Consider the following 62,788-nt stretch of genomic DNA (forward strand, 5'->3'; position numbering starts at 1 on the left):
TCATCTTTGTACAGATGGGAAAATAGAAGTGGCATGTGATGAAGCCAAGTCGCCAAGTCAGGTCTGTGTTACTTTCAACACCACCAATTTATTTTTCTTTCTTTCTTTTAAAGATTTTATTTATTTGTTCATAAGAGACACAGAGAGAGAGAGAGAGAGTCAGAGCACAGGCAGAGGGAGAAGCAGGCTCCATGTAGGGAGCCTGATGTGGGACTCAATCTCGGGACTCCAGGAGCATGCCCTGGGCCAAAGACAGGTGCTAAACTGCTGAGCCACCTAGGGATCTCCACCAATTTCTTTTTCATGCAAGGACAAAGTGTCAAGAGATGCTTAGAAAAGGTGAACAAAAGCCTAACGGAGGAAGAATATTTTCTAGATGGAGTGGTTAATGAAAGGTCTTTAAAAAAGATGTAGAATTTGGGATGCCTGGGTGGCTCAGTGGTATATATATATATATATATATATATATATATATTCTATTTATTTATGCTCTACTCATATAATTTGTGTATGTTCCAGCCTAATGCCCTCTACATCAACATTATTTCACTTGAAGATTGAAAACCCATACTTAGAAAATTAGAAAAATATAAGATTCAAAAATAACATTACTAGGTAATCAGGGACATTTTCAGGAACACCTTGCACTAGAGAGGGCCTTTATTCACAAGTAGAAACTGGAAAAGTAGAGGGGACAGGCGAGTTAATATTTTTGTATGATTAATCTTTCTATTGACCATACAGTCTACCTTATAAATGAAAGTGCTTTTCACATCATTGCTATTTACTTTACTCTATTTTTTATTTCTTTTGCATGGTCAAAAAAAATGATTTGTTAAGAATGTCAGTAAGATATGCACAGGAAAACACAGCTTTTGCCAATATGATCAGACTTTTAAAAATATTTTTTGGTTATTTATTTTTATTTTTTTATATGATTATTGAAGTAGAACTGCTTAAGAAGTGTTGTTAAACTAATTACTTCAAAAGCAAAGTGAGCTGGGAATTTTAATTTCATTGGGCTATTTTACAAGTAACTTGCTTCACCTAAATTCACTTTAACCTCAATCTCTGGTACCTCAGTAACTCACTGAAATAACTAGGATAGCAGTAAGTTCACTAGAAGCTAGGATATGTCCTATGATTTGGTACCAGCTTATAATCTTAAGTGTATGTATGTGTGTATATGTTTACAGATGTATATATGGTGTCTATGTACATTTTAGAGTCAACACATGAATTTGCTGAATTGGTAGGAGGTTATATGTTAGGTCTGAGGAAGAACACAGCATATTATACATTGAAATAGAAGTGGATGATAAAGTAGATAGACATGAATGACCTAGATCTTCTTTAAATAACTCCAAAAAATCCTCTACTATTTTTCAGGATGAAATTTACCCAGCAAAGCTTATATTTTCTCATTGAGGGAAATATTTGAGGAAAATGATAAACTCAATTCACTCCTTGACTAGGAAAATGACCTGCTGTCCTCAGTAAAATTTTTGTTCAGGGCTTTTTCAAGCTTCATTGGTAATCCAAAAATACTGTCAAATATTTATTCTAGAAAAGACAAATTTTTCCCTTTATAAGAAGGTCAGAGATTGCATGTTTCAAGAAAATATTAATATCTTTAACGAGTATAGAGTACTCTTTTGACAGGGGGTAGCTATCATGGGGAGCAGAGTGAGCTGCTTAATAAAAGTCTGCCTGTGAAAAATCACTTACTAGGTCTTTTGAATGATGTCCCAAAGCCCATCTTTATTAGAACTCAGATGATACTGGGAGAAATGGCCAGTGGGGTAACTATTACTTATATACTTCCATTCTTTGTGCTTTTTAGCTTTCATAGTAAATACCAGATTTTCTTCATGTGTGCATTCATTCATTCAATCATTCATTCATAAAATATGCATCAAGGGGTGCCTGGGTGACTCAGTCCTTAAGCATCTACCTTTGGCTTAGGATAAAGTCCAGGGTTCTGCTTCCTGCTCAGTGGGGAGTCTGTTTTTCCCTCTCCCTCTGCCCCTTCCCCAGCTCATACTCTCTTTATCTCTCAAATAAATAAATATAATATTTTTAAAAATAAAATATGCATCAAAACCCTATTTGGGACAGGCATTATGGTAGGCCTAGAAGATGTGCCACAGATATAATGGGCTACAGCCTTCAGATGGGTCAAGAGTTTGCAGAGTCTGAAAGGAAAGGCTAGTATGTGAGCAAAGTAAGTGCATACTTCACTGCCATTAATTTCAGCATATCTTCGTTCATTGGGCCTCTGGAATGCACCAAGCAACATGACAGACCTGAGAGTACTATAAGGAATTGAGATTTATTTTCCTTTTCCTTGTGGAACTTAGTCTTTTGGGGCATAAAGATAAAACAGTATTTCAGAATAAAACTGTTAGAAGAAGGAAAGGAGATCATCCTGAGCAGAAAGAACAACAACAACAAAAAACATAGCAAAGCAAGTTTAATTGTTCACATTGGGTGATTAAATTGCTTGACTCTCATAGTTGTGGACAGTGAACTCTATTAAGGATGCTATTTATTGCATAAAGTACCCTTCAGTTGATAATCATCCCATGGTTTAAAATTAACCTGCTTGGGCAGCCCTGGTGGCGCAGTGGTTTAGCGCCGCCTGCAGCCCAGGGCATGATCCTGGAGAGCTGGGATCGAGTCCCACGTCAGGCTCTCTGCATGGAACCTGCTTCTCCCTCTGCCTGTGTCTCTGCCTCTCTCTCTCTGCATCTCTATGAATAAATAAATAAAATCTTAAAAAAATAAAATAAATAAAAATAAAAATAACCTGCTTTTGTGCCAGTACCACACTGTTTTGATGATCACAGTTTTGTAGAACAACTTGAAATCTGGCATTGCAAGACACCCGGCTCTGCTCTTCTTTTTCAATATTCTCCTGGCTACTCGGGGTCTTTTCTGATTCCATACAGGTCTTAAGATTATTTGTTCAAACTCTCTGAAAAAGTCCATGGTATTTTGATAGGAATTGCATTGAATGTGTAAATTGCCCTGGGTAGTATACACATTTTCACAATATTAATTCTTCTAATCCATGAGCATGAAATATTTTTCGATCTCTTTGTGTCTCCCTCAATTTGTTTCAGAAGAGTTCTGTAGTTTTTAGGAGATAGATCCTTTACCTCTTTAGTTAGGCTTATTCCTAGGTATCTTATGGTTTTGGGTTCAATTGCAAATGGAATTGATTCCTTAAATTCTCTGTCTTCAGTCTCATTTTTAGGGTATAGATATGCCACTGATTTCTGGGCAGACCATTCTCTTACACCATACACAAAGATAAACTCAAAATGGATGAAAGATATAAATGTGAGACAAGAATCCATCAAAATCCTAGAGGAGAACACAGGCAACACCAACTTGGCCACAGCAACTTCTTCAAGATACATCTGTGAAGACAAGGGAAACAAAAGAAACAATGAACTATTGGGATTTAATCAGGAAAAAAAGCTTCTGCACAGAAAAAGAAACAGTCAACAAAACTAAAAGACAGCCTACAGAATGGGAGAAGATATTTGCAACTGACATATCAGATAAAGGGCTAGTATCCAAGATCTATAAAGAACTTATTAAACTCAACACCCAAGAAACAAACCATCCAATCATGAAATGGGCAAAAGACATGAACAGAAATTTCACCATAGAAGACATAGACATGGCCAACAAGCACATGGGAAAATGCTCCACATCACCTGCCATCAGGGAAATACAAATCAAAACTATAATAAGATACCACCTCAGACCAGTGAGAATGGTGAAAATTAACAAGACAGGAAACAAGAAATGTTGGAGAGGATGTGGAGAAAGGGGAACCCTCTTGCACTGTTGGTGGGAATGTGAACTGGTACAGCCACTCTGGAAAACTGTGTGGAGGTTCCTCAAAGAGTTAAAAATAGAGCTACCCTCTGATCCAGCCATTGCACTACTGGGGATTTACCCCAAAGATACAGATGCAGTCAAAGATAGAGACACCTGCACCTCAATGTTTATAGGAGCAATGTCCACTATAGCCTAACTGTGGAAGGAGCCTCAGTGTCCATTGAAAGATGAATGGATAAAGAAGATGTGGCCTATATATACAATGGAATATTACTCAGTCATCAGAAACGATGAATACCCACCATTTGCTTCAACGTGGATAGAACTGGAGGGTATTATGCTGAGTGAAGTAAGTCAATCAGAGAAGGACAGACATTATATGGTTTCATTCATTTGGAGAATATAAAAAGTAGTGGAAAGGATTAAAGGGCAAAGGAGAAAAAAATGAGTGAGAAAAATCAGGGTGACAAAATACGAGAGACTCCTAACTCTGGGAAAGGAACAAGGGGCAGTGGAAGAGGAGGTGGGCAGGGGGATGGGGTGACTGAGTGACAGGCACTGAGGGGGGCTCTTGATGGGATGAGCATTGGGTGTTATACTATATGTTGGCAAATCGAACTTCATTAAAAAAATATACATAAAAAATAAAACAAAAATAACCTGCTTCCCACAGCATGCCAGTAGAGGGTTCCAAAGATAGACTCTCCCTCTTAGGAGATATGGCTCTGGATTACAGACTGGAGAAAATATTATGGGATCAGGTTCTGCTGCTTCTTTCTGAGCCTGAGACAGAAGAAGTGGACAGAGAGTAGCAAAAAGCCATCTGCTAGATAGCCAGGTTCACTGCAATGCATGAGTGTACTGGGAAAAATAATGCCAAGGATCCTTCAGCCACAGACAGACAGGGTCCTAATGAACAAGCTTGTCTTCCACATGAGCATCAGATGATCTTAAAAGTACTGCTGCAAAATGGTGTCATGGAATTACCCCACATTTTATGTCCTAAAAATTAGAACACTCGGGATCCCTGGGTGGCGCAGCGGTTTGGCGCCTGCCTTTGGCCCAGGGCGCGATCCTGGAGACCCGGGATCGGATCCCACGTCGGGCTCCCGGTGCATGGAGCCTGCTTCTCCCTCTGCCTGTGTCTCTGCCTCTCTCTCTCTCTCTCTCTCTCTGTGACTATCATGAATAAATAAATAAAATCTTAAAAAAAAAAAAAATTAGAACACTCAACTCTTCCCAAACACTTACAGGGTCATAGATTGCAAATGGTGGAATACTGCTGGTTGAACAATGCTTGTTTTCAAGTGGAATGGTAGATGCTATGGCCTCAGTATGGACAGCTGGGATGTAAGCTACCTGCCAAAAGAATCATTGTGACTTATAGCAGAACTGGTACATTTTTTTTCCCTCTAAAGTGAATCTCACTCACTCTCTGTCCAGTTGTTTATCTATTTAAGTGAAATGTATAGTAAACCCAAAAAGTTTATTTCTTCTTTGTGACGTTTAATCCCAGAACCAGTAAATTCACCCTGACTTATAATACAGATCTGTTTGCTGAAATACTTGAGGAAGAAGGAAGGAATGGAGGTGGGGAGGAAGGGGGTATTAAGGGAGAAGTAAGCTTTCCTTTATATTTGCTTTCTTATTAAACACCTAAATTAATGATATTTTGTAATTAATTAACTAATTAATTGGACATATTTATTGATAAAAATTATATGCAAATTACTAAGTATAAAGTTTGTTATAAAAGATATTTCATTTATTAAGCATGTATGTTTTAAAATCTCTACTAAAAAACATATGCTTACAGTAGCCAATTAATCATAGTTGAACCTGAAAAAAGTGAGCGAGAGTGATCTACTAAGCTTTATTATGAACAGGTAGGAGCTGACATGGCCTATGCAAGGCCCAACAGCTAGGTAAGAGAAGAATCAAGGCCAGTTCCAGTCTTTTGCATTTCTAGTCCTACATTCCTTACTAGTGAAAGAATTTGCCCAATGCAAGGCTAGAATAAATTTAGAAGAAAAACATTTATCCCAATACCCCTTCTTCTCAAATTCTTTCCAATTTTGTCACCAAGGAACCCGTGTCAAACTGCAAAAGAGACAATATCAAAAATTGGAAGAGGAGCATGGACATCATTATATGTAAAAATCCTTGGCAACTCAGGTACAGTAGAGAAGAGATGTAGGGCAAGAAGTCCTGAGTGGCCAACCCAGCTAGTGCAGGTACAGGAGAATTTCACTTTCAGTGAAATGTCTGTTATGTTATGCTAGAGAGGATTAAAATTTAGAAGCATTCCCAAAGATGTCCATTTCCTCCCAATCACATTGTTCTAAGAAGCAGCAGAGTCTGGATGTATCAGTGCAAGAGTGGGAAAGACGGTGTGGGTATTTGTTGCATGTATTTGAATAAATACCTGTAAATGCATAAACATATGGCTATGTAACATTATAGTAGGAGATGAGGGGTAATAAATTCTTCACGTCTGGTCATTTCTTGGATGCTGTTAGCCAGACTTCTAGATTCCATGGAACATGTATAATGGGGAACCTTATGATTCACATCTTTCCAAAATGTCAAGGCTCAGGTGTTTTAATGGAGTGCAGGAATGAAATTAGATCTGCAATTAGTATGCAGTGCACTGTCTACAGTAAATACACTATAATTAAGATTCCACTCATATTTATGGTCAACCATGTAAGGTTTCTTCATGAATGTCCTCTCATTTAGTTATCAGAACAAACTGTGAGTTAGACATTATTATTCTAATTGTAGCAGATGGGAAAACAGAAGCTCAAATATTGTGCATTAAAAATTGACCCAATGGATATATGTAGCAGAACCAGAAATCATGCCCAGGTGTTTTGACTTCAAAGCTTATGCTTATTTAAAGAATACTAACAGCACCAAACACCCTAACTGAAAACAATATGAACAACGATCTTTATATTATAAGGCTATAATTCTGTTTCCACTAAAGGTCAAAACCATACATTCTACTAGAGAATTCTTCTGTGGGCAGAAGGGAGGAGTGAGGGGAATGTCACTGTAAAGGGAGTGAATGGGGGAGGGGAGAAGAGATTGAAAATCATTGAGGGCAAAATAGGTGGGGCATTTTGCAGAGAACTTTGCATCCTTCCAAAAATGGTATTTAATTTATTAGCAGGTGCAAATATTTGTAGTCAAATATTTAACATTGGCTCTGAGTGAAAATACAAAATTAAGCAGAAGCAAGCAACTAGTGATTTCAGAGAAAAGAGCACACAAATAAGATAGACAGAAACCCCAAATTCTCTTTACCACTGCCAAGAAGAGAAAGTCAGCAAACACACATATCTTGATCACCTGCTATTTGCCATGCACTAAGCCAAGGAATTTATGGTGCATTTTCCATTTTTTCCTCACTGATGCTCTGAGGGAGAAATTATAGGTGCACATTTCAGATGAAGAAACCAGGGCTCAAGTTAATTTTAAAATATAGCGAAGCCTACATTTTAGCCTACTCCCAAACTCAAATTCCTTTCACCCCCTTCTAGTTAGTCTATGTCAGATACAGTGTTTGTCATGCAAGTGTAATAATAAGTGTAGCCTTCCATTTGTATAACATTATATGATTAAAAACTCTGTGTCTTCTTGCAACCTTTCCCTTGAGTCTGGTATGATCAAGGCAACTGCAAATTAAGAGGGATATTAAACTCAAAGTATCAATTACTAGGATTTTAGCCATACTTCTAATATTCACATGGTAGTTCTTTTATTCAAGATTAATTTATTATGCACTTGCTATGTTCTGGACACTCTTCTAAAATAGGAATTACAATTATCACAGTCCCGCCCCATCCTCCAGAAATTAATTACATATTGGAAAAGAGAAACAAGTGGAATGATATATTATAATGCAGATGATGAATGTTTCTAAAGGAGTGAATCCATGATGCACTATGAGCAGAAAGAGGGGAAGCTGCATCCCAAAAGAAGGTGGTGAGCCAAAGTTATCTAAAGATAAATAGATTCAAGCTGAGAGTGACTTGAGTGAATGCAGTTATGTGGGCTAAAATTAGGGCACAGAACGTAATAGGGGTTGGGGTCCCTTTTAAGAGGAAGAGTAAGTATGTGACTGCTAAAAAAAGTAGAGGAAGTATAATAGAAGAAGGATAATAAAGAACCTTAAGAAGTTTAAACTTTATTATAAGGGTGGCGGGAAGCCCTTGAAGAATATTCAGTACTGAATGGTAAGACTAGATTTGTAATTTAAAAACAACAACAACAACAACAAATCCACATTGGTTCCAATATGTAGAAGAGGTAAGGAGTAAGCAAAAATCTAGGTCAAGTCTATCATTTAGATTTGCTGCATAACAAATCATCCCAAGATTACTGGCTTAAAATAATAATACAGTTTCTTTAATGTAGCTCGAGGTCATTGGAGGACAGTTGATCTAGGCTGGGCTCAGCAGGAGTTACTCTGCTCCATGTGTCTCTCATTCTTTTTAGACCTGTAGACAAGCTGAACATATTAATGTCATTGAGAGAGCAGAAACACTGCAGCACAAACAAAAATTCATGAGATTCCCCAAGGCTGCACTGCCTAATATGGCAGCCGCTCACTACCTGCGGCCAGTTAAATTTGTTTTAATCAACTAGAATGATATAAAATTTTAAAAATACAATTCTTTACCTGTAATGGACATATTTCAAGTGCTCAGTTGTTTATATGTCACTAATACTGTGTTTGAAAGCACAGACTATAAATATTTCCATCATCACAGAAAGTTATATTGGACAGTAGTTTCTTAAGGATAGTTCCTCCCATATTGCACAGTGAAAACGAGTTCCATGGACAAACACAATGTCAAGGGGGTGATAAATAGAGTCAGCTCACCATGAGACCATGACAAAGATGTGGACTTGGGGAAAGGCAAAGAATTGAGACCATGTAAACCAGAAATCAGTTACTATGTTTTTGTGAGGGTTAGTAGCAGCCATAATTAAGACAGTGACAATGAAGATGGAAATAATTTTATTAACAGGAAAGATATTTAAGAGTGATTTTTAGAAGGACTTGATGACTAACGGTTTGGGATCACCAAAAGGAGGGCCTAAGACTGATGCCCAGGTTTTTTGCTTGAATAACTAGGTGGACGGCAGTGCCAAAAACTGAGCCAGAAAGATTACAGGTGAAGGCTTACTGATCAAGCACACCAATTCCTATCATAGTTCTGAGTACTAGGAGTAGTTTACTCACTACTCCAAATTATAGTATTTATTAATGTGATATCATCATTGTCATCATTTCTTATGTATTTATCGCTTCCTGCTCCATCTTTCAAGTCTGCCTCTCAGAATGATCTATCTTTGATTTTTCTGAAATATATCTGACATATAACATTGTGTCAATTTAAGATGTACAACATGTTGATTTGCTACATTTTTATATTGCCATATGATTGTCATTATAGCAATAGCACCTTTATCACATCATATAATTATTATTCATTTTTTGTAGGGATAATTATGATATTGTGTCTCAGCAAGTTTGATGATTATAATATTGTTATAATTGTATAATATTGTTTTTATATTCACTATATCATGCCTTAGATCTCCAGGACTTACTACCCATTGCTAGTTTATACCCCTAAACATCTATTCCTCCCTACCCAAGCCCTGATAACCATTTTGCTCTCTAAGAGTTTGACTTTTACAGATTTCACATATGAATGATATCATACAGCATTTGTCTAATATTGTCACCACCCACTCAAGCTCCTAAAGATGTAGCAGATTTTCAATAAATGTTAGTTGTTTATTGAAAGTACACGGCAAATCAATAAATATATGATTTATTTTTTCTAAAAGCAGAGCAGAAAGCTCTCAAAAGTATGAGTTTAAATTCCATCTGAATGTTTTCACTTTAAAATGTTGTGCTACAGTCATCAAGAATGCACTCTCTTTGATATAGTTTTGGTGTGGTTTCCAAAAAGTCAGCTCATAGGATTCAAGTTCTCTCTCTCTCTCTTTCTCTCACTCTCTCTCTCTCTTTCTTTCCTCAGAGCATACTCCCTTACTAATCCAAAGCTTACAGGATACTTTAACAGTCTACACACAATCTTTTTAGAAAAATCCATACCCTTTTTGTAGGGTTTGAGAAAAATGAAACATTGAATCTCTTAGGCGTGGCGCTAACCTCTTTGTTTATATGTTTATGGATTGTTCTGTTTCAAGGGTGAAAGGTTGTAGAATGAAGGATAACTAAGAGAACAGTCAGTTGCCCTGGAAGATGTACCAAGGGGCTTTTAATATAGTCCAAGTTGATCCCTGTGTCTGCTTTCAGCCTTTATCATTATTTTTCTTTATAATCGAGAACTTCTAATGTGGTGTGGCTTTATGTGGGTTTATGAAGATCACAGTCATGGACAGACACAAAGTGATGACTTTCCAGGATTTTTTAATCTGGTCACTGTGGAATCAGTGAATCAGTAGATTTTCTAATTCAAAAAAAATTAAGTGACAAATTTTCACTGAAAATATAATAAAAATAATAAGTGGTATAATTTATTATAATCCATGTGCTTATCATGAGTCTATCACATTGTACTCTCCTACAAACCCTATGATTTAGCAATTACTATTAATTCTATTTTCTACATGAAAACATGGGGCTTGGATCAGTCCTAGAATGACCCTAAGATCATGTAGATATGAAATCATGAAACCTAAGTTGTTTTATTTTAAGATGTTATTTATTTATGCATGAGAGACACACAGAGGCAGAGACATAGGCAGAGGGAGAAGCAGGCTCTTCACAGGGAGCCTCATGTGGATCTCGATCCCAGACCCCGGGATCATGCCATGAGCCAAAGGCAGATGCTCAACTGTTGAGCCACCCAGGCATCCTAATGAAACCTAAGTTTGTACTCAATCCTGACTCCCAAGTCCATGTGTTTAATTAACTTGTTAGACTGTAGGAGATAGATCTAATATGATAGCATGTCCCAGTTTAAAGGGGTAGTATTTGTTTACATAATTCACAATAATAATTAAAGATATAGTTTCTTGAATGTCTTCTTGGTATATATATATATTTATATATATTTAAATATATATTTATATATAAATATATTTGAATATATAATGTATATTATATAAAATATAATATATAAATATGTTAAAATATATAAAATATATTAAATAATATATATATATTTTTTTCTTATCTTACGTTCACAAGATTCTGGTCACAGTTTGCCCATTCTCCAAGATCACAGAGTCACATGGTTGTGGAGATTTCTCTGAAATGCAATTTCCCAAGTTATAGTTTATATACCTCTCAGCTATTCTCAATCATGGCTTTGAATTCAAGGAGCTAGAAGAAGGCATGTTTCTTCACTTCAAAGAGCCAGGACATGGAAGCAAGTGGTGGTTTCAGTTATGTTTTCAGTGCCTGGGGGAAATTCCTACTGGACTACCGGCACCATTCCCTGCCTCTGTCCTAGTCTCTTATAGACTAGTGCCAAGGATTGTTTTTGTTTGTTTGGGTCTTGAGAGATTTATTTATTTATTTACTTATCTATTTATTTATTTATTTATTTATTTTCAGGAGAAGCTGTCTTTCATGGTTTCAATGAGACAGAATGCCCACAGTATCACAGTGTGGCTTAGTACCCATATGACACTGGGTAAGATACTTTTTAAACACCAGTTTCTACATTATTTTTTACAATAAAACCTACCTCACAATGTTGCTTTGAGCAGAAAATGAGATAAATCCCGTGACTTAATTGAGTTCATATTGAGACATAATGACAACAGATTGTTTTCTAAGTTTGAATTTTTTACATCACAAAAGAGAACACTAGACAGTAAAACACTAGATAGTAAAAACAAAAATTTAAAACTAAGTTGTAGTTTTTCCTTCTTTTTCTCTTTTTTCTTGTCCTGCTCCTCCTTCTCCTTCCTCTTGCCTTTTTTTTTTTTTTTTTCCCTAGTCATTTCGGTTCAATTAGATATAGCCAAACAAGTGGGCATCTGTGTGTGGTAATGGCAAGGGAGAGAATTAGGGCCAGGGCTATCTGTCACGGCTTGGACAGCCACAGAGTAGTGATGGTATCCCAGCAAGGGGTGTCAGAGGACAAGCACAATGTGTGGGGAGAAGCCAACATGTAGCATTAAGTTTCAGGTCCAAGTGGAGGAAATAGCATGTCCTTGCAAGGGGAGGGTGCCATCATGAACAGATCACAGCATGACCAGAATGGGGTATGAGAATCCCAGAAAGGTGAAAAGAGTGTCAGCACATTGGGAGAGTGGGGTGAATTATGGTGTTGGCATCCCTGATGGGAGGATGAAGAAGGCATCATATAAGGAACTTTCCTCTCTAAAGTGTTGAAGAAAATTCTGGGGGTGACTGGGTAGCTCAGTCAGTTAAGTGTTGGCCTTTGGCTCGGGTCAGGATTGCAGGGTCCTAGGATCAAGCTCCACATCAAACTCCCTGCTCAGCAGAGAATCTGCTGCTTATGCTCTCATTATCTCTCTCTCAAATAAATAAATAAAATATTTTTTAAAAAAGAATATTCTTGGCAAAGATAATGTTTGCAAGGGATAATTATAGGTGACAGGAGTTTGGTGAAATTAATTAAAAGTAAGTACAATAAAAAATGGGATTCAGGCTTCTTCCCATTGGACAAAAATGTTATATACAGAGAAAGTATATGGGTATGAATTCCAAGGTGTTGGAATAGAATTGGAGGTACTGGTGTGACCTTTATTATTTTTTTGTATATTTTTTATTGGAGTTCAATTGGCCAACATATAGTATAACACCCAGTGCTCCCATCAAATGTCCCCCTCAGTGCCCATTACCCAGTCACCCCGTCCTGTCGCCCACCTCCCATTCCACTACCCCTTGTTCCTTTCCCAGAGTTAGGATTCTCTCATGTTCAGTCACCCTCTCTGATATTTCCCACTCATTTACTCTTCTTTCCCCTTTAATACCTTTCACTATTTTTTTTATATTCTCCAAATGAATGAAACCATGTAATGTTTGTCCTTCTCCAATTGACTTACTTCACTCAGCATAATACCTTCCAGTTCTATCCACGTTGAAGCAAATGGTGGGTATTCATCATTTCTGATGGCTGAGTAATATTCCATTGTATATATAGACCACATCCTCTTTATCCATTCATCTTTCAATGGACACCAAGGCTCCTTTCACAGTTTGGCTATTGTGGACATTGCTGCTATAAACATCAGGGTGCAGGTATCTAGGCATTTCACTGCATCTGTATCTTTGGGGTAAATCCCCAGTAGTGCAATTGCTGGGTCATAGGGTAGCTCTATTTTTAACTCTGAGGAAACTCCACACAGTTTTCAAGAGTGGCTAAACAGTTCACATTCTTACCAACAGTGCAAGAGGATTCCTCCTTCTTCACATCTTCTCCAACATTTTTTGTTTCCTGTCTTGTTAATTTTCACCATTCTCACTGGTGTGAAGTGGTATCTTATTGTGGTTTTGATTTGTATTTCTCTGATGGCCGGTGATGTGGAGCATTTTTCCACGTGCTTGTTGGCCAAGCTTGTGTAAGTCTTCTATGGTGACCTTTCTGTTCATGCCTTTTGCCCATTTCATGATAGGATGGTTTGTTTCTTGGGTGTTGAGTTTAATAAGTTCTTTATAGATCTTGGATACTAGCCCTTTATCTGATACGTCATTTGCAAATATCTTCTCCATTCTGTAGGTTGTCTATTAGTTTTGTTGACTGTTTCTTTTGCTGTGCAAAAGCTTTCTATCCTGATTAAGACCAAATAGTTCATTTTTGCTTTTGTTTCCTTTGTCTTCATAGATATATCTTGCAAGAAGTTGCTGTGGCCAAGTTCAAAAAGGGTGTTGCCTGTGTTCTCCTCTAGGATTTTGATGTATTCTTCTCTCACATTTAGAACTTTCATCCATTTTGAGTTTATCTTTGTATATGGTGTAAGAGAGTGGTCTAGTTTCATTCTGCACATGGCTGTCCGATTTTCCCAGCACCATTTATTGAAAAGACTGTCCTTTTTTCCAGTGGATACTCTTTCCTGCTTTGTCGAATATTAGTTGACCATAGAGTTGAGGGCGCATTTCTGGGTTCTCTATTCTGTTCCATTAATCTATGTGTCTGTTTTTGTGCCAGTACCACATTGTCTTGATGATCACAGCTTTGTAGTACAACTTGAAACCTGGCCTTGTGATGCCCCCAGCTCTAGTTTTCTTTTTCAATATTCCCCTGGCTATTCAGGGTCTTTTCTGATTCCACACAAATATTTTTTTTGACTCCACACAAATCTTAAGATGATTTGTTCCAACTCGCTGAAGAAAGTCCATCATATTTTGATAGGGATTGCATTGAATGTGTAAATTGCCTTGGGTAGCATTGACATTTTCACAATATTAATTCTTCCAATCCATGAGCATAAAATATTTTGCCATCTCTTTGCGTCTTCCTCAATTGCTTTCAGAATTCTTCTGTAATATTTAGGGTATAGATCCTTTACCTCTTTGGTTAGGTTTATTCCTAGGTATCTGATGCTTTTCGGTGCAATTGTAAATGGGATTGATTCCTTCATTTCTCTTTATTCAGTCTCATTGTTACTGTATAGAAATGCCACTGATTTCTAGGCATTCATTTTGTATCCTGCCACATTGCCGAATTGCTGTATGAGTTCTAGCAATCTTGAGGTGGAGTCTTTTGGATTTTCTATGTACAGTATCATGTCATCTGTGAAGAGGGAGAGTTTGACTTCTTTGCCAATTTGAATGCCTTTTATTTCTTTTTGTTGAATGCCTCTTTCTCTTTTGTTATATGGAGTCTAAATTTTGATAAAATTTTTGAAAAGAAAGTTTTTGATAACTTTTCATAGATATTACCAAAATACAGAATGACCCAATAGGCACATCTGCCAAAAGTGTATGAAAATTCCTGGTGCCTTTCAACATTGCCAATAGTATGTGTTACTAAAACTATTGTCTATAAGTCTGTGTGCATCATTATTATAGTTTGCCTTACTTTTGTTTTATGTTTATTTTATAAGGGGATTGGAAAAATTTATGTATGTATACTTTTTTATTGTCAGGCCCTTTATTTTATACATCTTTCTATTGGGTTATCAATATTTTATTAATTGACATATAAGTACTTTACTTGGTAAGGAAATCACCCAATGCATGTTCTAGGTGTGGCAAAAACAAATTTTCAAATTATTGTTTGTCCTTTGACATTATTTTCATAATTTAATTTTTTCCTACAAAAGTAATTTATTTAAACAGTTTTAACATATTAAGACAACTGCTTTGTGATTTCTGGATTTTATAACTAGTACCTAAGCTTTCTATAGTCTTATAAATTTTTTTCAGTTACTAGGATTTTAAATGGGAACTCTACTAACTGATTTATTTAATATTCTGTCTTTTCTCTGTTTATTAACAATTTTATTTTTGTCTTATAATAAATATGCAGATTGTATGAGTATATATTTGGGCACTTTTTTTTTCTTATATTGAGTTGTTCCAATTGTACTCAAGTACCACTTTCCTTATTGTATGATGTTTCACTATGTGCTAGAGCTCTACTCTGATTAAACTTTTTTTCATTTTTTTCATTAATACTTTCAATTATATTGGCGATATTTCTTCAGAAGTTTGATAGTTTGGTTGATTAGTTTATTGTACTGCCTGGATGTAGTCTTTTTTTTTTTTTTGACTCTCGTTTTTTAAAGAACTTTCCAATTTATTCAGTGGTAATAGGTCTGCTTAGATTTTCTTTTTCCCTATACAAATCTTGTAATTTATATATTTTTTAGGAAAATTATCCCTTTACTCATGTTTTCTCCTCAATTTGCATAGATTTGATTAAACTAGACATATACTTTCTTCTGTAGCTGTATTTATATCTCTATTTTTGTTTCTAATATTGTATATTTATAACTTATTCCCTTAATTAGTTTACTCTATGGGTCTCCCAAGGAAGCATTCTACAAGATACCGGCCCAACTGACATTTACTAGATGTTAATTTCTCTAGCTAATGATTTTATCTGGCCTTTCTAGTCTGCTTTGGTGTCTGCTTTATCAGCCAGAAATACTAAAGAATGATCTTTAGACCAGCTCTAAACCAATGACCAAGAGTAAATGATGTATAAATGTCCCAGCTCTTTTCTCTTTTACTTCTCTTAGACACAGAGGACAACAGAGTTGTGTTGTTGGATTGGAATCTACCTGGATTCCAAAGTTGGAGAAGTTGGGGAAGTTCTAGTTGCCCACTTTAGTGGTTTATTTTCCTCCTTTGGTTCACTATCCCACTCTTCTATTAGGTTTGTTTTTTTTTTTTTTTTGTCGTTGTTGTTTTTTTTTACCTGTACCAAGAAAAAACATTTGATTCTTTGTCTCAGGGTTTGTTAGACTCTTTATTAACAGTCAATAGTCAACACTGTCAGCAGGGAGATTTTAGGGGAACACAACAACATCCAATACAGTTATTAACCTTATTATTTTGTCTTCAAGTCTTCTGCTTTTTTTTTATAATTTTACCATATATGTTTCTTAAACAATACATTTATTGTTTCCTGTTTTTGAACTTTATATAAATGAAGTTATATAATGAAATATATGTATATAATGAAATTATGTGATCTGGGGTGCCTGGAGTGGCTCAGTGGGTTAAGCATTGAACCCTTGGTTTTGGCTCACATCATGATCTTATAGGTCAATGGGATTGAGCCCTGTGTCAGGCTCCACACTCATTGGGGAGTCTGCTTGAAGGATTCCCTACCTCTGTCCCTCCCCCTATTTCTATACACTCTTCTCTCTCTCTCAAATAAATAAGTAAAAATAATGAAATTTTATATTCTCTATTCTATTGTATCTAGCTTCATTGCTGAACATTGTGCTCTTGAGAATTATCAAGGTCATTTGTGTATGATTTTTATTTTCACAGAAAATTACCTTGAATGAATACGCTACAATGTGTTTTTCCATTGATGGGCCAGTAGGTTGTTTCTACTTTATTGACTAATTTATTTTGTACCATTTATTAACTGTCTTGCTAGAAATATTTCTTAGGTGTTTCACTAAGTGTCTAATAAATGTTTTATATTTACATCTAGGTGTTTATCTAGTGTATTAAACCAGTCAGTGAATGCTAGGTTATGTTGAAGTGGTAAATAACACCCAAGTCTCGGGAGCTTACATCATAAAGCCTTTTGATTCCTTTTAGTTATAACACTATCTGTCCATCCCAGGTTCCTGTGACTCTGTTCCCAATCAACTTTACTCCAGGACCTAGATAGATAGAGTAGCACTTGGTTGTAGCACATTGTCACTCTCTTAGCAGAGGAAAAAAAATCCACAGAGTGGAATTTAAAGCTTCTATTTGGAAATGACACATGGTCATTCAGCTCATCTCCTGTTGGTCAAAGTTAATAACTTGATGAAACCTGCCAACAAAATGTCAGAAAGTAACACCCTTCCTGAGGGGAATTTTAATTTGCATTTTTTTTTCTGATTAATAAAGGACTAAAGAATGTTCCAAGTGTTTATTAAAACTTTTAGTTTCCCTTTTCATGATATCCTTATATAGTACTTTGCTCATTTTCCTTTGATTCTGTATTATTATTATTATTTAATTTTGTTTAAATTAAAGTTAGTTAACATATAATGTAATATTGGATTCAGGAGTAGAATTTAGGGATCCATCACTTACATATAACACCCAATGCTCATCCCAATAAATGCCCTCTTTAATGCCCATCACCCATTTAGCCTGTCCTGCTACCCACATTCCTTCTAGCAACCTTCAGTTTGTTCTCTTAACTATAGAGTCTCTTATGGTCTGCCTCCTTCTGTTTTTATCTTATTTTATTTTTCCTTTTCCCCTATGTTCACCTGTTTTTATTTCTTAAATTCCACTAATATTATTGATTCATAGAAATTGACAATTGTTTTTCTCAACTGAAAGTTTTATGTGGTGGAATTTTTTTCTCCAAGAGTGTTGTTTATATTTTCTTTTGTTAATAGTATTGCTAGAAACTATAAACAGCAATTCTTTATTTCATATGCTTTAATTCATCAATAGTTTCCAGTATTTGTGCTTCGTGTATTTTGCTTTAAAAAGCATTACCTTCCTCAAAAATTGACAGTCATTATGATGGGCTTGTTATATACCCCTAATGGATCATCCCACCATAAAGTAGCTCATATCTGCATCAAGTATACATTGCAGTGCATTCCTGGATTCTATTCTGGGCCAGCTGCAAGATGGGTGAGCTGAGGTTGGGACTCCTTCCTTAAGCTGGTGAAGAATAGCACCCAGCCCGTTTCCTGTGCTAAAGATGGGGAGAATGAAGGTGGGAAGGCAATGTAACTTTCAATGGTATATGCAAAGGATGAGAACAGATCTTCACAGCACACCTCATGGTCACAGATTGGTTGAGTCTCTTGACATTGACAGAGAGCAAAACAAAACTGTAAAGAAAAGCAGTCTAGATTTCAGCATGCAAGATTCCCATTGATTAAAACCAAGTAAATATGAGTTTACCATGAAAGATCATCAAAAAAAAAAAAAGATCATCAAAGATCACAATATAAGTCAGCTTTTAATCCATGAATAAGAGATAGTAAAGTAATAAGCAACATATGTAGCTTCCTTCGGACTTCAGCCATTAGAGTTGACAGATTTAAAATAATGAACAATCATACATGAAATATTAAGTAAATAAAATATCTAGCTAAACTGTTAGAGAACAGAGCTGGGCTGTAAATTGCATTGTCATGCATTTAAAAATTGTTAAATGGGTTCTCATTTTTCAGGCACAGAGTAAGAGAAATAATAAACTGGTGGAAAAAAAAGACTTTGCCAACTCACAAGGTCAATCCTAGGTACTCATTAACTTAATACAAGAATGGATGCACTTCTCTGAGAATTTGTGCTAAAAAAAGATCAGAAATGTCTCATGGGAAACCATACGGTATCCTGATACCAGGTTGTATGTAGCTGTGATGTGGGGCAATAGCCTAAGGTAGGCATTTCCAAATTTTGGCCTATTGAAGTATTTAAGTATGACCCTTTTTTGCTTGACACATGAACAGAAACAAATGAACATGTCAGGGTAAGATAATTGTCCACATTTAATAGAAAAGTGTATTGAAATCAATCATTTTCTTTAACGTAACAGTGTAGTCTAATAGTCAAATTTTCTGTTTGCTCTTTTTTTTTTTTGACTGCTTTTAAGCTTTTACACTGAGGTATGATGATAATAAAGGAGATATTTGCTAACCTTTAGAACATTATCTCTGCTAGAAATTATGGTGATATAATGACAATCTGGTGGGTTGGGATGGGAAGAGGGGTAAGAGATGAGGGACTAATCTGAATGTTCCCTTAAGTACTCTGATATATTAAAGGAAGCTTCCACAGTCCTATCTTCATGAGGAATTGCAAAGTCCCTTGGAAGATACAGTAGAACATAATTAAGGGATAATAGTACCAAAAAGCATCCCTTGTCTCTTGGTGAAATGGATACCCAAGGTGTCCAGAGATTCATCCTCTGTTCCTCTTGGAGTGAGTCAAGATACTTGACCTCTGTGATGGTGCATTCAATTCTGGTAAAAGGGGGCAGGGCTTTTGTTTGTCTATTTGTTTGCTTGTTGCTTAATTTTAAATCATACGATCCACAAGCCCCTCCTATCTATATTTTTAAGGACTATTTTATTTGACAGTTTATTTCCTTCATAACTCAAAGGCCATTAGATTGTTACTGGGACACTATTTAGAAGCTACTAAGGTTAGGTAAATGGAAAAAGGAGGGCAGGTAGGTCTGTGATGATAGGAGCCTAGTGAAATTGAGTGATGTCTCCTCCTACTGGAGACCCTTGGAAAGACAGCTGTGAGGGTCAAGGAGAGAGTAAGAGAAAGGCAGAGGATTGGAGGGCTGGAGAGAGAAACTGGAGGAGAGATAAAGTAGTAAAGACTAGGTTAAAATGTGACTTGATTCAATGTTCTAACTGAAACCAGAACACAGAAGTGCACTTACTAGGTTCAGTCACTGAGAAGGTATGACATACTTATCGAGAATAAAAACAGGTGGAGTCAAAACCAGCTCTGCCACCCACAGGCTGTGAAACCTTGGGAAACCAGGCAACTTCTGCCAAAAAGGAACAGAGGTTAGTAGTATATTGATAAAGAGATGCCCTTGAAAACCAGATTACTAATGCTCAAAGCCTGGCTTCATATATTCTCCAGATTCTCATTTGTAAAATAGGAATAACAACAGTACCTACCTCACTGGGTTGTAGGACAATTAAATCAATCCATTAAAGGTTTTAAGTGGTGACTAGAATGTAGTAAACATTCAATAAATATTAACCATATTATTTGTTTTAGATTCTCAAAGCATAAATTTCTTGTGAATAGCAATGATTGCTTTGCCCAACTTAAAAGGTAGGCCATAAAATCAAATGATATGATGGCTATGAAAGAGCTTTGCAGACTCTGAGAATTATAATTTATGGGGATGCAAATATTTTTGTTTATTCAAATCGATTCTGTACTAATAAATAGTAAAGTACGGGCTGGGATCCAGGTAATACTGGTTTATTTCTACCACATTAAATAAATTAAATTCTATTTTAGTTAAGATAAACATCCCATGCTTAAAATTCTCCATCCCAATTATGTGAAATTGATACAACAATGTTTCCACTGTTAATAGCTTCCAGAGTTAAAGCAAATTGGAAAATCCTGTAGGCTATTTGGGAAGCTCTATTTCTGAATAGGACAAAAGTTTTGACAATAATTCTCTTTGTGAAAACATCAAGTTGTTCCTTAAAGTATCTTGGTCACAGTTTATTGTGAAGGGAAGACACTTGTTCGAGGTAATTGCTAACATAAAGCAAGTACGTATCCTGTGCCAGTTGCTGTGCTCATCATTTAATTTTTTTTTAGCTCATCTCTTTCTCACAAATCCATATAGAATATACTCAGTACACAAATGAGGAAACAGTGTGTGAATCTTTAAATAATTGGCCCCAAATCATAGATTTCTGGGGCAGGGGCTGAAGCCCACGTTTCTCTGGATCAAACAGAATTTCATGATGCCTCCAGCGTGTTTCCTGTGGCCTCCTTGTCTCCATTTTTCCAGTGTTTTGCTCTTTCTCCTTAGAAACATAGAACCAAGCATTTAATTATTTCTGCCCTAGTTATCTTCTCTGTATACTAGAAATCATAATAGTACCTACCTGAATTGTTTGTTTCAAGAATTAAATTATGTAAAGTAATTCAAAGAAAGCAAGGCATTTAGTAAATTCTCACTATGGTTTTCTTGCTTCTTTTTATTTTGAAACAAACTTATCATGCTTTATTTTAAGTATTTATCTGAGAGAGACAGAGAAAGAGAGGGCACAAGCAGGGGGAGTGGCAGGCAGAGGGAGAAGTAGATTCCCCTCTGAGCAGGGATCCCGATATGGGGCTAGATCCCAGGACTGTGGGACCATGATCTGATCTGAAGACAGACACTTGACTGAGCCACCCAGGTGCCTGAAATAAACTTACCGTTCTACAAAAGTTGCACGAACTTAGCAAAAACTTTTATTTTCTGAACTATTTCACTTTGTTGTATATTTCTTACATGCTAACAGAATTCTCCTGGGTAATCTGACATGAAGATAAAGATCAGGAAATTAACACTGACACATTACCACCATCTCATCTTCAGACCCCATTCAAGATTTGCCAATTAGCCCACCCTTTCTAGCGAAAGGAAAAAACCCAGGTTCACCTGTTGCCTTTATTGGTCATTTCTCTTTAGTTTCCTTCAGCCGTGAATTAATTTCTCAGCTTTTCTTGACTTTTATGGCCTGGGTACTTTTAAAGACTAGAGGTCAGTTTTGTGAGGTTTTCCTGTTATTGTTTGTTTTTTAGAGTAACCTTCATTTGAGTTTACCTGCATCTTTTATGGGAATATTATGAATGGTATGCCATGTTCTCATTACAATCCGTTAGGTGGCACATAAGTTCTATTTGACCCATTACTAATGATGTTAACTTTGACCATTTGATTAAGGTGGTCTCTGCCCAGCTTCTCTGCTAGAAAGTTACTTTTTAAAAATTTTTTTGAATTGGTAAGTATTTTGTGAGAAGGTACCTAGAGATGATGTAAATATTGCATCTTCAATATACTCATTTATTTATTATATTATGGACAAATGAACCAGTCCTAATTTATTTATTCAATTATCATCTGTACTAAAGGATGATGTTCAAATTTTCCCAGATTCAGTAAGTGGGAGTCACTTTAAGCTGTATTCTATGTCCTTTTGACATGGACCCTTATCATTTATTTGAGTAAATTCTTTTTTTTTTAAGATTTTTTATTTATTTAGTACAGACACAGAGAGAGAGGGGGACAGAGACACAGGCAGAGGGAGAAGCAGGCTCCATGCAGGGAGCCTAACACAGGACTCAATCCCGGGTCTCCAGGATCACACCCCAGGCTAAAGGTGGTGCTAAACTGCTGAGCCACTGGGGCTGCCCTATTTGAGTAAATTCTTATGTTTTGGCACAACTATATATTCTGACTCTTCTTATACTTTCCTGATTCAGCCCCATAATTGGCCATTTTGCTAAGAAGGCTTAGTTTCCTTCAGGGAAGAATTATGTCTGGAAAAGAAGCTCTGGCCACAAGATGTGCTCACTGCTGTGGGGATTTTGCTGTTCTCAAGCACTCTCAGTGGACAAATCTAGGGGATATATATATATATATATATACACACACACACACACACACACATAGATATAGATGTAGGTCTATGTGTATATGTATATATCATAGAGATCTAGGGAATCTAGGGCATATAAATACATATGTATATTTAATTTTGTACTTATTTTTATATTCATCCATTTATATATCTATTTATCTTTAAAGGTCACACCTGATTCCCTCAAGCTGGCGGAGCAGTAGGGTCCCCAACTCACCCGGCCCCACCAACTTACCTACATAACTTTCAAACCATCCTGAACACCTACAAATTCGACCTGAGATTTAAAGAGAGAACAGCTGGAACGCTACAGAGAGAAGGGTTTTCACTTCTAACAAGGTAGGAAGGCAGAAAAAAATAAAAGAATCCAGTGGGGAGGGGCCTGTGAGGAGCTGGGCTAAAGGGGGCGGGGAGAGCCTCGGGACAGGAAAGCCCAGCCCCGAAGAAGTGGGAACTTTAAAAACCCGCACTGGATTCTTCCAAAGGCGCTCAGCAGGGAAACCGGGCAGGACCGCAGGAGGGGCAGTGGAGCCCCCGGTCTCCCCGGGTCACTAACAGAGGGGCGCCCCGGGAGAGAGGGCACCGCACCCTGCGGGCCGAGCTCAGTAAAGGGCTGGAGCACCCGGTGGGGCCTCGGGGAGAAGCTCAGGCTGTGGCTCCCCTCGGAGGGGGCTGCACCCTGCTGCCCCTGAGAGCGCGATTCCAGCGGCGCAGGCCCCGGATCCCAGTGCGCGGGGACACAGCCCAGGCCTACGCTCCCCACCGGGATGGACAGAGGCAGGGAGGGCCCAGAACAAGAGGATGCTCCTGCCCGGGACGCCCCCGAGCTGTGCAGATCAGTGCCCCTGCCCCCGGGGCATCCAGGCCCCTGCGGACTGGGAGCTGCGGGAGCTACTGCGGTAGTTGACTAGGGCTGGAGAGCTGGCCTCCACCAATGTGGTTGTTCCTCCTGGTGTCACCCTGTTCCTGGGAGAGGTGGGGCTGCCAGGGAACAGAGGCCTCACGGGGGGTCAACAGCTCCCACGGAGCCCAGCACCTGAGGGGGGGGGGCAGCTCCCCCAGGTGCACACACCTGAGAATCAGCACAGCAGGCCCCTTCCCCAGAAGACCAGCTAGAAGGATAGGGGAAGAGCAAGTTCTTGAACAAGCAGTGCTGAAAAGCTCCAGGGGAAATCAAGGGATTTACAGTGTATAGAACCAGAGGACACCCCTCCTATTTCTTTTCTTCCTTTTTCCAGTACAATTTATTTTTATATCAGACTGTAAATTTGCATTTTTTTTCACTTTTCCCACCTTACTTACAATATTTTACCACCTCTTCATTTTTAAGATTCTTCCATTTTGACTAATATTTCTACAATTACAGGTCCTAGATATATTTTCCACCTCTAGAATCCCTTCAACATACTCAACTTAATTTGGGGAGATACATAAGATATGTTTTTGTTGTTGTTGTTGTTTGTGTTTTTTCTTTTTGTTTTGTTTTCTCTGCCTCATTTTGTTCTACAATGGTGGAAGTTAATACCTTCTAAAACATGACCAGCATGCACCCAGAACCAAATGGTATACCATGCTGATTCATTCTGTGAGATTCCTCATTCCCATTCTGCTCCCCTCTTTTATCTCATTTATGTTTTGGTGGTCAATGTTAGGGCCTTCTACATTTCTGGTTTATATAAATTTGGGACTGAGCTTCTTGTAACATACAGAACTTAATATAATCAGAAACAAGAGGATCACACTCTAGAACCCCTCAGGTAGACTACATTCTCCCTCCACTACAACTTCATCACCACCACCATCTCTCAGTCCCCCTTCCTTTTTTTTTTCTTCTCATTCTTTTTTTTTTTTTTCTTAATACTTTTTCTTTGCTATTCTTGGACTTTTATTTTTTACTACTTTGTTTCGAAATTTGTTTTTCACTTTAGTGGTCCTTTTGTTTTATTTCCTTCTGATCTTTGTTTTCAATTTCTGGTCTCTGACCTCAGTAGAATCATCTAGGGTGAAATTTACTTAGGTTGTGGTTGATATTCTTGACTCAGCCTGCTCATAAAACCATTCTGCACTGAACAAACTGACTAGAAAGAAGAACTCACCACAAAAGAAAGAATCAGAAATAATACTCTCTGCCACAGAGTTACAGAATTTGGATTACAATTTGATGTCAGAAAGCCAATTCAGAAGCACAATTATAAAACTACTTGTGGCTCTGGAAAAAAGCTTAAAGGAATCAAGAGAGATTTCATGACTGAAGAATTTAGATCTAATCAGGCAGAAAAAAAAAATCAATTAAATGAGATGCAATCCAAACTGGAGGTCCTAACAACAAGGGTTAATACGGTAGAAGAATGAGTGACATAGAAGACAAGTTGATGGCAAGGAAGGAAGCTGAGGAGAAAATAGAAGAACACTTAAAAGACCATGAGGAAAGGTTAAGGGAAATAAATGACAGTCTCAGAAGTAAAAACCTATGTATAATTGGGGTTCCAGAGAATGCTGAGAGGGACAGAGGGCCAGAAAGCATATTTGAACAAATAATAGCTGAGAGATTCCCTAATCTGGGGAGAGAAATAGGCATTCAGATCCAGGAGATAGAGAGTTCCCCCCCCAAAAAAAAAATCGATAAAACTGTTCAACACCTCGACATTTAATAGTGAAACTTGTAAATTCCAAAGATAAAGAGAAAATCTTTAAAGCAGCAAGAGACAAGAGATCCCTAACTTATATGGGAAGAAATATTAGATTAACAGCAGACTTCTCCACAGAGACCTGGCAGGCCAGAAAGGGCTGGCAGGATATATTCAGAGTACTAAATGAGAAGAACATGCAGCCAAGAATACTTTATCCAGCAAGGCTCTCATTAAGAATAGAAGGAGAGATAAAGAGCTTCCAAGATAGGCAGAAACTGAAAGAATATGTGACCACCAAACCAGCTCTGCAAGAAATATTAAGGAGAATTCTGTAAAAGAAAGAAGAAGCCCAAAGACATAATCCACAAAAACAGAGACTGACTAGATATTACAATGACACTAAAGTCATATCTTTCAATAGTAACTCTGAACATAAATGGGCTAAATGATCCCATCAAAAGACACAGGGTTTCAGACTAGATAAAAAAGCAAGACTCATCTATTTGCTGTCTACAAGAGACTCATTTTAGACCTAAGGACACCTACAGCCTGAAAATGAAAGGTTAGAGAAACATTTACCATCCAAATGGTTCTCAAAAGAAAGCTGGGGTAGCATTCCTCATACCAGATAAATTAAAGTTTATACCAAAGACTGTAGTAAGAGATAAAGAGGGACACTATATCATACTTAAAGGGTCTATCTAAGAAGATGACCTAACAATCATGAATATTTATGGCCCTAATGTGGGAGCTGCCAAGTATATCAACCAATTAATAACCAATGTAAAGACATACTTAGATAATAACACACTAATAGTAGGAGACTTCAACATAGCACTTTCTGTAAATGACAGATTTTTCTAAGCACAACATCTCCAAAGAAACAAGAGCTTTAACTGATACACTACACCAGATGGATTTCACAGATATCTACAGAACTTTGCATCCAAACACAACTGAATACACATTCTTCTCAAATGCACATGGACCTTTCTCCAGAATAGACCACATAGTGGGTCACAAATCAGGTCTGAACCAATACAAAAAGATTAGGATTGTCCCCTGCATATTTTCAGATCACAATGCTTTGAAACTAGAACTCAGTCATAAGAAGAAATTTGGAAGAAACTCAAACATGTGGAGGTTAAAGAGCATCCTGCTAAAAGATGAAAGGGTCAACCAGGAAATTAGAGAAGAATTAAAAAGATTCATGGAAACTAATGAAAATTAGTATACAACTGTTCAAAATCTTTGGGATACAGCAAAAGCAATCCTAAGAGGGCAATACATTGCAATACAACCATCCCTCAAAAAATTGGGAAAAACCTCAAATACACAAGCTAACCTCACACCTAAAGGAACTGGAGAAAGAACAGCAAATAACACTACACCAAGCAGAAGAGAGTTAATAAAGATTCGAGCAGAACTCAATGAAATAGACACCAGAAGAACTGTAGAAATAGATCAACAAAACCAGGAGTTGGTTCTTTGAAAGAATTAGTAAGATAGATAAACCATTAGCCAACCTTATTAAAAAGAAAAAAGACTCAAATTAATACAATCACAAATGAAATAGGAGAGATCACAACCAATACCAAGGAAATACAAATGTTTTAAAAACATATTATGATCAGCTATTGGCCAATAAATTAGGCAATCTAGAAGAAATGGATGCATTTCTGGAAAACCACAAACTACTAAAACTGGAACAGGAAGAAATAGAAAACCTGAACAGGCCAATAACCAGCGAGGGAATTGAAGCAGTCATCAAAAACCTCCCAAGATACAAAAGTCCAGGGCCAGGTGGCTCCCAGGGAAATTCTATCAAACGTTTAAAGAAGAAACAATACCTATTCTACTAAAGCTGCTCTGAAAGATAGAAAGGGATAGAATACTTCTAAACTCATTTTATGAGGCCAGCATCACCTTAATTCCAAAATCAGACAAGGACCCCACCCAAAAGAAGAAATATAGACCAGTATCCCTGATGAACACAGATGCAAAAATTCTCAACAAGATACTAGCCAATAGGGTCCACTAGTACATTAAGAAAATTATTCACCATAAAAAAGTGGGAAATATCCCCAGGATGCAAGGCTGGTTCAACACTCGTAAAACAACCAACATAATAGATCATATCAACCAGAGAAAAAAGAACAATATGATCTTCTCAATAGATGCAGAGAAAGCATTTGACAAAGTACAGCATCCATTCCTGATCAAAACTCTTCAGAGTGTAGGGATAGAAGGAACATTCCTCAGCATCTTAAAAGCCATCTGTGAAAAGCCCACAGCAAATATCATTCTCAATGGGGAAATACTAAGAGCCTTTCCCCTTAGATCACAAATGCAACAGGGATGTCCACTCTCACCACTGATATGCAATGTAGTACTAGAAGTCCTAGCCTCAGTAATCAGGTTTTCCCTTCAGAAAGTCCAATTTTTAGAATATTCCCCTAGTTTTACTCCCACATGCCCCACAAAAGATAGCATTGTTTCAGTAACAGAGTGCTAGAAAGATCCTAAATAGTCATTGGTAACAGGCCAATCAAATAACAGAAAGGGCATCCATGTATAGGATATTATTCAGCTGTACAAAGAGTAAGTGAAGTCCACATGTGCTAATAAGGTGTCATGTCCAAAATATATTGTTATTAAAAAGAAGCAATGAGTAGAATATTGGGTAGGTTTCTGATTTGTTTAAAGTTTGTGAGTATGCAGATAAATATTTATTGCACAATCTATGTCAGCTGCCCCTATCATGATGCTGTCAGGCCAGCAATCATTGATGCCTCAATCAAAGCACATGATGGGAAAGTTCATAATTGGAAGAGAGCCTGGAAAATCCAGTGCAAAGATAGGAAATAATCATTGAATATGAACACTAACAATGGTTGTCCCAGGCTTACTGGGACACCGGGAAGTCAACAATGGGAGGAAAAGCTACCTAATTGTTCTTGTTTACTCTTTCATGCAATATAAATTTTGTGCCATGGATACTTTCTATATCACTCATGACTTGAGGATGAAAGCCACGGAAATGAAATCTGGCATCCTTAATCTAACTTAGGAATTCATTGACTCAAAGCTGGAAGAAGAAGAGTCTTGAAGCCTGAATAGGACTAAAAATCAGCTCCAGGAAGACAAGAAGTAGGAAACCCAATGACTAATGTGTAGCCAAAGAGTTCTAGTCAGAATCACACTTTAGCTGTGCAGATTTCTGAAGTAGGCACCCAAACTGGACAAGGTCAATGAAAAATTCTCTACCCACCCTCTATGCATCTCTCATCCCTGTACCACTAGCCAGAGGAACAAAGCTCCAGGTAGGAACAGCAACTGAATAAAGCTAAGACACCTGCCCCTGCCAGATTGCTAAGGGCTTAACATGAAAAGGATGATGCCCTCTCTGTTTTCATACCTGAAGGCTGAGCACTGTGTACTACTAACATCACACACAGTTGGAGATCCCACTAAAACAAAGTTGGCCTGACATGCTAAGAGAAATAAAACTCAGTCACTACAATTTTTCTCATGTGAAAAATAAAACTCCGTTAAAAATAGCTTTGGCAATTAATGAAACACCATTCAGTTTTCTGCGAAACAGCCTGGTGTGTTAGCTTCATGGACATCTGTATTTCTGAGTTATTTCTACAGAAGGGTCTATCCTACAGACAACAGGGATCACATCGATGTAGTCAGAGAATTCATTTTACTCAGTGCTCTTCGCGATGTTAATTTCTCTGTCCCACAGAGATAATGTTTTAGAATAATGTCTGGTGTGATTTTTACTCTTTTTAGTTTCATGCTGTTCTGAATGTTTAAAAAATCTTTTTAAGCGATAGAATCTGCCATTCTCCCTTAATCTTCTTTGGCATCTTATACGTTACCTATTTTAGAGAATTATCTTCACTGTCTCAGTGTGTGTTTGTCAAATTTGTATGTGTTACATTAATTCACCAAACAATTAATTTCTCTCCTGATTTCCTGTGGAGTGTGTTTCCTCCTTTCAGCCCCCTAGCTGATCTCCTGGGTCACTTGCTTTTTCAAGCACAGAAATGTCCCCTTTGCCCATGAAATAGGGTCCACTTCTACTTCAAGCCTGATGTTTTGCTCCCCCCGCCCCGAAGGGCATATATTGGATTCAAACATTTCCCATTCTCTGCTTCCAGGCAGGAGTCTTAAAACTGCATTTTGTTTGTCTATTTGTTTTATTTTCACAGCCAGAATGACGGGGAGAGAGGATAGGACCCACCACAGGCTGACACTGCCTTCAAGCCCCTCCCTCTCAGATGTCCTAGTATCAGGCACCTGAAAAAGTTGCTCGAACTGCCCACGCCTCAGAGAACACATCTATTTATCAGATTGCTGTAAGGAGGGACACTTGAGTGGCTCAGTAGTTGAGCATCTGCCTTTGGCTCAGGTGGTGGTCCCGGGGTCCTGGGATGGAATCCACATCAGGCTCCCTGCAAGGAGCCTGCTTCCCCCTCTGCCTGTGTCTCTGCTTCTCTCTGTGTGTCTCTCATGGATAAGTAAATAAATAAAATCTTTAAAAAAAAATTCCTCTGAGGAAGAAATGGGGTTGCCACGTTAACAAACAAATTTGACAGCATTTGCTTCATGGTCAGTATCCAATAAATACTCACCATAACTATTATTATTTCAAGTATTACTATTAGTCCGGGGTGTTGGATGAGATAGCCATAGGGCATTTGTATGGCACAGGGAGGAAGTAAAACCAGCACAGGCAAAGTGGTGAGGAATGACGGGTGGTGGGGTCTCACCATCAACAGGAAGGAAGGGTACACGGGAGCCCGTATTACCCAGTATACTCAAATTTAGTGCTGGTCTGAGTTTAGGGATGAAACTTGCCAGGAATATTGATAAATATGATAAAAATAAAAATAAAAATAAAGGGTTTGACCTCAGCAACAACCATAAAAGTCTAGAAACTCAAGTTGTGTGTGTGGAAGTAGTGCAACAATGTACGTAAAGCTCCCTACCCCCACGGCCACCCCAAGCTCACCTCTTCCAGCCTTCATCGCCCTCCAATAGATGAAAAGGACATTACTTGGGGTATAGTTACCTTGGGCAGTTACACTGTGATTTGAAGGTGAAACTTAATATGTAGTCTTTCTTTTGTGTGTCTCCTCCCACTGCATTTTAAACTGTCATAGTAGAGAATTGTGTCAGTTAGGCAAACTCACCAGGTCTTTCTTTCTTTCTTTTTCTTTCTTTCTTTCTTTCTTTCTTTCTTTCTTTCTTTCTTTCTTTCTTTCTTTCTTTCTTTCCTTTCTTTCTTTCTTTCTTTCTTTTTTCTTTCTTTCTTTCTTTCTTTCTTTCTTTCTTTCTTTCTTTCTTTCTTTCTTTCTTTCTTTCTTTTTCTTTCTTCTTTCTTTCTCTTTCTTTTCTTTTCTTTCTTTCTTTCTTTCTTTCTTTCTTTCTTTTTCTTTCTTCTTTCTTTCTTTCTTTCTTTCTCTTTCTTTCTTTCTTTCTTCTTTCTTTCTTTCTTTTCTTCTTTCTTTCTTTCTTTCTTTCTTTCTTTCTTTCTTTCTTTTTCTTTCTTCTTTCTTTCTTTCTCTTTCTTTTCTTTCTTTCTTTCTTTCTTTCTTTCTTTCTTTCTTTCTTTCTTTCTTTTTCTTTCTTTCTTTCTCTTTCTTTTCTTTTCTTTCTTTCTTTCTTTCTTTCTTTCTTTCTTTCTTTCTTTCTTCTTTCTTTCTTCTTTCTTTCCTTTTATTTATTCATAAGAGACACACACAGAGAGGCAGAGACATATGCAGAGGGAGAAGCAGGGTCCCTGTGAGGCTTGATTTCAGGACCCCAAATCATGACCTGAGCTGAAGACATATGCTCAACCACTGAGGCACCGAAGCGTCCCTTTCTTCTTTCTCATTTTTTTGCCATCCTATTCTTGTTCTTAATCAAGCTTAGGATGATATAAAATTCTCCATCTTAAAAGCATTTTCTTTTTTTTTAAGATTTTATTTATTTATTCATGAGAGACAGAGAGAGAGAGAGAGGCAGAGACACAGGCAGAGGGAGAAGTAGGCTCCATGCAGGGAGCCTGACCTGGGACTCGATCCCGGGTCTCCAGGATCACATCCTGGGCTGAAGGCTGCGCTAAACCGCTGAGCCACCAGGGCTGCCCTTAAAAGCGTTTTCTTATACATATTATTTACAGTTATTTTAAAGTCTATGTGCAATATCTTCATGCCTTGATTGACAATGACTTTTTGTATTATCTTTTGTTTTGTTTTCTTACTGGATTTGGCTATTTAGTCCTGTCTCTTGTCACTCCTGGGAATTTTATTGAATGCTTGATATTAGAGATCCAGCACTGTTAGAGACTCAGGATAGTGTTCTTAACCCACAGAGGATTCAACATTCTCTGATAGAGTGTGAGACTACAAAACAGATCATCCGAGCCAGTCAGACATTGAAATGGTTTTTCAATGAATTTCCATGTTGCAGATGCCTTGTCTATTTTGTGTGCCTTAACTGAAATCCTGAGATTTATGATAGCACCCTCCCCTGCACAGTGACATTACAGAGAGTGCTGATGGATGTTTAGATTGTCAATTTCTGCCAGTTTGACTTCTTGGACTTTTACCCAACACCATTAAAGAAGTAGCAAAAGTCTTGAAGGTATAAACAATGCAACATGGGGATTCACCTCTCCACTTTTCTCTGGGATCTTGACTCTTCATGTCTTTGTTCTCTTAGAATATAAGAAGGCTAGATTTTGCTTGTCCAGCCTCATGGCTGTGGTGCTTATAGCTCAGAGCCTCCACTTTTTAGTAGAATTATTGTCCTACAGGTCAAGAACCGTAAATACCTCTAGAGGAAAAAAAAAAAAAAAATGTGTGGAACGAGGGGCCTACCTCAGTGTGTTTCACTTATCTCCAGGATCTTGGACATTCAAGTGCTGTCTGCTTGGCTGCTTCATTTGCATCTCCCCTCAACCCTTTTTTAGGTGTATTTTTCCAACTTCTGTTAGAATCATTCTCCAAGTGGTATTTGATCTAGTAATATACACTCATTTATTAGTGACATAGAAATCTCCTTTTTCAACCTCCTCTGTTTCACACCTTTTTCTTTGGCTTGGAGCAGTGGTAAGGGGAAATCAGGTTAAGATTATCACCTCTATTTATCCATCAGCCTTCCTAACTTCATCTCTTATCCTTTCTCTTCCCTATATCTCCATTGGGCAGCCTCAAGAATCCTCTGAGGTATGTGCATGAGATTCATCAGTACATAGGGATATAAATAATATCTGTTAACCTTAGACATTTGCCCCAAATCTATCTGTTTCCAGAACTCTGCTCTAAAGTATCCAGTACCCATAATGATAGGGGATTTTCATTCTTTGAGCCTAAATCTATAATTGTTTCTTAACATTAAATTTATCAGAAAGGAGTTAAGAGTCATTGTCAAGTAGGATATGATCATTACTCAGGTTTCCCTACAACACTGTAAAAGTTCCCAAAACTTTAGTTACAAACTTTTTAAAAATATATTTCCATATGTGTATTTCCTGTTTTCCATATACCAATAAATAGTATATTTAATATTTTTAATTATATATGATATTTAATTTTTTTTCATGGGATTCTCAGGATAATCCTATACTGTTCCCATTTCAGATACAAGGGAAGTAAGTCTCAGGAACAGGATCTACTCAACTACGTGTGTGCTTCAAATCTATGCCTGATTATAAAGGTGTGAAATATCAGCTATAATGATATTTTTAAAAATTTGCAGGGAACCCAAATACACTGTGAGATGTTAAGAGGTTTTATGCTTAAAGAATGTTTATATAATCAAATAATTTTGCAGCTGTGCAACCACATACTACTTGTATTATGCATAAAGCTCATCAGTATACTCTAAGCTCTGAGAAAACTACCTTTAAGAACTACTTGACCACAAAATCCTTCTCTCAAATGATATGAGACAAAAATTTTTCCAGACCTTGATGTATGTCCTTTGAGGAACAAAATTAACTCCAATTGAGAGCCACTGGGATAGATACCCATGTTTTAGGTGGCAGTCTTGATGGGAGGATTTATATGGTTTTCTAGTATGAAGCTGGTATTATTTGCAAGGACAGAAAAAAGCAGGTCCCTGCATCTTTAAAAGTGGTGTCTCTGCCTCTGTGGGAGACTATCTACAGTGGAATTATAATATTGTGAGAGTTTGGTACCTGCCAAGGACTTTCTCACAGGGAGACTGGCATGTAGGGAGAGAAGTTTGCAGCAAACCAGGACATCTTTTCCTGGGGCAGGGAACATCAGTAGTGGAATTGTATGGATAACAAGCTGGGGCAGCAGTGGGGTCATTATGAGGATGAGACAAAGGAAGAACACAGAACATAACAGAAAGCAACTTAACCAAAAATAGGTCATTGGGGTACAAAGGTTCACAGAGGGAAGAGGCCAATTACAAAGGTTAGGTATAGCTATCCAGACAAGGTTAAGTTCATAGGAAGGGGTGCTGTTCCTTTTTATTTGGAGAACTGTGTATCCATTAAAACTATCTTTAAGGGAATACATACACATTCAGGAAAATATAATTGACATTGATAAGTGAAAAATGTCACTTATCAAAAGTTATTCGCCATGATATTATATTTTACATAAAGATATGCATAAGAAACAATAGTTACACAGAAATATACAATAATGTAAAGAGTGATGATTTCTGAATATGAGTTCCTATCAAATTTAATTTTTTAAGGTTCTCTGTATTTCCCCAATACTCCTACATCTAGTCATTTTCTTTTAATTAAGAATATACTTTAAGGGGCACCTGGGTGGCTCAGTCAGTTAAGTGTCTGCCTTCGGCTCAGGTCATGATCTCAGGGTCCTGGGATGGGAGCCCTTTGTCAGGCTCCCTACCTAGTGGGGAGTCTACTTCTCCCTCTGCCTCCCCTCCCCTCCCGACTAGCTCTCTCTCACTGTCTTTCAAATGAGTAAATACAAAAAATCTTAAAAAAATATATATATATACTTTGAGAGATACAAAAATAATAGTAAGGATTTAGTTGTAGGCTGAAACAATGTTTGAAACAATAAAAGAAATGTGACCAAGAATGATGTATGTCTGTGTGACTATCAGGGATTTTTTAAAGAAGAGGGACAAGTCCAGAGATCCTTGACCCCTGCTTATAATCTGTTAGGTTCTCTGCCCTTCAAGTTGTGTGTAGTTGCTGAATAAAACCTAAAATGAAAAGTTATGATCAAATTAATAAAAAAAATTGGCTAAATTTCAAATGTGGCTAAGTTTGTCTTTTTTTATGTATAGAATAGAATAGTTTCCTTATTTTTCCTTTTTCTTTCCTTTTTTTTTCTTTTTTTTTTTTTTTTTTTTTTTCCTAACTAACCATGCTCAGGGAGAAAAAATAAACAGACGAGCTAAGTGTCTAGAAATAATAAGCCCAGGTGTAAGTAGGTACTGAATGACTTCTGGGTGATTGAATAATCTCTACAATGCTGGAGAAATGGGCTTTCTTATTTAATCGTCATAACCTTGGAGTGGGCTTTTATATTGATTGTACAGAGTAGGAAATCAGTTGAAACAGTTTAAATAACTTGTTTTACTTACATTTCTAGTAAGTGCCAGAGTCAGGATTTGAACCAAAAATCTCCATCTTTGTCCACTATATCATGTGGCCTCCTAAGTGGAAAATTGTGTCTTGAATGTGTTTATTCATTTCAAGCTCTTCTACGGAGGAAAAAAAAAATCTTTATTTTCTATGCTGTCCTTAAAGCTCAAAGACATGCTTCATATTTCATTTCTTTTCCTCTAACCCCTTAAAGAGCCAACTAAAGCAAGCCCAAGATCAAGGGGATTTCAGCCTTAGCATTTCAGCCCACCTCATTCATTGGATCTGCAAAAGCCCATCCCTGAAGAGTGAAAGTCATCAAATTTCATTTCTTATAACATTAGTTTAGAAACATGTTTTCCCCTCTTACCAGTTAAATTGTCTTTTACTTTGTAAACGGTTTCTATTTTTCAACAATTACATTACAATGTGTTCAATTTTAACCGCCCTGCTGCTCAATCCTTTATAAACCTGAATAAAGAAATAGTTATATAACCAAGAAGCATCAAAAAGTGAATAAAAAGAAGATATTGCTTCAGATTACTCTCCATTTGCTGAGGATGAAAAGCAATTTAACATTTTATTTTTTATATTTATTATTGCATTATTCTTTTGTTTACCTTGTAACAAGTGGGAGTCTGATAGCATCTGTCACCCTCCTACAATTTAATTACATATTCCATATCTTTATTCTCACTTGGCAGTGTCTTTGCTTGCCTAGATCTACCTTATCCACCACTTCCAAGTTCACATCGCATGATTTTTGTAATTAAGTGAGCGGCAAGTTAGCTACCTCCATCCTAAATTGAACATTTCATAGTTTTAAAGCACTTCTATTAAACTTCCCTGAGTCTGAATCCCCATTACTTCCCCATCTTCCCCTGATGATTCAATTATCTCCTCAGGGAGAATCTGTTCAATACCAAGAATTACCTTTTCTCCACAGAGGGGGGACTTGAAACAATGACTCTAAAACCTTTTTCTTTCACTCCATGTCTTCAATGAATAATTTATATTTGTGACAATCTGGTTTCTGTCTTTCCTGACTCTTAGTTTTGAAAACCATAGAAAGGATACATTCACCCCATCTCATTACTTACCACACTGAATAGAGAAAACTGCCTGTAGTCCCATCTGGCCCTTGGATTGACCTTTATTCACAGTAAAAGAGAAGAAACTCATGTTCTCTCTACCGTTCTAATGCTTTTCTTTTCCTGTTCAAATATTTGTTATTCATTAAAATCTTCAGAAGCATTAAAAAAAAAAATCAAAGGGCATTTTTTGGGGGAGTAACATTTACTTTTCCTCATATGAAAGTGTATAATGACAGTCGTATAAAAAAATTAGAAAATGCAGAGCAGAACAAATACAGTCTGCCTTTAACTCCATCATTAGTAGATAATCCATGGAATATGCAATCATATAAACAAAGGAAAACTATGGAGACTATAAGATCAGTGGTTGCCAAAGATTCAGGAGGAGGGATGAAGAAGCAGAACACAGGAGTTTTAGAATGGGGAAGAATGTTCTATATAGTAATATAATCATGTATACAGGCCATATATATAGGTGTCCAAACCCATGGAATGTACTGCAGCAACAGTGAACTCTATCATAAACTATGGACTTTGGGTGATTATGTATCAGGCAGGTTCATTGATGGTAACAAATGTAGCACTCTGGTGGTAGTGTGTATGGGCAGTGAGTTGTTTTGTGGGGTTCTCAATCTATCAATAACCAATGTTTTGACTGGGCCAGACCTGGTGGTTCTTACTATGATTACAAGATGCTCTTCAGCAACAAACATCAGGAAACTTTGAAAGCATAAAAGTTTGTTACTAAAGGGGTTGGAAATTACATAGCAGGCCTAGAACCACAAGGCAAGTTTGGAGGAAGAGTGACACTGAGAACATGTGGGCCGAGGATTCTGTTTCTACTTGGGTTGAGGGTTGAGGGGCTAGGGTTTCATGGGCTTACCCTGAAATTTAAATTGATGAACTTAAATATAAAGAGTTGGAATTTAAAGCAGGGGAAGAGAAAAAGAAAATGGTTCAAATAGTAACTGAAATTAACCAAGATCTCTAAAACAAAGAAGCCTCAGGTTGGGGAGGTGGCCAGGCTCTTTATCTGGTCCCATGGCCAGCAATGGGTTTATTGGAGATAGGGATCTTTGAAGCAGATGTCTAGGCAACCAAAACTTATGTCAGGCATTTGCATTACCAAAACAAAAACAAAAGAAACACACATTCACAAAACAACTGTCATATACCTTACACTACAGAAGTGTATGAGAAATCTCTGTACCTTTCCCTCAATTTTTCTGTGAACTTAAAACTGCTTTAAAAAGAAAAAAAAAAATTACTGGCTCTAAAAGGCCAATGATAGAACATACATGCAGTACTGTTCAAAACTCCAAAGTAAGGAAAAAGTGAAATACAATTATATTCAAAAGAAATACAGAAAAGAATCATATAAACACTCAATAAATTTGAAGTCATCTCTATAGTATGTACAAATGATATACTGTCTTTTTACTCATTTTATTACAGACTTTTAAAATCTGAAAAACTATATACATCGTCAAAGCTTTTTATTTACTCTAAACACATGTGGGTTGTTCAGAAATCCCTCTGATTTGGGGGTGTCAGGTAGCTTTAAAAGAGAAGAATTATAGTGACAGATGTTCAATATTTAATGAGCACGTACCAGATGCTGACATCAGGTTAGCGTAGGGGCCCATGAAACCCTAGCCCCTCAACCCTCAACCCAAGTAGAAACAGAATCCTCGGCCCACATGTTCTCAGTGTCACTCTTCCTCCAAACTTGCCTTGTGGTTCTAGGCCTGCTATGTAATTTCCAACCCCTTTAGTAACAAAGCCTTACATGATGTGCTTCCTCCTCTAACTGAGGCAAGGCAATGAGACAATACATATGGCAAAAAGAAATAGGTCTTATAATAGCACACTTACAAAATATGTTTTATATACAAAAAGAGCTTTTGTTGAAACTTCTTTTTCTCATGCAACTATTCTTGGCTTATGTCTATGTGAATACAGAGTTGAAAATTATTACATATCCTTATATCATTTAAAGTAAAGTGTTTATTAGAATACATCTATTGTTTCTCTAGAATAAACTCTAAATTTGGAGTTCCATTCATGCACCCCAAACCTTTTCTGATGATAAACCATTCTGTAAAATTGGGTACTTATTCTTGGGATCCTTGATGATTATTGCATCCTTTTCAAAAACTTTCGCTGGTTCCCTATTTCTGACAAAGTGCACATGCCTTAGGCAGGCAATTTCTCCAAAATTAAGGCCCATTCTTACTTTCTCAAATATGTTTTACTCCTGCTTCCCAAGCCGTGTCAGTCCTGCTAAAGAGTTTTTGTTGGGTTATGTTCACGTTGGATTCTCTCCTTGTCTTTTGCACCCTGCTCCCTTGGTCTGGAATCGTATCTCCTATGTCCACATGTCCATATTGCTCCCACCCTTAGCTTGACCAACCCAGGTGCGGTCCTCTTGGTGGAAGTGATTGCTTCTGCTGAAATCTCATAGCACTGAAATGGTTGTCTTGTTGCTTCCTCTACACCTACCTTGAACATGCACCTAACCTCCCACAATAGATGGAGAGATTCTTGAGAAGAGAGCTTGACATAGAGCTACCTCTTCCTCAAGACCCCGTGTAAAATTGGGACATAGCTATTGAATGAGTGAATGAATGAATGAATTTCCCTTTGAAAACATTGCACTACTATATTGATTTTATTGGGCTTTCAAATAGAAAATAATTTGGGCTATGAAACGCACTGAAATATAAATTAAAACTCAGAATATAAAGAATAAAAACTGTGACATAAACCTATGTGAATAGCAAAATACGCCACAAAGATAATCCTTTCTATTCTTTAATAGGAGGCACAGAAATGAGAGGGTGTACTAGATGAGGACAAAGATTCAATATTAGAACATGCTGGAGAGAAAAAGAACTACTTGTTCCTCTCTGTCCAGAAAAATTATCTTTAACTGGAAAAGCAGAAACAATATCACTCAAGTGCCTTTAGAGCTAAGGTTTTGAGACTGTCTAACACAGCGAGGACAGTGCTAGAGTTAATAGAGGTTCATAGTCACAAGCAGCTCTCATACATACCATCTGGAGACCTTGTACAATTCACTTAACCTATGTATGTCAATTTCCTCACAGAAACCAACGATGGTTTCAAGTGTTCATGGAGAGGATCAATAAAGATAACATTGGTAAATGTCCCTATAAGTCATGAAACCCTAATGCAAGAGTAATTCTTAGTGAAGTAAGAGTTGCATTAAAATAATTTATGGGTTGGAAATAATTTTTTAACAGAATTAAAAATATATCTGGATAAAAACTTCTAGAGAGCTAATAATGTTCAGCCTGATGGCTATAGTTAATAATACTATATTGTATACTAGAAGATTTGCTGAGAGCAGGTTTCAGGTGCCCTAATCACACACATACACACACAAGTGGTAAGTATATGAGCAGATGGATATGTTAATGAGCTTGACTGTAGTAAGCATTTCATTATATATATGTATATCAAAACATCATGTTGGATAAATACCCAGTAGTGCAATTGTTGGATCATAGGGTAGCTCTATTAAATTTCTGGGGGACAAACTCTGGTTTACTGGAGGGGAGGTGGGTTGGAAATGGGCTACGTGGGAGACGGGCATTAAGGAGAGTATTTGTGATGAGCACTGGGTGTTGTATGTAAGTGATGAATCACTAAATTCTACTCCTGAACATAATATTACACCGTATGTTAACTAGCTGGAATTTGAATAAAAACTTGAAAAAAATCACATTGTACACCTTAAATGTATACAATTTTTATTTTTAAAAAATCTGAAAGGGGCAGCCTGGGTGGCTCAGCAGTTTAGCGCCACCTTAGGCCCAGGGCGCGATCCTGGAGACCCGGAATCGAGTCCCACGTCGGGCTCCCTGCATGGAGCCTGCTTCTCCCTCTGCCTGTGTCTCTGCCTCTCTCTCTCTGTGTGTCTCAGGAATAAATAAATTAAAAAAAAAAAAAACTGAAAGAAAAAACAAGTGCCCTGCGGTAGCTATCAGGTGGGGTAGAGGAACATAAAACCAATAAGAACGATAGATTATAGTAGTCATAAGCATGACAACACAAATAATGCTGCAAATATAGGCATGTAATATAAATTTTAAGAGCTTTAACTGTATTGACATATATATTTTTTATTTTATTTATTTATTTTTAAGATTTTATTTATTCATGAGAGACACACAGAGAGAGAGAGAGAGAGAGAGAGAGAATGGCAGAGACACAGGCAGAGGGAGAAGCAGGCTCCATGTGAGGAGCCCAATGTGGGACTTGATTCTGGGTCTCAGGATCACGCCCTGGGCTGAAGGCAGCACTAAACCACTGAACCACCGGGGCTGCCTCTATTTTTGTTTTTTTTTATGTTATATGAACAATTTTTTATCTGTATTTCAAAATCTTTAAACAGGATTTTGTTCTTTTATTTTTAATCCAACAGAATCCCTGATTTGCAGAGATCATCTAGACCTTTACAAAACATAATACTACGAGAAATCACAACATGAAACTTGACATCGCACAGACTCTAAAATATTAACTTTATGTTCCATGTATGCAGTTTAGTGAGAAAGTAAATGACTGCTAGACCTGTTTCAAACAAAGATCTTCTCTCCCAGACAGAAAATTGTCAGATGTGATTTGGGGGATTGTCTCTTCCCATATTAATTTAAAATGAGAACAAAGTTGATATTGGAGCAAAAATATATATATAAACAAATAAACAAAACAAATCTGGGAGCTAAAATTATATATTTCTTTAAAACAAGAAGAGGAACATCAAAATACTCTGAAACTCATCCTTGCATCAAACGCCTTCATTCAATTGCAGCCCTGATTGGCAGGCAGGCACCCTGTCCTCCTGTTTGAATTCAACCATCAGTCTGTGTTTGCCCATGATTGTGTGTGTTGGTTTTGATTACTGTTATTTCTTCCGAACAATTCTGATTTCACAGTGACGGTCCTGCCTCAGCTGAAGCTTGCAGCTGTCTGGGCGAGGATTGTCTACACTGACCTTTGCTTTTGACCACCTCCAATAACCCTCTTTATGCCACCTTCCTCTCATGTAAACCCTCACACGAATACCAGAGCCTTTCACCTCTTTAAAATAGATAATAATAGTCTTCCATCATTGAACAACTGGTTTGTAAGTTGTGGCATTCTGTGTGTATCAGACATGGCAGGAAATGGAAGGGAAATTGCACAGAGCAAAGGCTTGGAAGCAGGGAGACACAACCTCCAATCAGAGTATCACGTCATTGACTTTGAAAGAGTCACCCCTACGGTGTTCAATTTCAATTTCTTTATCTGCAATACAGAAATAGATGGGAGCCATAATGACTTCAACAGGTTATAAAGTCAGTGAGATGTTAAGTTTCCTACTTGTGATTTCTCTGTTTCTGAAAGGTCTATATGATCTCTGCCAATCAGGAATTCTGCTGCATTAAAAGGAATAAAATCCTGTTTAGAATAAATAAATAAATATTATGTATTTATGTATAAAATTATACATAAATGTAATTTGTTACATTACAAAAAATGTTTTTTTAGTTTATAAGTCTAAGTTTGGGGGTGAAATTTTTTAAATCATGATATGGGAAATACTTTAGAATTTCTATGGCTAGTGACAGTGAACAAAGTTGAGGTACCGAGATATCATCAAACTGAGGAGAGCAGAGAAATGTCATGGAGCTGTAAGGAAGCAGAGGATGGAAGATGCCTGACTCCACCTAGCTCCAGAGCAAAACAGTTCATCTTCAGTCCTAATTGCTTACAGAGGTATCTCTGTAATCACTGGATTGTGCATGATTTTCTAACACCTGAATCATAGCAGATAGTCCAACATCTGGAAAATGGCCCATGTGTTATACTCCAGACAGCTGCGTTAAAGAGAGTTGAGAAAGAAAATTCTTTTCTCTATTCATCAAAGATTTTTTTGCGTGGTCCTGAGAATTAAATTGACGTGAGACAGATGAACAGGAGAAAAATCAAATTTATTTACACATCTACTGGGCATCCACATGAATACAAGTTTCCAAAGATAGGCAATATGGAGCATATATGTGATCCTGAAGTAAAGAGAAGGGAGGGTCTGGGACATCAAAGGGAAGGAGAGCAATTCACAGGAGGATTAAAAAGAGTAAATTTTGGTCAGGCCATCCAGATACATGGGTCACAGAGAGGAATTTAACAAATAGACTTTGCAAGGTTCCTCTCTGTCATAGTGTCATTATCTGTAGTGATGGTGCCCTTTATGGAGCAGGTCCTCTACCTAAATTCTTTTAGGCCGTTAGTTGGGGCAAACACCACCAATAGCAACTTCTTGATTCTTCTGTCTTCTAAAAATAATCAGCCTAAAATAACCCTTATGAGAAAAAGACACATTTTGAGGTGGCAAGTCTTGCTTCCCAACAAGAGCATGTCTTGGATTTGGGTCTAGAAGTCAAAGTTGAACTCTGCCCTGACACTCACTAGTTTGTGCATTTGGCAGAACGACTCCATCTTCCTCAAGCTCACTTTCCTCCTGTGCTAAAATAAAAATAAAACACCACAAAGGACTGAAATAATGATTAAGTGTGAAACATAAGTAAAAGCGCAAACTAATCATCTGATAATACACATTGAAACAGGAGTTGGTCCCTTCAAAAGATGCTACCACCTTCAGAATTCTGTGGGACTTCTCAACTCTCATTGCCCTCAGAGGACTGAAAAAATAACCCCACAAATGTCATAACACTGGGTCGAGTTTTAACAGTGGCTTTAGAAATATTTCTGATAATCTCTGGCACTGGCTTGTCAGTGAATGCCATCTTCACTCTCACTACTGTGGTTAAAACCAAATGCCAGCATGTGAATAGGTAACAAGCCCCAACACAAATTACTTAGGATTGAGGCAGGTTGGTTGCTAGACTTTTAAAAATAGATCAAAGCAAAAATCACTTTTTCACTAAACTCGGAGTAAGGTTTGGAGAACTCTAGCATTTGAATTCATATAGGGCTTGTTTCCAAATTGCAAAGACTCTGTTTCAGTAATTCTGTGTTCAGCTCATGAATCTGTATGTTCAGCAAGCTTCCTGAGTGAGGCTGAATGAGGTTGTCCAAGATCCACGGGCTACATTTGAAGAACAGATGCTTTGTGGCATTTGTTGGTGTGAATGATGGCTGTACCCCCATGACATCAAAATGGTGAATTAAGTCTGCCCAAGTAAGAATCATGTTATCTACACAGGGTAGTGGAACCAAAAATATATGAAAATGGTACAATCTGCTGAGGCATCTGGGATTGCTCATTTCATCATCTTGTGCTTTTTTCAGGTCCTGAAAGAATAGAAACAAAGTTTGATGATGAAACAGCTTTTAAAGCACAACCAAACCCTGGCATTTTATCCCAGCTGGCGAAAGAAGACCTTCAATGCATTTTAAAATTCTTATGCATTATTATTATGCCCTCCAAATTGCACAACAAAATGAATTTAAAATGGAGTAAAGAGCTAATGTGTGAAGGGAAATAAAATAATTTCAAAGTTTAGGGGAGCCTGGGTGGCTCAGTCAGTTAAGCGTCTGCCTCCTGGGATCAGGTCATAATCCCAGGGTCCTGGGACTGAGCCCTGCATCAGGCTCCCTGCTCAGTGGGGAGTCAGCTTCTTCCTCTGCCTCTCCCCCAGCTCATGCTTGCACTCTCTCTCTCTGAAATAAATAAATAAAATCTTTTTTAAACATTCAAAGTTTAAAATAAAATATGTAGGGTTTCCTGGGAGTCTCAGTTGATTAAGTGTCTGCCTTCAGCTCAGGTCCTGGGATCAAGCTCCATATTGTGCTTTCTGCTCAGCGGAGAGTCTGCTTCTCCCTCTCCCTCTGTGCATGCATGCTCACTCACAGGATCTCAATCTGTCTCAAATAAATAAAATCTTTAAAAATTAAAATTAAAAAATATATATAGTAGAGAAAAAATCCATAGATTCTATCATATTAAATTTTTCCATACAATAAAAATTTCATAGATATGTTAAATGATAAATAACAAACTTGGAAAAGATATATTATGCAAAGACTATGTGCACATTTACATAAGATTCGATTTCGTAGAAATTCATGTATACCACAAAAAAAAAAAAACATAAAATACAAGGATAGAAGTAGTAAAATGTTACTAAGCATAAGGAAACTGTTCAATCTCATTATTAGTAACAACTGATCTTCTGAGAGGTGCTACGGGAGCATAATAAAATCCATCCTGGTGTCTTCAATATTTTTCTCTTCTCTGCTACACTTGGTACAATTTGGAAGCTGAGAAGCAAGCAAGCTTTCAGGAGGTGATAGCACCTGAGTTGAGTCCTGAGGATCGATAGAAGTAAGTGAGATGACACAGTTTCCAGGCAAAAACAAATGCCCCGCAGAATGAAAGTCTGTGAAAGGAGTGTATAAATGCATACGGTTTCGGATTGCTGGAGTGTGAAGTGCAAGGTGTGGAAGTGCCTGAAGACAAAGCTGAGAGGTTAGTCAGGTTATTAGAGTCCTGAATGGCATACTAAGACTCACAGTGTATGTGGGGAGACATCAAGACAAAAAGAAAAGTGAAAAAGAAAATAAAACACACAGAACAAAACAAAAACAAGGGGCTGCAAAGACCAGGCCGTCTATGAGCATTTCTTTACTTCTTTATGCCTGCATCTGTTTGTGTAATACAAGTTCATTCAGCATCGACCATGTGGCGCATGATCTTCATCGTCTATTAGTCAAATGATGCCATTCCTCTGTTCAATACCTTTCCCTGTTTGTTTGTTTGTTTGCTTGTTTACTTATTTTCCTACCCCCCCCCCCATAAAAGCTATCATTGTGGAATACCCCATCTTGGCTGTTCACACTTACATGGAAAGAGAATCAGATGTAATTGAATTTGGGATAAATGGAAGATGAGAGGTTATTGATATAACTTTTGTTTTGTTTTAGTCTTGGGAGGTGGATCACTATGATGAAAAGAAAAGTGTCCTCCCGCCCACAAAGCCCTCATTGGACCTGACTGCTCCTTTCCCATCCTCCTTCAAATTTCTGTCCTATGGATTTTTACCATCTAGGGAGGATTTAGTAATGAACTTACTGCTTTTAAGGACAAAGGGAAAACTTGCTTAAGAAGGTGGAGGCCTCTTAAGGCTGCCCTGGCATTCTGTAGTAGAGAGTTCTACTGCCAATGAAGAGAGTGGTATGAATGCCTCTAGGGTTACCCACACATTATAGGAAAATGTTTGCATTTGAACCTGAAATTGTTGAGGAATGCAATTGCCACCACTGGTAAGGGGTGCTGTGTGCCAAGCTAAGCATGGAGAGTGTGCCCCCAGTTCCCCATGGAAGACCACACTGAGTAAAGAGACCTGAGCCCCTAAGAGAACTGAGCTTGTGAGTATTTAGGTGTGACATTCTCCCACTGCCAGAAGCAACCCAATCCCAAAACAGGATGTGTGGATCTTTCAGCACTGGCATGTTAATTTCCTGGGTTTGCCATAACAAAGATGCACAAACAAGAACTTATTCTCTCATAGTTCTGGAGGCTGCAAGTCCAACATCAGCATGTTGGCAGGTTCAGGTTCTTCCTCAGGACAGCAGAGGACAATCTGTCCAATGTCTTTCTTTTACCTTCAGGTGGTTTCCCGCAGTCCTTGAAGTTCTTTGTTATGTATGTTTTACTTCTCGAATCTCTACCTTCGTCATCACATCACATGGCATCTTCCTGTGGGCCTCTGTCCCTGTGTCTCTTCTTTTCATATAAGGACCTCAGTATATTGGATTAAAAGCCCACCCAATTCTAGTATAATCTCATTTCAGTTTGATTACATCTGTAAAGACCCCTTTTTGTCTGAATAAGGTCACATGTATAGGTACCAGGGGTGAGGATTTCCACATATTTTGGGGGGATACAATTCAACCCACAACATCAGAAATGTCTCATTTTCTGGATGAGAGTTAGTGTGCTCTTCTTTTGACCTGTATATACTTCATGGGTTCATTGGTAATCCCTGGTAGGGGGGTTTTCTGAGAGAAGGAGACTTAGACACACAGTCAATATGGTCGGTAGGGGTCTTGGCCAGACCTAATGCCACTAGAGAAAGGAAAGGGGTTGTATTTTTACTGTATGTTATGAAGGAATCCCAGTGATTACACTGAAAGGCAAAGTGAGGGGTGACTCTTCACTATTTAAATTATAAACTCTGTCCATGATAACGTGGAGTATTGACTCCCTGACTCCTGGAGAGGAATGTAATGGTGTGGCCATCGATGGGCACTCCATCTCGAGTTTGTTTCTCAGATCCAGACAAGGGCTTGGAAGACCTGGATTCCAGTTCCTGTCCTGCCACTTACTAGATGTGCTACCTCAGAGTGGTTGCTTAAATTCACCATGTCCTGATTTCCTTATCTGAACTCTGGGTCTAAAAAATGCCTGTTCCATGTACCCATCGATTCACCATGAGGCTCAGTAGACACAATCCATGCTAACTTCAGGATGAGTCTTAAAGCTCTATGTGACTGCTAAGAAATTATCTACAGTTTTTTCTCCCCACATCTTGCCTTGTTCCAAAAATAATTTGAGACCATTGTATCTTTTCTCACCTAGCTATATGATTTGTTTTGAAACATTATTGCCATTCCCGCTAAAAGATCATTAAGTCATTAAGCCTAAATGCTGTCCCTTAGCTCTTGATCCAGGATAATGGTTAGATAACCTGTGGCATAATGAAAACAACTTTACAAATATAATTAAAAACAGTAATGATAATGGTAATAATATATCCATGTGAGACTCAACTCTATGTCCTTGAGTTCATCAATATAATTCAATATAATACTACAAATACTTTTTGACAAGGTTAAACATTTTCAAACACAAATACCTAGTTTATTTAAACAAAGTCACAATTAACAAATCTCACCCAGTTCCAGGAAAGAGATAAGGCTGCCTTTGGTCTCCTAAAAGGTTAATAAGAGCCCAAAGACATGAAGATGGCTGTGCCAGAGCCAAGTTTTGTACCATATGTCTGTGATTTCCAATCCCATGCATTTAAATTCAAGTTTTAAAATTCCAAAGTCCTAGAATTTTTTTTTCTTTTAACTTTACTGCACATAGAAATCTTGCTCACATTCCATTTGTTAGAAGCAACCTTTTTAAATTATGATGGATCATTATTATGGATTATGTAATGGATGTGTCATATTACAGAACATCATTTCAGAATCTTTCTAAATAATTATTTGACTTTTTTTCTTATTTGACCAAGTGAAACGATATACCAAAGTAATGAATGCCAAATGTTAAGCGTCTCTTCATTCCTACAATGTCCTACTAAGCTGGGGCATGGAGATTTATTTTGAAAATGTACTGCCAATTGCATTTTTCTAGTTTTTATTTAAAGTTTACCCATTTCAAGTCTTAAGTAGGAATAAAGTTTTCTTATGCCATCTTTGTCAGTTCAGCTACAATGATTGAACTAGTCTCAAACATGTACTTGGAAGCTTCTTCCCACCCCATTTTTTTTTTTTGTATGATTGGCAACAATTTGTGTAGCATGTAAATAATTTGTCACTTGAATGTTTGAAAGCACTTGCCTGTGAAACACTGCCTAAAGCAGACGTATTTTGAGGTACTTTCTGACAGTGTTAAATTGTCTCCTTTTCATTGATCTATTCAATTTTTCAAAGTTCTTGAGTCAATTTACATAATTAATATCTTGTTAAAAATTATTCATTTTCTTGAGATTTTCAAATATATTAGCATAGATTTGAATCCGCTTATACTTTAAACACCTTCTGTGTCTGTAGTTGTATTCATTTTCCCTCTTCTAATGTTTGAGTACTTTCATTGTTCTTGATTAAATTCTCTATAAACCATATCCTAGCTCAGATTCATGCTTTTATCTTTCCTCATCTTTTTTTTAAAGATTTCATTTATTTATTTGAGAGAGAGAACATGAAGGGGGTGGGGAAGAGGGGGGAAGAGAGAAGCAGACTCCCTGCTGAGCAGGGAGCCTGCCTTGGGGGCTGGATCCCAGAACCCTGAGAGCATCACCTGACCCAAAGGCAGATGCTCAACCAACTGATCCACCCAGGCACCCTATTTTTATCTTTTCTTAATTTTTATTTTTCCATTCTTTTCCTAGAATTCTGAGAAAACTTCTCATTTTTCCCCTTTACTCCTTCACTATTCTTAACTATTCAATCTGTTCCACTACAGCAATTACCGTCTTTCGTGAGTTTAAAATCACTTTGACAAAAACGGTTTCCTTTTCTATGTAACGTTTTCTAATTTCACACTATGCCTTCTCTGTAACTATTTCTTTTCATTTCACAGATGAGTTTTTTAGAAAGTGGCATAGATTTCCTCATGTTATAACACAGACGAGTGTAAGAAATACAGTTTCTTCATATTCTTCAAAGTATCTGAATGTCTTCATGAGCCTTCAACTGGTAACAAAGGAAATAAAATTACTGAATTTAGTCTAATCCCAAAGAATATGGTATCACTTATAATTACTGGGTCTTTAGGTAAAATGACTAGTCTTGTAGTTTCTAACCATTTTTTTTTCTCTTCTCCAAGATGGGATCTGAATTATGAGTTTATGTGTATAGAAGAGAGAATATGATATCCACATGTTACCTCTAGTTTTCCCTAATCCCCGGGAGGAGGATCTGTTTCCTATTCAGGTGATCTCTGAGCTACAACCAATCCAGCCCTTGCAGTTCTGCTCCAAAAGATGGTGTTCAGCGTTGTTCAACTTGGGGTCCTACTGTCTGTGTAGTAGTGGTTGCTTACACTAAGAGAATCTAAATTTAAAGTTACTTCCAAAAATAGAAGGTATTTATATCTTGCTGAATTAGAAATTTTCTGAAGTATATTTCTCATTTTTTTCAGAACATCTATTTTTCAGGAATATTATTGTTATACCCATATCTTAAATATGCCTGTGCATGTTTTTTCTCTACCTTATCTTTCTACAGTTTCATTTATGCTTTCTTCAGAAAATGGTTAGGTTATGTCAACAATTATAGCATATCGATGAGATGTTTATTTTCTCCACCCACACACTATCTTCTTGCTTCTAATAGTACAATTTCTTTCTGAGGAAGATTTCATTCTATATTGTGAGGGAAGCAAAAGGTTGTCACTATTCCCTTGCCTGCCGTGAGAATGGGTAGTTGATCACAACTGACTGATAATAAGTGTGCCCCATCCTCTTACCCAGAGCAACTTGTACAGGCATGGATCTGTAACCCATAGCAGGCAGATGCAAAGAAGCATCATAACATTTAAGAAAGACATAAACTCAGGGTTCTTGAAGTTATTTCCTCAGCAAAATGGAGAAATTTATCTGCAGAAGATAAAAGGCAACAAACAATGAAAACAAAGTTGCACGGAGAAGAAAGTCAAGTGGGGGGACTTGGTGCTATCATTTGAGCTTCCATCCCCAAAACATCACACCCTAGGTTTGGCACTAAAACCTTATCTATCCACATTCTTTTCAATTTCTTTCTTTTTTTTTTAAATATTTTTATTTATTTATTTAGGATAGTCACAGAGAGAGAGAGAGAGGCAGAGACACAGGCAGAGGGAGAAGCAGGCTCCATGCACCGGGAGCCCGACGTGGGATTCGATCCCGGGTCTCCAGGATCGCGCCCTGGGCCAAAGGCAGGCGCCAAACCGCTGCGCCACCCAGGGATCCCTCTTTTCAATTTCATACCAAGGGCACCAGCTTTTCTTTGCAATAAGGTAGTTTTAATTGATTTTTCTTTTTTTTAAATAAATTTATTTTTTTATTGGTGTTCAATTTGCCAACATATAGAATAACACCCAGTGCTCATCCCATCAAGTGCCCCCCTCATTGCCCGTCACCCAGTCACCCCCACCCCCCGCCCACCTCCCCTTCCACCACCCTGAGTTCGTTTCCCAGAGTTAGGAATCTCTCATATTCTGTCTCCCTTTCTGATATTTCCCACTCATTTTTTTTCTCCTTTCCCCTTATTCCTTTTCACTATTTTTTATATTCCCCAAATGAATGAGACTATATAATGTTTGTCCTTCTCCGATTGACTTATTTCATTCAGCATAATACCCTCCAGTTCCATCCACGTCGAAGCAAATAGTGGGCATTTGTCATGGTTTATGTATACAATGGAATATTACTCCGCCATTAATTGATTTTTCAATACTAATAACCAAGAGAGTTCTCACAAATAAAGTTCTTTTATCTAACTTTTATAGAATAATGTAGGGAGAAAAATTATGATCAAATTTAAAGTCTTTTGCAGCTATTTCACTCAACTGTTTGTAAAATCTGGAAATGAAGTTAAATTGAGAAGGCAGGGCAAGTGGAAATACAGACCTTCAGCACTTTGTTGTATGTATTTTCTTTGTCTCCTTGGTGGAGCAGCCAAGAATTGCCTACCATTCACCTGTATGACTGGCCTTATTAATGACTCAACGAAGAAGATGCCTTTACTGGAGGACACCTAAGAACAAGTTGCCCATGTCAGAACTGGTAAGGAAGTCCCAGTGCAAACTCATTTTCAATATGGCTTCAGCACTAAGATGACTTCTTAGTATATTTAATGACATCAAAATATGCACCACTATTTGCCATGCCCTTGGCCCTCCCTTTGGGTTGTTTCTGAATAGGACTCTCTTGGTTGCCAGCACACTGACTTTTTTTTTTTTTTTTTTACAGTTGGGTGTTTTCTGACAGGTGCTTTCTTCATGTTCCTTCTTTGCTATACTCTTAAAAACTTAAGTTTTAAAAATATAGAGAGACTTCTTTACAGGTTCACAGCACTGCCACAGATTTCTGACAATTTTTATATTCCATAATTCCTTTCAGTGAACAATTGAGAGAAAAAGATAAAGAAAAAATCAATTGTATCCAGTTTTTTTTGCTTTGCTTGGGAGTTCCCTAGAGCATTTTCAAGAAAAAGTCTTGAAAAACATTTACAGCTACTTTTATAATTATTTGTCTATTCAGCTTTTTTACTTGTTATTGCAACAATTTGGGCAATTTATGTCTTTTGGGAAAAAACATTTTCATTAGGATTTTCAAATTTAACAGTACAGGGTTGCACATTTTATTTGCCAATGATTTTTGAGTCTCCATATTTATTCTCTGCTGTTAGATAGATAGATACACAGATAATCTGCCTATCTATTGATCAATCGATTGAGCTATCTTACTTTTCATTTTCTGAAAGTCCCTTATTTCATGTTTGTAGATCCAAGTAGCCAACATGGTATCTAATTCATTAAGTTCTACTAAAATCCTGATCTGGAATTTATTTTTGATTTACATAAGTTTGCAAATTACATTTTTATTTCCTTTGATTAACTTTACTTTGTTTATTTTAAATTTTCTAAGTCTAAAATTAAGTTCCAAACTCCTCCATTTTTATTCATTGTATAATTTTTATATACATTTTTATTCATTGTATAATTATGTCTTTTAGAGTCAGCTTTTTTTTTGGCGAGTGCCAGCATGAATCCAATTTATTCAACTGATCATCAAATACTTGATCACCTACATCATGCCAACTACACTGCTAGATGTTGGAATTACAATGACAATTGAATGAAACAGAATGAAATAAAATAAAGTAAAATAAAATAATAAAATGGCCTCTTTTTAACATGATGTTTCCGTTTCTGCAAAAGACAGAAATAAACTTATAAAGGACACATTGTTAGACATGTGAAGAGAATAAAGAGCACTATGGTGGGAATAGAGGGCTGGTTCCTAATTTAAATAGAACAATCTTCACATTATATCAGACAGAGGAAAAGTGCTGGCCTAAGGCTTGACCTGGATGGGACCTCCATAACAGAGAATTTTAAATTAGCATAGCTGAGGATGATGGTCAAGGTAAGTTTGCATGAGATGAGTTTGGTAACGTCAGCCAATCCACCTGGACCTTTAGTCCCTCCATGAAAACCCCTTACTCTCCTCTTCCTCATCCTTGATTTTCTACTCCAACATAGTATCTTCCATTATTGTCAAAATAGGAACATCACTTCTTATATCCCCAGAAACACAGAGACACCAGACAGGACTTCTGCAAATTCCAGTAAGCACACTTGAAAAATGAATATCTTTGTCTCACTTTCTTTCAAAAAGGAGGGGATAGCATCTTGTGTGAAATGCTCATTCCATGTTTGTATGCCCACTTTCCTTGGAAGTCATTTCATCATTTTAGGACCATTTTGTCTTTCTTTCAATAGTCCCTCTCTTCTTGCTCTTTCCCTTCATAGTTAAATATACTAATGTGTCTCTCATATAAATAAAACATTTCTTCAAGTTCTCATTTCTTTCCAACTATTGCCTTACGTCTCTCCTCTCCTTCAGAGTTAAACTTTGTTTAAATAAAATTTTGGGGTATTTTATTAACCTCTCTCACATATTTTCAATATCTGCCCCCCCATTGCTAAAACCATTGGAAAATGTTCATACCTTAAAAATTACTTTATATGTCCATGGCATTTGGCCAACAATTTCTTCAAACACTCCACTCAGCATCTAGAATGCTGAGGATGTTCTACCCACCGTGATTTCTCTTAATTTATCTCATAGAGATTTTCTTCTTGATCACTTTGCCCCTTAAATGTTTGTGTTACTCATGGTTTTATCCTATAACTTATTCTTTTCATTTTTCAACTATTCTTTTCTGTCCACCCTTCTATCCACTAGATGATCTTTCTTCTCCATGGGCTTCAATTTCCATCCTTTTATTAGCACATCCTGCCATCTACTCCTGGATTACTCTTTCCATGCTTCTTTCCTGCTGTTAATTTTCATATAAAAACCTACTTGTATACATCTGAACTAGGTGCTTCTTGGGTACATCTCTCTGGGTGTTTCTAATTTTGCTGGAATCACCATCTTTCCCCTACTATCTGCTTATGTTCTGGCATCCTGAATCCCAGTAAATGCCACCTTCATCTATGCTGCTTGTTGCACCAGAACCCTACGTGTTTTTTAAAAAGATTTTATTTATTTATTTGAAAGGGAGAGAGAGCAAGTGACAGAGAGAGTGTACGAGCTGGGTGAGGAGCACAGGGAGAAGCAGACTCCTCCCTGAGCAGGGAGTCCAATGTGAGGTTCAATCCTGGAACTCCAGGGTCATGACCTGAGCCAAAGGCAGATGCCCAAATGACTGAGCCACCCAGGTGCCCCAAGAATTCTGTATTTCCTCTTGCTTCCTTAGCCCACATGGTATATTATAAAAGCCACCCATTCTATTCCCCAAGTCCATGCCACATCACTTTGCAAAGTAAAGACTATAGCAATGTCCTTCCCTACCTTTATCATTTACTGATTACAAAATATTTTTTGAGAGATAATTATGTTCTAAACATTAATCAAATCTTGTGGATCCACACTTTAGAGGGGAGAAGGGGCAGTAGATAGTAAGTATAATACATTATTGAGAAGTACCATAGCACTTGGTAAACGTTACAGAAAATGAAAACAAGGTGGTCAGAGTAGGCCTTGGTGTGTACAGGACATTTGAACAAAAACTTGAAGGTGCAATAGAGTATAACTAGGGGAGTAGTGTAGTAGACAAAGAAGAGCCCATTAAAGGTCCTGAGGTAGAGTGTACCTATTCCACCAAGCCCTACGGAAATATGCTGGGAGCATAAAGGGAATTAGGACAGTAGAAGGAGATGCAGTTGAGAAGTCACAACTATGGGAATAATGGTATTTATAGCTTTTAACCATCATGAGAGTGTTGGACTTTTACCTTGCTAATTATAGGTCATTTCAGGGTTTGAGTGGAGTAGTGACATGACTGTAATTATGCTTTAAAATAATCATGCTCCTTGCCATGCTGAAGATAGATGCAGAGTGGTCAGGGATGGAGCTAAGGAGCCCAGTTGGGAAGCTCCTGTCACAATGCAGGTATGGGAAGATGGGCAGTACCTTGGAGGTGGTGAGAAGTCATCAAATTTGAATGTATTTTGAAGGTAGAGAATACAGGATTTTCTGATATGCTGCTACATGTGCTATATGAGTGAGAAAGAATCAGGGATGCCTCCAGGCTCTGTCCTCAGAAAACAGAAGTTTGCAGCTTCCAAAATTCAGATGGAAAAAAATTCTAGGTGAAATGGGTTCAAAGGAAGCTTGAAGAGCCTGGTTTTAAGTTTCTTAGGTTTGAGGTGCCCCCTTAGCTCTCCCAGTGGACAGGGAAGAAGTGTCTGATTCATGAGTCTGGGGTTGGTGGAAGAAAGGCAGGACTGGAAAAATATATTTGGCATCTTTGTCATACCCAGGTAACTATCTTCACTGCCTAAATCTTCAGGGCCTTCCCCTGGCTCTTGGAAGTAAGACTAAACTTCCTTAGAGTGTTGGCCATGGAGGAAATATCTATATTCTCTACTGCCTTCTCTATCACTGCTTCCATTCCAAAATCTAAACTTCAGACATTCCAAGTTATTTTGGTTCTCAGAGTCTTTGCTCTTTCTCACCTCTAGTTTTGTTCATTACTTTTTCTCTTCTGCCAAGGAGCTTCTTCCCTTAAACCAAATTCCTGTCTTCCACCTGTATGAAAACTCCCACATTTCCTCAGGTCTTGGCTTCCAGCTCTCCCCCCTCTGATTCCTGATATCCTTCTCTGTGCTCTTCTACCTATATGCTCCTGCTCATAGCTCCTCACACATACAGACAAATTGAATTTACAAGCCAGGACAATTGCAACAAGAAAGTGCAGAAGCTGTTTGTAAGAGCAAGATGTTTGCAATGATGGAGTAAAGAATCTTTCAGAAACAGAAAAAAAAAAACAAAACAATTTTTAGCTGAATTTTTAAGTTGAAATTAAAACCCTAGAATCCCACCAGCAAATCCCCTTAGAGAATCATTTTTAGAAATTAATTATATCATAATGCAAATGATATTTAAAGTACATGTAAGTTCTTAGAGCATTTCATCTTTAAAAATGGCAGAAGCAATCGCTTTAAAATGATTAAAATGACAAGTAATGCAAGACTGTTTTGTTAAAGGATTCTGAAGGAATGTGTTGAGTGTTAAGGATGCAGAAAATGACAAAAAGTAGGTGTTTATTTCACAGGCAATACTATCGATATTCAAAATGGTGTGTTCTTCCAGAAGCATAAGAGTTCAGTAGCATGCATGCAGGTGCGCACATGCACACACACACGCACACACACACACTTCTCCATAAAATCCCATTATTCTTGTCCAGGCTGAAAGCCAGGCTGATAGAATTAGAATCCCTGGGAGAGTACTTCAAGTGTTAGTTGTTGTTGCTATTGTTGTTGTTGTTGTTTTTAACTCCCCAGTGATTCTGATCTTAAGGTTGAGAACTATTGTGTAAGAGTTCTCAGCCTGTCAGCCTGGGTTTCACAGACCTCCAAAATATTTGTAACTTTGAATGGGGGGGGGGGGGGGAGACAATTTTTGTTTTCACTAACTTCTAATGGAAATGTAGCTCACCTTTCCATTACAAACTTAGACAGCTAACCATAGTACTATACCTAGTGTTTTGCTACCAACTGAATTTAAAGATAGATTCTGATTACATTATACAAGTTTTGCAGGTTTCTCAAGATTTTTATACTCATTACTACCCTACTATTTTCTTATTTATGATGCCTGCCACTATACACTTTTATTTAATCCTTTAATAAAGAACTGCACATTTCAATATCTATATAGTGAATTTGTTTTATGTTAACTTTTTGATAGCTGTTTAGACGTGCCTTGCGTCCCTATCTTAAGTATTTGTGCAGTTCTAACATTATTTTGAGAAGGGAAGGGAAGGGAAGGGGGTCCATAGTCTTCTCCAGACAATCCAGTCTCTCTCCAGAGAGAGAATATATTAAAAACCACTGATCTGAAGTACTTTCTTTTTCTAAACATTCCTCATTCACAGATGGACTTGACATGGCCACACCATCTCCATCAGCAAAAGCATCTCCAAGCACATGGTAGTTAGCACTCTTGTCAACCCAGGAATCTCTATCTTGGGTTCACTGAAAGTGTTCATGTAAATTTTGCATCTAAATCTTTTTTGTTAAGACCTATTGTCTTAAATCTTTAATCATTTTCTGTGTTTCTTTTACTGGGTACCAATAGTGAGACATGTCCAGGAGACAATACGTATATTTTAGAAGTCAAACCATCAATTTTAATGGTCTGAGTTTGATTTTCAATCTTGTTTAGAAGTTCTAAGCAAATGTATTTTCAGGAATGCTTACATGGTATTGCATTAGCAAGTTTATATTCCACAGGGCCTCACTACTCCAAAGAATGTAAATGGAAAACCAGTAAAATTTGAAACCCACTTTGAACTAAAAAGCAATGTACTTTCACAGACTGGTAGTAATACTGCTTTAACAATGTTTTCCTACATGTTTGATGGACCAGGCAAAATATATTTTTGCAATTTTAATTCTGTAAGGAAAGTTTTACCTTCAATCCCAATGGAGAACATGTCAGTGTGAAATTTTTCAGATGCTAATTTAGGCAAGGCCTCCATCCTTCAAAAGGAGTTCTAGTTCTTATCATTATCATTTGTTTGGGCCTTCTACAAGCTGCCAATATACCTGGGCTTGATTTACTCTTCAAATTCTCCATGAACACACACTCACCTTCTCTGCCATGCTCACATGTGAAGTGTCTTCTCTTGGTCTGGGAATTTATAGCAGCCTGTCCCCAGCTTCTGTTTTGAAAAGTAACAAAATTTAATTTATAAATTCTAATGAATTATTAGTACCTTAATGAATAAGTTAATATATATTAATTAGGATTGAAAATGTCTAAACCAATTTCCTAAGATGATCCTTATAGCTGACCATGAAAAGATACTGAAGAAATTCTTTCTTCCTTTTACCTTCTTCCTTTAATAAGTCTCCAATATTTTAGATTCTCTTTAAAAAAAACTGAATTCTCTCTTAAAATTAAGTAATTAAAAATATTTTTCCCTAAAGAACTTAATTCTTATCAGATACTAGAGATATGGAAAAGAGGTACAAAATGGCCTAAGGGGAACATACTAAATTTATCTTTAATGTTTTTACTTGGTGTGATGTTTAATTTTATGTCCTAACTTAAATCATAGTCCAGATATTTGCTCAAACTTCACTCTAGATGTTTCTGAGGAAGTATTTTTTAAAATGAGCTTTAACATTTAAATCAATAGGCTTTGAGTAAAGCCGATTACTTTCCATAATGTGGGTGAGGCTCATGTAATCAGTTGAAGACCAGAATAGAAAAAGATTGATCTCCTAGAAGAAGAAAAGTTTCTGCCTGTAGACTGTCTTCATACTTAAAGTGCAGCATCAACTTTTTTCTGGGTTTCCAATCTGCTTATTTTGAACTTGCCAGCCTTGCCAATTTCATGAGTCAATTCTTTAAGATCTCTCTCATGTGTCCACACACACATACAAACAAAGACACACTTAAACACACACAGTAACTACCTGAGGTGATGGGTATTAATTAGGTTTATGATGGTAATCATTACATAAGTTATATCAAAAACAACAAATTGTTCATCTTAAATATATATAATTTTTAAAAAATATGTAATTTTTATTTGTTGATCATACTTGAGTAAAGATAGAAAAATAAAAACAAAAAATAGAACAGAAATCAAAATCCTGTTTGGTTTGGTAATTACAGAAAGAGACTCTGTGGCATATCCTTATCCTCCTGTTAACCTTTGAGTGGTCCCCATTTTAGAGATCCCTATTTCACTGGTCTGCTAATATCAGCCAACTATTCAATTATTCACTAAATGACCACTTATTGAGAACCTCTTATTCTCATGTGTAGGCTCTATTTTTGGGGGTAGTAACATAATGAGATAAATCCAGACATATATTTGTGGAACTTATATTCTAGTTACAAACATAGACATTACAAAATAAACAAATAAGTAAAAAAAAAAAAAGTAATTAGAAATGATGATGAGTATTCAAAAATAAATAAGCAAATTCCTGGGAGACAGAATAACTTGAAAATACTTTTTTTTTTTTTTTTTTTAAGAGAGAGAGAGAGTATGTGTGCTGGGAGTGAGGGACCTAAGGAGAGAGAGAGAGAGAGAGAATCTTAATCAGACTTCATGTCCAGTGTGGAGGCTGACCTGGGACTTGGTCTCATAACCATAAGCTAAAATCAAGAGTCATATACTTACCCAACTGAGTCATCCTGGTGCCCCAACAGTATTTTAAACAGGTTGCTCATGGGAGGCTTATTTAATGGGAAATAAAAGTTAATTACAGAGGATGCAAAAATCCAACCACAAGCAAAGTCAAAGGAAGAACATTCTAGGCAAGTGCAAGGACCCAGGGTGAGGCAGAGCTTGACATACCTAAAGCTGTAGCCAAAAGTTCATTAATGATGGTGGGAGGCAGTGGCACAAGTCACAGGGCATTGTGAGGTATGTCATGTGAAGCAATTGATAGATATAAAGCAAAAAAGAGTTGTGGATCACTGCAAATTTACTCTGACTGCTATATGGACAACAAATTGGAAGAGGGTATGAAAGGGGGTTGGTTAGTTGACTACTGCAATTATCCAAGGAAGAAATGATGGTGAGCTGAGGTTTGATAATTAGCAATGGATCTTTATGGCACTTTTATTCTACAAAGTGCAAAAACTGGGGGAGTCCCAGAAATGCTCCTGCAGAGGTGCTACTTACTGCTCTGCATAGTGTCACATCCAGAGAAAGTAGCCTAAAATCATGGGAGATACAAGAAGAGTAGACTAGGAGGTGTCTTAAGGCTTTCCTTGATTCAGTTAAATTTAAGGAATCAAGATACAGAATTAATTGATGTGTACTATAAACTTGCAATCTGATTATATCTGGATGATAGGATTAGCCAACCAGTATCAGTTAAGAATATGTCACCCAAAATGTGTGCCAGAAAACTAGTTACAGTGACTTAGACAAATAGATATTGGTTTTCTTATGTAAAATAAAAATCAGAGGTCAGTGACCATTGATTAAGTCAGTAGTTCAACAGTTTTTTAGCCCATGTACTCAGCCTTCCTCTCATGGTTGATGTGGTTGCTATAGCTCCAGTCATCACACCTATGTAAGTCTGTATTCAAATCATGAAAAGGTGGAAGGTGAAGAGGTGGACAACTGCCCATCTCATTGACAAAACTGGTGCTAATTTATCAATGTTAATTTATCAGTATTAAGAAGCTTGCAGAATGATTTCATTCTATTTCAAGCTATTTCAGTGCTTATAATGTTTAACAGAGAATTCTCAAAGAAGAAAAGAGATTTGGGGTACCTGGGTGGCTCAGTGGCTGAGCGTCTGCCCTTGGCTCAGGACATGATCCAGGACCTCACAGGAGTCTGCTTCTCCTCTGCCTATGTCTCTGCCTCTCTCTGTGTCTCTCATGAATAAATAAATAAAATCTTTAAAAAAATAAGGAAAAAATATTTTAACACAACAAATCTCCAGTTGTCATACTTGATTTGACATTTTACTTCAAGTTAATAGTCCAATTTTGCTGAACTGTGTTTTTTTTTAATTTATTTTTTATTGGTGTTCAATTTACTAACATACAGAATAACACCCAGTGCCCGTCACCCATTCACTCCCACCCCCCGCCCTCCTCCCCTTCTACCACCCCTAGTTCGTTTCCCAGAGTTAGCAGTCTTTACGTTCTGTCTCCCTTTCTGATATTTCCCACACATTTCTTCTCCCTTCCCTTATATTCCCTTTCACTATTATTTATATTCCCCAAATGAATGAGAAAATATAATGTTTGTCCTTCTCCGACTGACTTACTTCACTCAGCATAATACCCTCCAGTTCCATCCACGTTGAAGCAAATGGTGGGTATTTGTCATTTCTAATAGCTGAGTAATATTCCATTGTATACATAAATCACATCTTCTTTATCCATTCATCTTTCGTTGGACACCGAGTCTCCTTCCACAGTTTGGCTATCGTGGCCATTGCTGCTAGAAACATCGGGGTGCAGGTGTCCCGACGTTTCACTGCATTTGTATCTTTGGGGTAAATCCCCAACAGTGCAATTGCTGGGTCGTAGGGCAGGTCTATTTTTAACTGTTTGAGGAACCTCCACACAGTTTTCCAGAGTGGCTGCACCAGTTCACATTCCCACCAACAGTGTAAGAGGGTTCCCTTTTCTCCGCATCTTCTCCAACATTTGTTGTTTCCTGCCTTGTTAATTTTCCCCATTCTCACTGGTGTGAGGTGGTATCTCATTGTGGTTTTGATTTGTATTTCCCTGATGGCAAGTGATGCAGAGCATTTTCTCATATGCATGTTGGCCATGTCTATGTCTTCCTCTGTGAGATTTCTCTTCATGTCTTTTGCCCATTTCATGATTGGATTGTTTGTTTCTTTGGTGTTGAGTTTAATAAGTTCTTTATAGATCTTGGAAACTAGCCCTTTATCTGATATGTCATTTGCAAATATCTTCTCCCATTCTGTAGGTTGTCTTTGAGTTTTGTTGACTGTATCCTTTGCTGTGCAAAAGCTTCTTATCTTGATGAAGTCCCAATAGTTCATTTTTGCTTTTGTTTCTTTTGCCTTCGTGGATGTATCTTGCAAGAAGTTACTATGGCCGAGTTCAAAAAGGGTGTTGCCTGTGTTCTTCTCTAGGATTTTGATGGAATCTTGTCTCACATTTAGATCTTTCATCCATTTTGAGTTTATCTTTGTGTATGGTGAAAGAGAGTGGTCTAGTTTCATTCTTCTGCATGTGGATGTCCAATTTTCCCAGCACCATTTATTGAAGAGACTGTCTTTCTTCCAATGGATAGTCTTTCCTCCTTTATCGAATATTAGTTGCCCATAAAGTTCAGGGTCCACTTCTGGATTCTCTATTCTGTTCCACTGATCTATGTGTCTGTTTTTGTGCCAGTACCACACTGTCTTGATGACCACAGCTTTGTAGTACAACCTGAAATCTGGCATTGTGATGCCCCCAGATATGGTTTTCTTTTTTAAAATTCCCCTGGCTATTCGGGGTCTTTTCTGATTCCACACAAATCTTAAAATAATTTGTTCTAACTCTCTGAAGAAAGTCCATGGTATTTTGATAGGGATTGCATTAAACGTGTATATTGCCCTGGGTAACATTGACATTTTCACAATATTAATTCTGCCAATCCATGAGCATGGAATATTTTTCCATCTCTTTGTGTCTTCCTCAATTTCTTTCAGAAGTGTTCTATAGTTTTGAGGGTATAGATCCTTTACATCTTTGGTGAGGTTTATTCCTAGGTATCTTATGCTTTTGGGTGCAATTGTAAATGGGATTGACTCCTTAATTTCTCTTTCTTCAGTCTCATTGTTAGTGTATAGAAATGCCACTGACTTCTGGGCATTGATTTTGTATCCTGCCACGCTACCAAATTGCTGTATGAGTTCTAGCAATCTTGGGGTGGAGACTTTTGGGTTTTCTATGTAGAGTATCATGTCATCGGCGAAGAGGGAGAGTTTGACTTCTTCTTTGCCAATTTGAATGCCTTTAATGTCTTTTTGTTGTCTGATTGCTGAGGCTAGGACTTCCAGTACTATGTTGAACAGCAGTGGTGAGAGTGGACATCCCTGTCTTGTTCCTGATCTTAGGGGAAAGGCTCCCAGTGCTTTCCCATTGAGAATGATATTTGCTGTGGGCTTTTCATAGATGGCTTTTAAGATGTCGAGGAATGTTCCCTCTATCCCTACACTCTGAAGAGTTTTGATCAGGAATGGATGCTGTATTTTGTCAAATGCTTTCTCTGCATCCAATGAGAGGATCATATGGTTCTTGGTTTTTCTCTTGCTGATATGGTGAATCACATTGATTGTTTTACGGGTGTTGAACCAGCCTTGTGTCCCAGGGATAAATCCTACTTGGTCATGGTGAATAATTTTCTTAATGTACTGTTGGATCCTATTGGCCAGTATCTTGTTGAGAATTTTTGCATCCATGTTCATCAGGGATATTGGTCTGTAATTCTCCTTTTTGGTGGGGTCTTTGTCTGGCTTTGGAATTAAGGTGATGCTGGCTTCATAGAACGAATTTGGAAGTACTCCATCTCTTTCTATCTTTCCAAACAGCTTTAGGAGAATAGGTATGGTTTCTTCTTTAAACGTTTGATAAAATTCCCCAGAGAAGCCATCTGGCCCTGGACTCTTGTGTCTTGGGAGGTTTTTGATGACTGCTTCAATTTCCTCCCTGGTTATTGGCCTGTTCAGGTTTTCTATTTCTTCCTGTTCCAGTTTTGGTAGTTTGTGGCTTTCCAGGAATGCGTCCATTTCTTCTAGATTGCCTAATTTATTGGCGTATAGCTGTTCATAATATGTTTTTAAAATCGTTTGTATTTCCTTGGTGTTGGTAGTGATCTCTCCTTTCTCATTCATGATTTTATTAATTTGAGTCTTCTCTCTCTTCTTTTTAATAAGGCTGGCTAATGGTTTATCTATCTTATTAATTCTTTCAAAGAACCAACTCCTGGTTCTGTTGATCTGTTCCACAGTTCTTCTGGTCTTGATTTCGTTGAGTTCTGCTCGAATCTTTATTAACTCCCTTCTTCTCTTGGGTGTAGGATCTATTTGCTGTTTTTTCTCTAGCTCCTTTATGTGTAAGGTTAGCTTTTGTATTTGAGTTCTTTCTAGTTTTTGAATGGATGCTTGTATTGCGATGTATTTCCCCCTTAGGACTGCTTTTGCTGCATCCCAAAGATTTTGAACGGTTGTATGTTCATTCTCATTAGTTTCCATGAATCTTTTTAATTCTTCCTTAATTTCCTGGTTGACCCTTTTATCTTTTAGCAGGATGGTCCTTAAC

The 62,788-nt window shown here is 37.4% G+C and overlaps 1 long non-coding RNA gene across 1 annotated transcript; it reads right to left on the reverse strand.

Moving 5' to 3' along the window:
• Window positions 1-49,021: 49,021 nt before the first annotated feature.
• Window positions 49,022-58,347, reverse strand: LOC144290940 (uncharacterized). The gene is made up of 3 exons (XR_013358418.1): window positions 58,158-58,347; window positions 56,611-56,681; window positions 49,022-49,336 (listed from the first exon to the last, which is right to left on the reverse strand). It is a non-coding gene; the product is annotated as an uncharacterized LOC144290940 (long non-coding RNA).
• Window positions 58,348-62,788: the final 4,441 nt, after the last annotated feature.

Source organism: Canis aureus, chromosome 2 (genome assembly GCF_053574225.1).
Source record: "Canis aureus isolate CA01 chromosome 2, VMU_Caureus_v.1.0, whole genome shotgun sequence".
Classification (NCBI taxonomy): domain Eukaryota; kingdom Metazoa; phylum Chordata; class Mammalia; order Carnivora; family Canidae; genus Canis; species Canis aureus.